The 64,805-nt window shown below is 33.5% G+C and overlaps 5 protein-coding genes across 9 annotated transcripts; 3 read left to right on the forward strand and 2 right to left on the reverse strand.

Annotated features, from left to right (window-relative positions):
* The first annotated feature begins 16,580 nt into the window (after nucleotides 1-16,580).
* LOC105799463 (calmodulin binding protein PICBP) lies at nucleotides 16,581-21,637 on the forward strand. Of its 3 annotated transcripts, XR_008188722.1 has the most exons (4): nucleotides 16,582-16,760; nucleotides 16,832-17,148; nucleotides 17,234-20,976; nucleotides 21,342-21,637. XR_008188722.1 is itself a non-coding variant. In XM_052620796.1 (2 exons), exons 1-2 carry the CDS (start codon nucleotides 16,846-16,848, stop codon nucleotides 20,909-20,911), a joined length of 3,981 nt encoding a protein of 1,326 aa, XP_052476756.1. In that variant the 5' UTR covers nucleotides 16,581-16,845; the 3' UTR covers nucleotides 20,912-21,197. The 3 variants fall into 3 exon arrangements, 1 of the variants encoding a protein (XP_052476756.1); XR_008188721.1 differs by having other exon boundaries at nucleotides 16,582-17,148; XM_052620796.1 differs by lacking the exon at nucleotides 21,342-21,637 and having other exon boundaries at nucleotides 16,581-17,148; nucleotides 17,234-21,197.
* A 3,134-nt stretch (nucleotides 21,638-24,771) lies between these two features.
* On the reverse strand, nucleotides 24,772-26,731 carry LOC105799464 (H/ACA ribonucleoprotein complex subunit 4). The gene has a single exon (XM_012630045.2). The coding sequence runs from the start codon at nucleotides 26,627-26,629 to the stop codon at nucleotides 24,947-24,949; it is 1,683 nt and encodes a 560-aa protein (XP_012485499.1). The 5' UTR covers nucleotides 26,630-26,731; the 3' UTR covers nucleotides 24,772-24,946.
* Nucleotides 26,732-38,651: 11,920 nt separating this feature from the next.
* On the reverse strand, nucleotides 38,652-43,130 carry LOC105799465 (GTP-binding protein BRASSINAZOLE INSENSITIVE PALE GREEN 2, chloroplastic). Of its 3 annotated transcripts, none has more exons than XM_012630047.2 (5): nucleotides 43,073-43,130; nucleotides 42,846-42,979; nucleotides 41,374-42,749; nucleotides 39,836-40,003; nucleotides 38,652-39,249 (listed from the first exon to the last, which is right to left on the reverse strand). In XM_012630047.2, exons 2-5 carry the CDS (start codon nucleotides 42,943-42,945, stop codon nucleotides 38,899-38,901), a joined length of 1,995 nt encoding a protein of 664 aa, XP_012485501.1. In that variant the 5' UTR covers nucleotides 42,946-42,979; nucleotides 43,073-43,130; the 3' UTR covers nucleotides 38,652-38,898. The 3 variants fall into 3 exon arrangements, with proteins under 3 accessions (XP_012485501.1, XP_052477064.1, XP_052477065.1); XM_052621104.1 differs by having other exon boundaries at nucleotides 39,836-39,999; nucleotides 41,370-42,749; XM_052621105.1 differs by lacking the exon at nucleotides 43,073-43,130 and having other exon boundaries at nucleotides 42,826-42,975.
* A 2,811-nt stretch (nucleotides 43,131-45,941) lies between these two features.
* Nucleotides 45,942-51,490, forward strand: LOC105799466 (uncharacterized). The gene is made up of 11 exons (XM_012630048.2): nucleotides 45,942-46,367; nucleotides 46,898-46,985; nucleotides 47,964-48,055; nucleotides 48,169-48,287; nucleotides 49,461-49,576; nucleotides 49,648-49,775; nucleotides 49,863-49,949; nucleotides 50,543-50,603; nucleotides 50,703-50,743; nucleotides 50,831-50,951; nucleotides 51,161-51,490. The coding sequence occupies exons 1-11, from the start codon at nucleotides 46,024-46,026 to the stop codon at nucleotides 51,218-51,220; spliced, it is 1,257 nt and encodes a 418-aa protein (XP_012485502.1). The 5' UTR covers nucleotides 45,942-46,023; the 3' UTR covers nucleotides 51,221-51,490.
* Nucleotides 51,491-52,795: 1,305 nt separating this feature from the next.
* On the forward strand, nucleotides 52,796-56,892 carry LOC105799467 (probable inactive purple acid phosphatase 16). Its single transcript, XM_012630049.2, has 5 exons — nucleotides 52,796-53,352; nucleotides 54,252-54,467; nucleotides 54,606-54,879; nucleotides 55,247-55,415; nucleotides 56,447-56,892. Exons 1-5 carry the CDS (start codon nucleotides 53,094-53,096, stop codon nucleotides 56,654-56,656), a joined length of 1,128 nt encoding a protein of 375 aa, XP_012485503.1. The 5' UTR covers nucleotides 52,796-53,093; the 3' UTR covers nucleotides 56,657-56,892.
* Nucleotides 56,893-64,805: the final 7,913 nt, after the last annotated feature.

Consider the following 64,805-nt stretch of genomic DNA (forward strand, 5'->3'; position numbering starts at 1 on the left):
CATTCTGACATTGTCTCACAAAATCTATTATATCTCCTAATTTATAATTCCATTGATTACACTGTTTCTTCTATGAGAAACTAGACTCAATAATATTTAATTCAATATTTTTTTCATCCTCTAATTCAATTTCCACAATTTATGGTGATTTTTCAAAGTTAACCTACTGCTGCTGTCCAAACCGTTTTAGTGCATGATGTTAATTACCATTTTCCCCTAAGCTTTCCATAAATGATAATTTTATCCCTGGTCAATTAACCTCACAATTGAGCTGATTTTTCTCAATTAAAAATTTTATTCCATCACTTTAAACTACTTTATAACCTTTGGAAATCATAATTTTAACACTAGACTTTAATTCCAAACTTTTTCACAATTAGGTCCTAAAATCAATTTCTATTGAAATTACCTAATAAAATCATCTCATAAACAAATTAAAGATTCAATTTCATGCTATTTCATCATAAAATTACAGCATTCAACCATGGTGACTTTCAATTTTATTCATGAAATCACAAACTAATGAATTTAGTAATAGGACCTAGTTGTAAAAGTCTTAAAAACGTAAAAATTACAAGAAAAAGGACAGAATTAACTCACTTGGTGCAAAAATTATGAAGTACCAGCTTGAATAAACCCCTAGGAAGTTTTTGGCTGATGATATTGAAGAAAATATGAAGAAAACTCTAGATAGTCCAATTTGGTCCCATTTTTATGTTAGTAAAATTTGTTATTTTCCCATTTTACCCTTATTTCACTAATTCCCTGATTTTTCTCAGCTTATGCCGCCCAAAATATCTTTTTTTGGGCTTATTTACAATTTATGTCCCTCCTCGCTTAACAATTGAGCTATTTAATCATTCTAGTAACTTTTACACCTTTTTCAATTTAGTCCTTTTCACTTAATTGACTACCCAAACATTAAAATTTTCTAACGAAATTTTAATACCATATTACTAACATTTCATAAATATTTATAAAAATATTTTTGACTCATTTTTACGAGATCGAGGTCTCGGTTTTTTAACCCAATTTCCTCAATAATTTCTTTTTCTAACTAACCACTAAATCGGTAAAATTCTTCTATCAATATGTTCATATGATTTTCCTATCATATCAATATTCATGCAAAAATATTAAAATAAATTTATCTTTAAATCGATTTGTGGTTACGAAACCACTGTTCTGATAACCTTGAATTTAGGCCATTACAAAAATAGTAAAATATTTAATAAAGATAGCAATTTTTAATTAATATATAAGTTAATTTTCCTTTTATTTTTGAATTTTTCTCTTTTTCTAATTTATCCTTTCCCTCACCTCAAATGCTCTCTCGCTCTCACTGTGAAAGATGAACCGTTCATCTTTTTCCAGAAAATCATCTTGTTTCTTTTTTTAATTCAAACTCTTCCTTTCCTTTTGAAAGATGAATCATTCATCTTTTTTTTTTCGAGAAAATCATCTTCTCTAGTTTCCTTTTTTAAATCAAACGAAATTGTAACACCCTAAACTCGGCCTGAACGTCCAGAACAAGTCCAGAGAGTTATATCATCGATATTAGGAATATCACATTTATAACGTAGTAAAAAAGAACCATTCATCATATAATATCCATCAAAACAATTAAATAAGTATATGATCTTCCCAAACATCATATTATCTTAGACTATTGAAATTCCTAATAGTAGTATTTAAAGGAAAGATAAAAGCTTGACCGAACACCCACAGCGCCGACCCGTTCAAGTCTGAGAACCACTTGAAATCCAATCAGTAACAAAATGAGTTGTGAACTCAGTACGTAAAAGACGTCCATTCAATTGGAACACATTTATAAGATAATTCCTGAATCCCAAGATTCGGTTAAGTAATAGAAGCAATTTCAATTCACATACAGAACATATCAGCTACATATGCAGAAGCAATTTTAGTTTCATATACAGAACATATCAAATTCAAATGCAATTATTCCTACCTCCATCCGCTACACACCATCTTTGGCCATCCCAACACACCGTTAAAGGTGTTTAATACCCAACCAACCCTACACACCATAGAGTGTCTGTTTGTCACGTTTACAGAGACGCAGCTTAGCTGCTAGATAAAAATACGACAAAGCACCAGAATCATATTTATACGCATCGTGGCTTAGCCACTAATTCAGAACAGATTACTTCCTTCTTCACAATACCCTAAGCCATGCAAATGCAGAGTAAAAATATCCACAACATGTGTTCAGTCATTCTAATTCATTTCACAAATAGATAAAGCAATTCACTGTCAGAAATAGCCATCACAGTTCAAATACAGTTATGTTATCCATATATCAATCATAGAGCATTAGAGAGTCCCTACACAATCAAATTTAGATCATTCATACATTGGGAAGGTCAGTGTTAGTGTTGGACAACATTCATGGCCTTAAAAACAAGATTTAGACCCTGTTTATATGCTATATGGCCTGGACCCACGTCCATGTCCTTGCCTGTGTGGCTCACACGGCTTGGGCACATACCCATGTTCTTACCCTTGTGTTTCAAACGGCTTGGAGACACGCCCATGTCCTCTGCCTGTGTGGTTCTAAAACGTAAACAGTGAGTTACATGGCCTGGACACACACCCATGTCCTTGCCTATATTCCTCACACGGCCTGGGCACATGCCCATGTCCCTGACTGTGTGGTCTTAAATCACAAATAGTGAGTTACACGGCCTAGACACATGCTCGTATCTGTTGCCCGTGCGAACCCTGTACTAATATGGCCACACACGGCCTGGGCACACGCCTATGCCTCTGGCCGTGTGGCATCGACAACCACGTTTTTCGGAGTCTAAAATTCATGAAATTAAGGGTTTTTGGTACGTACCTGAAGTAGTTTTTATGCAGAAACTATGTAAGGGACTTCCAAAGCCTAACATAACCATCCAATTATACAATTAAACCAGTAAACTAACAATAATTCTCGATTACGCTATGTTGAAAGTTTCGACATGAAACCTTCAACGGAACTAATACTTACCAAAATATCAACGACGATCATTAGAATTGGCGTGTTGCTGTTCGCTACCCCCGATACTTTCGCCTAATAATAAAACAAACCATCATCAATCAAAGATTCTCATAATACATTCAAACACCCGATTCAGAGAAAGTTACGAAGAACAAAGGAGAAAATCGTGAAAACAAACAAATTGACAACGACTTACTCAATAGCCTTTCGATTGATGCGATTTACAGTGTATAACTTCGACTAGACCTTATTTGCTTACGACCACAATCAGAATGAAGCAAAAATAAAAGAATTGGAAAAGAAAAAAAAAGAATGATAAAAAAAATAAAAGAGGAAGAAGAAGAAAGAGATGGCAAATTAAGATTCCAATAACTTCCCATCAGACTTCTGACACTTAGCAAAAATATTCCCTATCGCGTACTCCGGGATTCAAACACGAGACCTAACAGAATACAAATGCTTAACCAATGAACTAATAAGCTCATTCTTGATATAAGTGTACACTGAATTGAACTTAACTATATAATGCATGATTAAGGGTTGCTTTTAAAATAGCAAAAAATTTAACGATGCGACTCAAACTCTAGACCTTAAACACGATAGTAGAACACAGAGTTATAGATATAGGAATTAATTACTGTAGAATCTCACAATTAAGTTCTCAAATTTTGGGACGTTATGGGGATGCTCATTGTTTGGCAAAAAACCTTTTATTAAAGTCCAGATTTCGGCAACAACCATCACCGCCTTTGCCGCCACCTCGATTATAACTAACCTAGAAGAATCATCTGATTCTCTTCTTTTTCTTTCCCATCTTAGTTTTTTTTCCTAAAATTCATCACAAAAGTTAAGAACTACAGAAATTACTTGTGGTTCTCACCAATTTTTTTGCTGTCATCTGCTGCTTGCATGTTGAAAATTTCTTCTTGCATGTTGTCATTTGTGAAAGCCCAATTTCGTCTGGGCACAAACAAAAAAAAAACAAACAAAACAAAATAAATAAAACAAAAAACAATTAAAGTTCATTTACAACATGGCCCGAAAACCCAAAAATTAAAAAAAACCCTAATGGCCCAGACCCAATAGCCTAAACGTTTTTCAGAAACCCTAGCCTAGCGCCGCCGCCACTCCTAGCCTCTGCCACCGCCAACCACCATCTGCAAGGACAACAAGAACACGCAAGAATGAGCAGTTGAAACAGTAGAAATTAAAAAAAATTTATTGTAAAATGACTATAAAAAAGCCTAAAAATAAATTGTAAAAGAGGGGTTTTTTTTAGGGATAGAAATCGAAATAAAAAACAAAAACAAGGCAATCGAAATACAAAAATTTAAAAAAACCTCAAAGGTGATCTATTTTATTTTTCCTTTTTTTCTTTGAATCTGTTATTATATATAAAAAAATAAAATAAAAAGAAAAGAAAAAAACACACCTAGTGGTCGGTTTTCTACCGTCAGGAGTCGAAGGGTTCTTTTTCCTTTTTGGGGGGTTTTGGCTTTAGATTTTGGTAGTTTAGACTCCAAATCGGAGTTTTACACGAAAAAGCGAGAAAAAGGGGGCATTTTGATTTTTTCTGGCCACCGGGGATGGCGGTCCCTGTCGCCAACGACTGGTGGCCGCGGCGATCCTCTTGGCAAATTCTAGGCTATGCCCAGAGAGAAATAGAGAGAAGGAAGCTTTTTTTCTTCTAAAAAATGGAATAAATGATATTTTTCTTAATTTTTTTTGCTTTTATAGCCTTGCTAAACGACGCCATTTTGGTCGGCGTTCTTAAGCCCCAAAACAACGTCGTTTTGGGGTCGACCCGATTACCGACCCAACCCGCCTCAGAATCCGCGTGTTTTTAAAAAGGAGGATATTTGTGTCTTTGGTCCTTTATCTTTTTAAGCATTTTTCAGTAGTCCTATTTCTGTTTTTTTCTTTTTAAATTTATCCCGTTAAATTTTAATTTTTTTTTATTTTGGTCCTTTTAAATGATGCGTGTAGGGAAGTTTTGGATATTTTCCAACTCGGTCCCTGTCCCTTTTAGCGTGTTACGTTTTAGTCCTTAATAGTCCATTTATTTATTTTTTCTTTTTAATTTGTACCCTTAATTTCATTTAAATTTTGATTTAGTCCTTTATTTTTAATCTCTATTAAACTGTTTTCTTTTATATTTATCTACTTATTTATTTATTTCTTATTTCTTTACTCTTTCTCATATATTTAAAAAATTATTGTTTATATTCCTTTTATTTGTGAATATTGTCATCATTATTTTTAAGCATATTTCTCATATACTTAAATTTAATATTACTTTATTTATTTATTCATTCTTTTACTTTTAAATACTTAAATTTAATATTATTTGTTTTTCCTATTTATTTATTTATTATTCTTTTATTTTTAAATATTTAAATTTGATATTACTTATACTTCCCTTTCATTTCATTTTTATTTTTATTTGAAAGTTACTTTATTTATTTTGTTATTATGGCCATGAATTAATATTCTTATTATTGTCATATTTACATTATTATTACTATAGTATTTATCCATTTATTTGTTATTTATCATTTTAATATAAATGTTCTACCCACATGACCATATTATATTTCGCTATCATCATATCATACATTAAGTTTAAGCATTTATTCATGTGTATATTATGCCTGAATAAGTAAAATGCATATCATTTTAAGTATTACGTTTGTTTGTTTTTTTTTGCACGATGCATAAAAAGGTAAAAGTTTTAAATCGTGAAAATGTTCATTATTTTTAGAATTAGAAAAGTCGTATTCCTAACTTACGGAGTATAGCTTCTTACTAAAACTGAAATAGTCGAATATCCATTTCAAAAATATAAAAACGAGATTTAAGTAACGATTTAAACGGCGATATTTCTAATTTTTGAAAACTAAAGGTGTCATGTGCATGATCCTTCTTCTCGATTAATTCAGAATAAAGTCTTTTCTATTAAAATATCTTAATACGAAGGGATCACATTTTAAAATCTTTTTAAATTTTTAATTTTCGATATTAAGACATCAAGTAATCAATTAGGTACCAAATTTGGGTGTAATGAGGGTGATGATCCTTCCTCGTGCGTAACCGACTCCCGAACCCATTTCCTAAATTTCGTAGACCAAAAATCATTGTTTTCGTAAATAAAACCTCTAATTTAAGCGATCAAATTATGAGGTGATCCGATCACACCTCATAAAAAGGATTGGTGGCGACTCCCATTTTCGTTTTCAAAACATAAGTAGATCAAAAAAGGTTTCGACATCATCTGTTGCCATCAATTGCCAATGTTCACTCTCCTTTCTTGTGTCTCATTCTCTCAAAAACCCAGAAATTAGAAGTCATTTTTTCAGTTTCTGGTCGTCAACCACCATGCCATCGTTTCCATCCACCATTCACCACCAATTGAATACCTAGAAATTTAAAGAACTTCTATCTGCAATGACTGTGAATTAACTCAATCAGAGTTTCTTTTCAATTTGCTGTAAGTTCCCTCTTCGGAAAGTGTTGAATGATTTTTGTTTTTACCATTTTTTCTTTTTCCTTTTGGTTTTTGGTTGGGTTAAAATGGAAATAATAGAAAAATATATATTTTGAGTTGCTTGGAATAGTTATTCAGATGATGAAGTAAAGAATGGCTATTCAGGGACTTTGAGGAATAGTCCTGTAATGAGCTATTTTGTTGAATAACACTCGACCAACCAAACTAACGGAGAACCATTGCACTCAGAATAGACACGGAACCAGTTGGCTATTATTTGTTGTATTTTACAAAAACTAAGACCAAATTGATAGCATGTGTAAACACTAAAGGCTAAATTTGATATTCTGACAATAAAAAGAGCTTATGTTTGCCTTCCATTATTGACTAACTACTTGGACTGGAAATACTGCAACAAAAAGATATAAAATAGGCAGCGGTGTTCGCAAGTATACGGGGTCAAATTGTAATATAGTTTGTCTACAACGAAATACTTAGAGAAGGATTCCGAGAATCGTACCCAAGAGATTGCAAATTGGAGAAAATCACTATTAAGTTAATCACAAAAAATAAGTACTAATCTAGTCAAGTTACGAATTAGTAGTGCAAATCCAAAACAATAATAAAATTAATAAATTAATTTAACTTAAACTAAAACTAACCCTAAGTTAATTATCGGTTTTGACTACACGAGCCCCCTTAGCCTAGAATCAATTGCAACTTAATTATTAATTAAGTCAACAATTACCCTTAATTAAATATTTACCAACCTTAGCTAAGAATACCCTCTCGATCTCACCTAGGCATACAGATACCCTCTTGGTCTCACCACTAGCACAAGTTCTACTCAACAGGATACCCTTTCGGTCTCACCTGTCTAAATTTTCTACTAAGGGTGTCACTTCCTAGTATACTAAGTCCCATGAATAAACACTTAATTTTAGGTTATTATTTACTCAATCAATAAATTAACAAAACAACCAAATCATGTGGGATAAATATTAAACACAAAATGTGTTCAAATATTCAGACAAACATTCGATTAAAACATTTAATAAACGAAATATAAATAGAAGAATAAGGATAAGAGAATGCTCGTGAATCAATCGATGAAATAACGCGATTCTAGAACATCCTCTGCTCATGATTGTCTAACTTCGAAATAGGATCTTCCAATTAAGCGAACATAATGAAATTTAAACTAAAAACTAAAGAAAACAGTGTAAATAAATATGTCTGTCTAGGTCGACTTCCTCTAATGTGACTTATATAGGATACATTCAAGGTATTAGGTGCCTAAAATACCCTTGAAGCAAGTCCGGTTTAATTAGGAAACAAAACCCTAATTAGTTGTAAAAAACGTGGCCGCTCTTGTCCAGGTTTTCATCGTGCCGTCACAATGTCAAAGAACCCCTCGTTGCGACGTCATCTCTGTTTCATCCCTGGTAGCTAATTTAAATTTAAATTTAGGATTTCTATTGTAAGATTATTTATCAATGAGCAATAAATTTTGTCTCTAAAATTAGCTAATTTTAAATTTGTGGTTAGGACAAATCCAGTTAAGTTATGACACTCCATACTCGGATTCCGCGAATGGGTTGAGTAAGGGTGTTACATTCACCACAAAATGTCTAACCTCTCCTTCAACTATTTAGATTTATGAACAAAACTATCTGTCGAACTCTACCATTGCACTAACTAAGTACTACAATAACAAATTTTCTCAAATATATTAAGTTGGACAAAACTTGACCAACTAGCTGAAATAACATCAAAGAAACCTTCTTGGGTTAGCCAGTGATTTTGAAATCTAAAGCGACGCTTTCTCTGAGTGGAACTGTAATAGTCGCCACATGCTTGATAGGATTGTGATTAGAAACACAACTTACAAGATTGTATAGGTTGTAAAAAGGAAATATCTATGCCCATTCTTGATTGAAGAAAGCTCTATCAAGTCTTTCCATTACAAAAGTATCCATACCACTACCTCGTTCCCAAGTATATTTGAACCCCGTCAATGGCACCTTCGTCAGTCCACACTAAAAAATTCAATTACGAAACCCTTCTAACCATGCCTAAAGGTAATAAGGCGTGTCACCCCATTTATCATTTTCCAAAAGAAGATTGTTGAAGTCCCTTAGACACTGCCACAAGTTATAAGTTTGTAAAAGAGAGCGAAGAAGATCCCAACTAGTCGGCTTACGAGAGGGCTCCTGAAAATCTTAGAAACCTGTTAATCTCTAAGAGCCGTATGAACTATCTTTAATAATCAAATTATCGTGGCTCCTTGAGCAACTCAACACATTGGCATTAAAAGTATTATTCCAAAACATAGCCAAAGCACTGCTCCTACCTAATCTATCAACACACAAACACGAATCAAATTTCAAAAGAGTACATGTAATTCTTCAAATTTATTAGACGAAACAAGAGTCAACATAAGAAAAAGAAAATCGGGTTTATTACAAATTACAAGACCCCTAAGAGAAGTGATTGCACGAGGATTTCCCAAACCTTGGCATTTCCAAGCTAAAACATTCATGGCGTCCAACGGGCCTCAGGGCCGACCGATACAAAAACAGAAGCTGCTGATTCACCCGTAGCCGACTCCACCCCATCACCCTTTGAGAAGCCAACCAACGAGTTGGGAGATAAAAATGACTCATCGTGAGGCCATTTTTTAAGCTCATCGACTTCCATCACCATTTCTTTAGAACTTAGTGTGAAGTAGCATGCCCTTTGCATGGCTCATGCAAATTTTTAGACCCCTAGCCTACCCCTGTTGACTTATTGACTAAGGCATTAAAGAAACGAGATTTTGGGAAATATGCACAACTATTAATTACCTTCAAATCCATTCTTGCCAACTTTGAAATTGAATATTTCTCCTTAGAAATAGCATCAAAATCTCGAAATTCATGGGAACCTCCTTCACGTCGGAACTACACGTTTGAGGATCTGGATAGCTGACGCGCCTCAGCCCGAATTTCTTCCAACAGCTTTCAGTAACGGGATTCACTGTGACCAATAATTCCACACAAGTAGCATACAGGTATCCATACATATCCAAAAGAGTGTGCTCGAATGTTCTTTTTACGCATATGCGGCACACAAATATCCAGACGAACACGGGTCCTCATAAAATTATTTAGAAAATTCCTCTGACTACTCACATCATACTTAACGAACTGATCCATGAGATTCCCAATACTTTTAGCAAGGGTCTCCGACACAAAACACGAGGGCAAATCATGAACTTGAACCCAAAAATCAGCGTATAAAAACTTGATTTCCTCCAGATTCTCTCCCTTTGCTAGTTGATGAATAAGGAGAAGACAATTGTTAAAGGACCATGAGCTATGAAACCATCCTCTTCAGATCCACAATATGAAAGAACCGAATTAAATATAAACCCATATCCCCTACCGGTTCGATGTTGATGCCTTGAATTGGCCTCCATAAAGCTAAGATTGTTTGTTCCATGCCCCCAAAATTAATGATCCTCTCGCCCAAAAACTTTCCAACCAATCATAAATCGTAGTCTATTTCATCGATTACCACTGCCTCCGAATCTAGAACTAACTCAAATTCTTCCTTCTTATGAATTAATAGCGATTGAAAATCAGTCTCCATGTGCACAAACCAATAAAGACACAAACCTAAATAAGAATCGAAACAAGAAAAAAAATCTTTGACTAGGCAAGACGAAACATACATTTAAGCAAGAAAAACTTACACTCAAAATGCAAACTAGAGACTAGACATCGTTTTAAAATCACATAAAAAGTTATATCATTCAATACTCTTCAGTCAAAACTCATTGTTTTAAATCTATAAAATCTTGAAATATAATGATTAAATTATTAACTAATAAAAAATTAAAATATTAATTTACTTTAAAATTAAACTTATTATTTTAATATTATTTGATAGTTTTGTTTTAACATCAAACAAGTTTCGGTTTTCATTCTTATTTGATTAAAGAAGAGGTAATATTATGATATTTGTATTTTAAATTTAACTTCATCAAAATCACTTTCAAAATGTTTACTTGGTATGAATTATCAATTTAGTCTATTTTCTAAATTATTTTGAAAATCCATCAAATTCCTCTAAAAAAAGATATTTTTATGCTTTATTGTTTTATTATATTTTAGAACTCGAAATAACATTACTATTATTTAATGTTTCTAATGTATTTACATATATCAAAATAATAAAAATTGAAAAAGTATAAAATATAAATTTGCAACATTTTATTTTTATATATTTTTTAAAATAAAATAATTATTTATAAATTCATGTGTAACATAAGAAAAGAAATTGAATTTTTTGATAAATCTAAAGCAATATATGAAAACACATTGGCATGTTTATACTTCTAAGCCCTCATTTTACTCATCTGACTTGCAAACATATTTGTCTTCTTTTTTAAACATAAAACAGGAGGGATGGAAGATGTTGTAATAAAAATATATGTTAGGTAGAGGTAGAGTTCGAATCATGTGGAGTCTAATAATAGCCTTGGATTATTAGCACAATTCAGCTAATTAAAGATTGGGTAATCCAATAACATAATGCATGCATGCCCCCAAAACGCGAGGTTTCAGGGTCTTGATTCTGGAACCCGCCTTAAACTAAACAAAACATGGACACCATTATCTCCATCCAATATACATATTCATGCTAGTGTTGACTAGTCCCACCAAAGTTAATCAATTTGAGGGAAAATGTTTGCATTTTATTGAATCATGGTTTTATTTTTCTTTAATGCAAACTCAATTATTTGTATTTATACAAGTTATTTCATATATATATATGGGAGGTTGATGAGAAAGAGATAATGGTGTTGTGATGAAAATTCATTCACCTAAATAAGTCAAGAGCTTAGACAAAGACAAGAGAATAGGCTGACCAAATATATGACTCCTCAGAATAATTTTAAAGTGCTAGGATATTTATAGAAGATGTCCCTTTATTATCTGTATGACATGAGAAGATATACATTTAGCCCCACAAAATGCGTAAAGAATAATCATATGAGCTACTAAATTGAAAAGAGAGATGTGCGAAACTGAGGTCCAACATCTGAGGTACTGTCCAAGTAAAGAAATATCCATCTAGCCATGTTGCAACATGGAAATTATTGCATTGGCGTCGCCATCTACCACACATTCGCATATCATGTTCCCTGTACTGCTTCAGCTTCGACAAGTTCTGATACGGAGGGCTCCGTCCAACCGACTTTTCTCTCAAGACTAGTATAATTAAGCAAGCGAATTTCCTCGTTGATACTTGTAGCCCTCTCAAAAAGTATAGGAGTTGCATACCTGCACAACATCCTCAACCTGGGCAGTCCGAATTTGCCAAGCATCTAAATCCATAGGCCTTAGAGCTCCTTCGACACAATCCACCCTCTCTTTTCTGCTCTTAACAGCCCCTCATTTAGCCCTTTCAACTATAAAACTTCCCTTGACTGTGGCCAATCTCTTACAGCATGGATAACATTTTCATATGGGCCACCACACCTTTTGCAACTAGCTTCATTAGAAAGATCAGTTTGTGCAATCCTAGCAGCCGTAGTAAAATTTCATGTCCCAATCTCCAAGCAAATAATCTAATCTTGGGAGAGTGCGAATTTTCCAAATAGCTCTCCATGAAAATCTATTAGGTCCAAAACCTATACCATTCAAAAGTAGCCAACTGTAATCGGTTTTCATAGCACAAATACTTGAAGGTGTATGCTTCAAAATCAGAGTATCCCATGGCTGATAAGGAAGCAATGAGATACTCGATATTGCCTCATATCTCTCCTCTCGAAAGCTGCTCAAACTTTCTCAACATGCCACTAGGGGCGAATCTAGAGGGACGGACAGGGCCCGGTCCTCTTTAAAGTGGATTTTTTTTTGGCCATTTAAAATTTTTAAATAGTAAAAGTAAAATTACCCTTTGGCCCCTCTAAAAGTGATAAAATTTTGATCTAACCTTTTAAAAATTACATTTTTATCATAGTAAAAATTAGAATTTAATTTCAACCCCTAAAAGAATTTTCTGGCTTCGCCCTTCCTGCATCCCATAAGTCTCATACATTTGCATCTTGGGCTAATTTAATACAAGACAATCTATCTTCTCTCGTGGCAAATATTACACCAAATTAATAAATTAAAAATATAAGTTGAATATTTTGAGATGTATTAGGTACTATCTTTAAGGATATTTCACTGTATAGCATATTCTCAAGATTCAACAATATCTTCCCTTATAAAACAAGAACAAAAATAAATAGAACAATCTCAAGAAAACAGAAAGGACAAGCGAAATGAGGAAAACTTTTTTAATATGTGTGTGTTATGAAATTGAACTAAGGTAATTATAGGATTTCTACCGGTTAAAATAGCTAAAAATTGTAAAGATAAGTTGAGTAAAAAGTGGATTTGGATTAGCTGAAATAGTTTTAGAAAAGGTTCAACAAATTTAGACTTAACTAAATATGGTTTCAATGGGCTAAACTATTTTAGCTTGATAAATATAGATGTTACTAGTTAGGTAATTTACTTTTCTTGTACACTAAAAAATTCAATAGAAAATAGTTTAAAAATAATTCAAATGTGGCTTCAATCAGTGAAGCTATTTTTAACTTAGCTAAATATAGGTGTTACCAATTAAGTAGTTTATTGTTAAATAATTAACTTTTTTTTAGACTCTCAAAAATTAAGTAAAAAGTAAATCCAACATATTAGGTGTAGGGGAAATCCATCAAGTTACACTACACTTGCCAGCTCGCTTCTCATGCACACGAGTCCATACTTTCAACTTAGTTCTTATTAACTCAATAAAATATAATGGCTTATAAACAATGGTCTTAAGGATTGTGAGATTTGGTTCTTTTAAAGTATCTCAATTTTTCCAACCCCCCCCCCCCCCACATATTTCAAAAAAACCAACGATAAAATTTTGCTAAGTACTTCTATTTAGATATAATGTATGATTCTGGTGTCTTTTTAACTATGAACCAGAACTAGAAAAAGTGAGACATAATTTACAGAATAATTAGTGAAACACACAGTTTCTATGAATCAAGAATTCTTAATGTAAACTAAAATTCTCATCAATCACATTTATACATATACTATTGTTGTTCGATGCAGTTGTGCGCTAATAGACCATGCTCAAGCTTGGCTTTCATGAGTGTTCTAGAGACTCTACCATAAACCTCATAGAAATAGTTCTGTTTCACACTCATACCAATCAATCCATCCATATTCATGCCCTACCTATAAAGGAAATAGATTCGATTAAGATCTTTACTTATCCTCACTTTGTTTGCAATTTTAGAACTATTTACACCATAGTAGGGATATAATTTTTAAAGTGTTTAACAAATAAACTTATTTCGTTCTTATTTCATGGGATCTCCAATCACATAGGTTGAGTCTTCATTGTTGTTGATATCACCATTTTGCAATAGTCTCATTCCCCTTGATGTTTCATTTACTAGTTTCTTCCCCTAGGGGTTTTAGCCAGAGAATTAACCAAATTCACTTCTAATATAATCCACGAATTACAACTCCGTCCTTTTTAGTTACTTTATCACGTCATGTGTTAAACAAATATGTCTATTTTTATCATTGAAAACTTTATTATGTCGATGGCAATCACAATGCACGAACACAAAAGTTGTTGGATTTGTGCCTAATGATATACTTGCTAAGAAGTTTTTCAATCACTTAACGTCATATCAATAAATTTTGATTCCGTGATAAATTTTGCTATAATTGTTTATTTGGTTGATCTCCATGATACAACACCACCACCCAAGGTGGATATATAACCACTAGTGATTTTGTCTCGTCTGAATTTTGAAATTCAATTAGCATCACTATATTCTTCTAATATAACGGAAAATTCACTAAATAAAATACTATTATTGAATTTCATATTTTCAAAATAATATGAAACCTTCTTTACCATGAAAATTATTTTTCTTTAAAATAGAAAATAGAAAAAGCCCAAAACTAATGTTGGGGAAATTTAAGTAAGTTAAGGGAAAGGATTATTCTTTTCTTATTTGGATAAGATATATTTGACATAGGCCGAAAAGTGAAGGGAGCTGATGTTTTTACTAATACATCGATTTTTTTTTAGTTTCTTATTTTGTTTATAAATGGTTGTAATTATTTTTAATTTGTCTTTTTTTTATTATTATAGCTCTTAAGTATTTTAAGATTCTTTTTATTTTTAATTTTGCTATCAAAATTATTTTCTACATTTTGAATTAGTAAGACTATTTAACAAATGTATCAAATTAATTTTACTTTCTTTATTAACACTTGTAATTATTGTTCTATGAAAAACATTAATTATTATATGATATTTAAGCAAACCATTTACTTTCCTTTCCACGTACTAACCAAATAAAAAATATTAAAATCCATTTATCTTTTCTTTACTAATTTTAACTAGCTAAATAAAAATCAAATATTTCCTTAAGTTGTTTAAGAGTTAATCAAACTATCTTCTTAATTTTAAAACATTCTAATTACATTCTCAAATATCAATCTTATATCATTAAAGTCCTCCGTTATTAAAATTGTTAATTCAACCGTTAAACGAGACGTTAAATATTATGTGACATAATTTAAAATAATTTTTTTAAATGGATGTTGTAAGATTTTTTGTTTTGAGGTTTTCAAAGCTTGTAAATAACTGTCATTCACTCTTTCTTTTTCAGTTTTACTTTATTTTTAGTTTTAATTTTAAAAGTTATGTGGCAACATTTTACTTTTTTAAATTTTCTTTTAAATTATGTCATATAAAACTTTACGTGACATTTATTGGTCAAATTAACTATTTCATTAATAAAAGGACCTAATTGATAGTTTAAAGATGCAATTAAAATGTTTTGCAATTTGAGGATATAATTAAAATATTTTAAAATTTAGAAACCAATTTAAAGTAAAATCATAATATAGGAATATTGGTGCAATTAACTTTTTGTTTAATATTTTCTTTCGTTTTTTCCTTTCTTTATTATTAATTATTTAACTATGAAATAAAACTCACTTCACAAAGAAAAATGAATACGTTTTCATGTGGAAGGAGGATCAAAGTTATATTGGCATAATCACGGGAGTTAGATGAGATGATAATGTCTCTCCTACCTTAATCAATGGTTCAGGGTTTAATCTTCATCCTGGGTATGGAGCTACTTTAAAATTTGTGGCCAATGTCTACCCTTTAATAGGCCTACAAAATACAGAGGGTTAGTTATTAGACTCGTTCCAATGAATAACTTGAGAAATTCAAAAAAAAAAAAGTTGTGTTAACATCTCCTACAAAAAGTTTGCAGTTCAATGGTCAACACTTTTTGACAAATTTTTTTCATATCGTTTCAATAATTAATACAATTCCGAAATCAAGATTTAAATTCTATTATTGCGGTTCTCCTCTCTAATTATAATAAAAAAAATTAGGATAAACTACCTATAAGGTAATTAAATTATTAGTAAGTTTATGTTTTGTCACTCAACTTTAAAAATTATAAAATGGTCATTAAAATAATTAAAAGTTTTCATTTAAGTTATTGAATTATAAAATGATCTTCAAAATAGCATTCTCTGTTCACACCGATTGCACTAATTAAAAACAATTTTGAAGATCGTAAACCTATAAATTCAAATTCAAATAATTAGAAATAGAATGATGAAAGAGCACCCAATAAAAGTAGTAGCGAGAGACCCCACACGGTTTTCTTTACTCCTTTTGGCAGCTGTGCTGTGGGCACCCCTCAAATCTCAACCTCTTATTTGATTCAGCAATAAAAGTCGGAAGAATAGTTTTATTTGATGATGATTGGTACAAATTACAGCACAAAAATACATATTCATGTAGCAAATCGATGCCCTCCTTGTGTCTTGTGATTAATAGAGAATAACAGAAAGTCGTATAAATGAAATTATGGAGCAGCAACACTCTGCCAACTGGTAACATATGGTAAAAGCAATAGTGTTGGTCCACATGGTTTATAGGCTTTTTGAACATGATAATAAGTTTGCCAGACAATATTAAATTATAATGAGCAAAGGCATTGATGGGGTCAACAAAGATCAAGTCAATAGTCTCCACCTTTGTACAAGTCAAGGCATCTAATCTCCTCCAATTTTTCAAGTCATATTCAAAAAACACATCCACAGCCAAAACTCAACCTCCTACAATTGTCTGATTTTAAGACATCCTCCACACTTTGAATGCAGTGCACCTGAATAACAGGTAATAAACAAGAATCTTCCTCGTAAACATCAATTTTCCCATTCAATCTATCTCTAGCTGTTTGGTTTTAGAGATTCCAAGGACGATGGGTGGCAAGCTTCAAGCTGAAGCAGATCTTGATTATTCCATGGAATCAGAAACGATGTCCACTACAACTCAATCATCTTTGGACAATCAGGGTGGCAGAAACAAAGACAAAATACAAGTAGAGAAGAAGATGAAGAAACTGAGATCAATCAAGCTCTCAAGAGTTCCATCAACAAGAAAGGGAAATCAATTTCGATCCAAGTTATCAGGATATGCAGCAAGCTCGGAACAATCTACTCCTATAGACATGTCTGATGCGTCACCAAATCATATCCATGCCACAAAGTCGGAGAATTTTCAGGCAAGTAGACAAAGTTTTCATGCTATTTATTAATTGTTGTGAAAATTCAAGTTGTTGATAAGCCAAACTTGCTTCGTATGGACAGGTATTACCGACAGCAGAATCGGGTTTTAAGCTTCTTAGAAGTGTAACCAGAAAGTCCAGCATGAAATTCAGAAGGCCACAGATGAAGAAATTTTCTGGAGGAACTGAGTTGAAGAAGAAAGGGAAGAAATCATCTAGGAGAGAGGTAAATTCTCAAGATTCATCAACTCATTACTTGAATGAAACTAGTTCTGATATGAAGAAGGAGCAGTTACAAGCGAGTTCCTGTTATTCTGGACCTAGTTTCGATAGCAGTGATCAGGATAACAACATTTCTGCAAATGCAAAACAGTTAGCTTATCCTGGTAATAAGTCCGTTAGAGTTGTAAGAACATCTAGTTTGGGACCTTTGAAGAAGTTAACTAAAATGGCAAGTTTAAGATCTAAGAGGACAAAGAAATGCTCTTCCATTTCAGACCCAAACGTAGAGAGAGCTACCTGTTCCTCCACACTCAAAGCTTCCAAATTTCCAGATCATTTAGAGATTAAACCAGGAGGAAATGAATCTGATGGAACTGCAGTCTTGAATGTCTGCCGATACAGTTATTGCTCTCTTCATGGTCATCACCATGGTGACAAACCTCCATTGAGGAGGTTTGTCTTGATGAGGAGGCGGGCCGCCAAGAGCCAGAAAAGCTTGAAACCAGACCACCGTCAAACCTCTGGTAATAGAAAGAAAGGAGCCCAGACAGAGAAAAGAGTCCCTGATGGGGATCTTGGGGTTGCATTTCAACAAACTGTTGATATCAGAGAGATCCCTTCCATACCAGCAACGGAGGGAAAGGAGGGCAGTGATTTTGTAGATTTGGCCGAGAGTGTGCCTGGTGAATCATCATGTCCAAGTCATGAAGAGCATCTGCAGCAAAGTAATAATCCGCTTAAAGTAGGACAGCAAAGTCCAGGGACATTTCAAGCATTCAAACACATTGATGTTGATTGCAGTGGAATTGGAGAACAACAAAAGGCAAAATGTGATACCCCTGGCACCAATATTGAAGAGACTAAAAGAATCAACAATGGAGACCGTAAGTCCATTCACGCTCCGGGCCGTCCCGAAGGTGGAGATGTTACTTCACAGGAGTTTGGAGACCCATCACAGTTTGCCAATCTGTCCTTGAAGCCAGATGACACCTACAATACCTGTGTTCCAATGGGCAAAGAATCTCACAAAGATATTAATGATGCTCCTGTTACTGGGATGATGGAAGAACCAGCTTCAACCATTGAAGATAAGAAAGAAGATTCGGACCTTGATAGTGGAATCCTGCAACCTAGAGATCCTATGGCTTCTACTAGTAGTACTGACGTGGCACGCAAAACAGAGATGGAAAATCAGAAGAATTTCACATTTTGGAAATTAATATACCGGCATATGGTCACAGGTCTTGATGCTGAACCTGAAATTCAAACTCCTCGTCCTGGAACGAATGCAGAAGAGCAAGTAGATGATCTGCATCATACACATGGAAAGAATGACTCTTGTCAGGAAATTTCACAGGCAGATAAGGCCACGAGCATCAATGATCATGATGCAAGCAACCGGAAGCTTGAGTTCAGCCAAAGTGATGCCATTAAGCTGGTACAGCAAGCATTTGACAAGATCCTCTCTGAAATTCCAGACCATTCATCAGATGATCAAACAATTGTTAGTGAGAAAACTTCAGACCAGGAGCTCTTGTATCAGAAGCAAGATGAAGGCAAAGAGAACATCTCAACTTCCTCTAATTCCATTGAAGAGTGTATGGTACAGAATCAAGAAGAAATGAAGATTAAAAGTGATAAAGAAATTGCATCTGAAGAAGTGAAAGCAGCCCCAAAGGAAGGAAAAATGTCTGACAAGCAAATGCCAAGCAGCTGGAGCAATCTGAAAAAGATCATAATCCTCAGGAGATTTGTCAAGTCATTAGAGAAGGTGAGGAACTTAAAGCCAAAAACAATACCTTATCTTCCTACAGCCAAAGACCCAGAAGCACAAAAAATTCAACTGAGGCATCAAACTGAGAAAGAGAGAAAAAACGCCGAGGAATGGATGCTTGACCATGCACTTCGTCAAGTGATTTCAACACTGGCTCCATCTCAGAAAAGAAAAGTTGCTATGTTGGTACAAGCTTTTGAAACCGTCATCCCAGCAGAAAATGGAGATGATGTAAGGTCCAATGCAGCAGCTTCTTCTCCTACAACTTCTGTTCAAGCCTATAATGAGTTCTCAGTTGACAATGGTGCTGGCACGCCAAATGAAAATGGTTCAGAAATCTCCCCGGGAAAACTATTGCAGTCTGAAATGGATTCCACAGATGATCGTGGCCAAGTCACTGTATCCAATATAGCATACCAGAAATTGACAAAATCATCTCCGGATTCTAAAGAAACAAGTCTTATTTGTAGCAGCAAAGAACAACCGTTGTGTGTAGCAGGCTCAGAAATGAGCGGTACAGACATGAACAAAGAAGATACTAATGCAGTTGGTGAAAATAATGGGAATGAAGTTTCGATTGTCGACCTCTCTTTGTCAGAACTTGAAAAACCCAGACCAGCTGATAAGTCCTTAACTGATGAGGATGCAATAAGGACTTCTAATGACAAAATTTTCCCAGTAAATGAAGAAGTTATCCCAAAGGAAAAAATTTCAGCTCCTAGCTCAGAAGTCTGCAATTCGGGTTCTGAATTTGATATAAAGGAGATGGATTTGGAATCTAGTGACTCAAGTAATTCACCTGATCAGCAACCTGGTACACCTGAATGGCCAACAGAAATTGGAGAAGGAGCTCAGCCAAAATATAAATTCCTCCATTCACCACTTGAAAAACCCGAGTCAAATTTCGCAGCTGATATTTCTAAGTCGGAAAGACAAAAATACACGAGGCTTTGGTACTTAATATATAAGCACATGGTGTCAGGTGGTGCCACGGAAAATGGATCACAACGGCTTCAGAGTTTATCAGATGAGGAAGTACAAGGTGATGATGCCAGCAAACATTCTAGAGAGAACGACACTGATGGTCACAGTTCATTTGCAGCAGGTCAGGACATGATTGAGAATTACTCACCAGGCTGCAACAATGAGATTATAAAGCTGGTAGAAGAAGCCATTGATGAGATACCTCTCCCAGAAATTCAACAAGACACATCAGATAATCAATCAGTTATTGGTGATGTAGTTCCAGATCTAGAACTTCCTGAGAAGAAACATGGACAAGAAGAGGTAAAAATCATCTCCAGTTCTACTGGTCCTGCTAAAGAGACTTCTGAAGAAGCTAAAACCATAAGAACAGAACTTTGTTCAACCTTGAATTCTAAAGAGAAAACATGGAGTTCTAAAAATGTCAACACCAAAATGGAAGCAAAAGGAGGGACAGATGCGGGAATTCAATCGAAGAAGAGAGTGCAGAGAAATTGGAGCAATCTGAAAAAATTAATCCTCCTCAGGAGATTTGTCAAGGCATTGGAAAAAGTCAGAGAATTTAACCCAAGGGGACCTAGATACCTGCCCGTAGATCCTGCAGCAGAATCAGAGAAAGTTCTCCTAAGGCATCAGAATATGGGAGACAGAAAAAATGCTGAAGAATGGATGTTAGATTATGCACTTCAACAAGTGGTTGCTAAACTAACTCCAGAAAGGAAGAGGCGAGTAGGGCTGCTTGTCGAAGCATTTGAGACTGTCATTCCGGCTATAAGTTGAAATCATCAAAAGTGCTGATATACCTCCTCCAGCAACAACCAGTCAAATTGGTGTCAGTTTACAAGGTAAGCACCAAGAACCCTGCATTTCTTCATCATTTCTGGGAAAAATGATGTTAACAATAGGGAATCTGTATAGCAACAGAAAAAGAAGCTAAGCACTTTTTAATACAAGGAGCTCATAAGTACAAAGCATACAAACGAGCCTACCATTTTTATACCTGATTTTGTTTAAACTAAAATGATATTATTATGAAATTTCAGAGTAAGTCTTTGAAAGTTTAAAACCTCACTTGGTAGAGCATTCATAGGGAAATTTCATTGATATGGGATAAAAGAGGCCTGCTATTATCTTTTATTCAAGTGAAAATTTGAACTCTTTGCAATGATGGTGAAACTTCATTATCTTTTCCTGCCGAATAATCTTGCAGGTAAGACCAAAAGAAGTGGCCATTTCATACGGCCAATCTGAATGAAACAGAAACATCAATTCGTTCGGGTGAAACATCACAGTAGGAAAAGAACAGAAATTAGGAGGTAGCAGTTAAGAGTCTGAGAAGTTGCAAGTTCCATATTTTTTCTGAAACCTCAAAGCATATTTTGAGCATGCTTATGATGGGGAAAAAATAAGAATACCATAAGTGTACTTGTATAAGTATGGTGTTGTTAGTCCTTTCTGAAAACTAGAGCAATTGTTCTGATAAATGGTTATGGATGTCAGAGATAACATCATGCCTGTCTGAATGAGGATCTTTACCACCTGCAGTAAGAGATTGAATGGAAATCTAGCTGGTAGCTGCATTTTTTGCATAAGTAATAGGAGAAGATGTCATTGAAGAATCATTTACTAAGTGAACCAAAATATCACACCCTTGCACTGTCGTCCAAATACATTTTAAGTGTTAATGAACGCCCTAAACATTACAAGTCTAGCAGCAGGACCATATAGATAAGTCCACAGAGAATTAGATAGGAAACAAAAACTTGGCAAAATACTTGAAAAGGGAATTTTGAGTTGAACAAGAGGAGATGAGTTCCCTTTGATGATATGAAAAAATTAAACCAAATTAAGGATTCAGTAACAATCAAAATACTTGATAAGTTAATAGGATTTTTGTGTATGTGAAAAATAGAAGGCATGTCATGTGTAGTACGATAGCAGATGCCTGATTCAGTCCCTGACCAAATTCATTTTCAAGTTAATCCAAGAATGCGATACGGTTTGAAGACTGCATGGTGGCAGGCAGCAGAAACTGATCTAGTCAATAAACAACTTCCAGATGGAACAACGCATACGGAGAAATAGGAAAAACAAAAAGAAAAATCCAAGTAGAATCTAAATGTTGGGAATTCGAACAGAGGTCATCAAGCTCTAGTGTAGGGAAATCATGTTTGCAGGGTTATAAATCCAAAGATATCAATCATATTAATCAAACAGCAATATTATTGGGAAAAAGACTTCATGAAGGTCGGAGAATTCAAGTAAAACTTAAAGCTGTATCTTAGTGGTCCCAGTCCCAGTTCCAGAGCTCTACTTTCGAAACAAATTGGTTGCAATCCAAGGAAAAGGAAAGAGGTGAGCGTGTTACAGGGTAAAACTGAAATAGAAAAATAAAATAATAAGGATTAAACGGTGCATTTAGTATGGAGGGTGTTAATGAAAATAGTGCGTATCGATTTAATGAAACGGTGCGCTTAGTAAGGAACTAATGAATCGGTGCGCTTAGAGAGTAACGGCCTTAGTTGTTAAAGGGCTAACGAACTTTTGTAATGGTCATTTCCTTCCCTCTTTAAACAACTGCTGTAGGAGGGGGAAAACAGCTATGAATTTGGTTGACAATTCAGTTTTCATCTCTCTCTCTTCATTCTCCTATCTTCCTCTTTTCTTCTTTTTCGATTTCAACCCGCAACAAAGGTACCAGAGCTCAAATGATCCTCCATGATTGGCGATGGGGTCACCACTCAGGTGCAAAAGGATGTTGGTATACTACAACAAGAGGTCACTAAGCTCCGAGGTGAACTCGCACAACGGGATTCTAAGTTGGAGACCAAATTCAAGGACGTGAGTTGAGATTTGAACTTCATAATTTGTTTGGGCAATATTTGGGGAATCCGACCCCTGCTGCTAGTAATGCAGTTGTTCCAACTAAGGGCAAGGGGATTTTGGGAGAGGATCCACCTGAATTTACTCCAAAAAATCCACTGGAAGCCCCCACTGGTGGCCCATCTCATGATCCCTTGCCAGATATGGGGAGTGCGAGTATGCAGTCTCGATTGGGTCCATTTGCTGGTCTTGGTAGATCTCATAAGCTTGATTGCCCTCGATTCGATGGGACAGATTTTCGAGGTTGATGGTCTAAACTTGAACAGTATTTTGAAGTAGAGGGAGTGGCAGACAATGCTAAAGTTCGCACAGTAATGCTTCACCTTGAAGGAAGGGCATTGGACTGGCATCATTTTTACACTTAAGGGGGGGGGGGGTTGCACAAGCGGAACTGGACCTGTTATGCTCGTAGCCTGCAGGAGAGGTTTGGATCCAGCCTCTTTCGAGATCCAATGGCTGAGTTAGTCACCTTGAAGCAGCAAGGAACCGTGGAGCGATATAATGATGCATTTCTCACTTTGTTGAATCAGCTGCAACTGCCCGAGTCATACGCATTGAGTATCTTCACCAGCAATCTGAAATTGGAAATTGGCCAGTATCTACAGTTGTTTAAGCCTCAATCCTTAGTTGAGGGCTTCCACCTTCTCCATTCTCAGAAGAGGACTCTTTTTCCTAGTGTTGGTAGTTTTCCTCGATCTCTGCCTGTGCCTTCTCACTCTACTTCACCTGGTAAATCAAATTCTCCCACCTATAGCAGTTGTTTAAAGAGGGAAGGAAATGACCGTTAGCCCTTTAACAGTTAAGACCGTTACTCCCTAAGCGCATTGTTTCTTTAATTTCTTCCTAAGTGCACTGTTTCATTAAACTGATATGTATCGTTTTCATTAATACCCTACATACTAAACACACCGTTTAGTCATTATTTTAGTTTCCTAATTTTAGTTTTACCCCGTAATAGAGCGGAGTTATAATATGATACCCATGGCGCTTCAATTCTTTTGAAAAGCTAATCAAATACAGCTTTTCATTTTTGGTAGGATTAATGGGGCAAAGAAAAAGAAAGCTAAGAAATTGTTTCCCCTAGTAGTTGATTGAGCTCAGCCCAAAAACCGTAGCCACACCCATGGCGATGTGAGATTTGGTTTCATCACTTCATATCCTACAACATTAAATTAAATTACAATCAAACGAAATGGCAACATATTTGGTCGGAATCTTCCTGCAGCACTTTGGAAGTACGTAAAATTTACTTACGTCGCCCACCCCGTTTTAGGAGCAGCATTGATTAAAAGGAACAAAACTTATATTTATTAGTTGGTCTTTCTTATTTAGTTATATATCAAAATATGTTTCTCTTATACTGCGAGAAGTTACTCATCTCATCCTTTAACCCTTTAACCATGCAGTTGAAGACCTCTGCTCATGAAAATAAAATACATTTTGTTATTTGCAATGAGAATAATCAGATTACTATCATTAATAAGCTTTACTCAAAAGATCAAGATAACAATAGCAGCAAAACCCATAAGCAGACATGCGCAGCATATTCACAAGTTAATCCTAATTAGTAATGGAGACCATGTTTTCATCACAAATGAAGGCACACATTCATCTATACAGCAAAGCCATGTCAAAGCATTAACTTCATAACTTAATCTTATCTCTTCATCCAATGAACAAATCTCCTGAAAATGGTTAGATGAAGACAGGTGGAGATGATAGGCAAACAAATAATGATGTGGAATAAAAGAAAAACATTGCAGATAATGAACGCATTCCATTACATAAAAGTAAATCATAAAATTGTTTATGCCAAAAACTACATTGAGAAACTGCAAAACACTTCTTAAAAAGGTTAATGTAGGCACCAAACATACAACTGCAAAACAATTTGATTTCCTACTAAAAGGAAATGTTTTAAAACCTCATCACCTACTCCTCTACTGCATCTTTGCTTTTTTTCTTCCTTTTTTTCTTTTCACTTTTATCATCCCCTGCACCATTAACAGCAACAGGAGTCTCCTCGCTCTCCTTGCTCTTCTTCTTCTTCTTCTTCTTCTCAGACTTCTCTGTATCTGGTGAAGAAGCTTCAACCTTATCCTTGTTCTTCTTCTTTTTTTCCTTCTCAACCTTCTCTTCAGTTTCAGCATCATCATCCTCTTCACTCTTCTTATGTTTCTTCTTCTTTTTCTCTTTCTTCTCAACTTCAGCTTCACCTTCCTCAACCTTGGCTTTCTTACCAACAACCGGAGCAGGGCTATCACTGCTGTCATCCAATTTGCGCTTGCGCCCCTCTCCATCTTCCTTTTCCTTTTCCACCGCCGCAGGTTCAGCAGAAGCTGCTAGGCTGGCAACCATAGAATCCCCACCAGTTGGCAACGCGACATTTCTTAACCACTCTTTAGGAGTGCTGTCATTTGGCTTTCCATGCTTATCCAATTTGCCTTCTGCAATCAATTTCTTCTTCATGGATGCAGTTGGCCCCAAACCCCACTTCCTCGGATAAGTATCCCTGTCCATAACTACCCTCTTAATCTTTGCCACCACACCATGATCACAAGTAGCCATAACCGCAGTGGTCATTTCAGCAATTCCCAGAGCAATTGCCTCTCCTTTTGTCGTCATTAACACAACTTCCTCCCCAACCTCAATGTCATTCTCAAACCTCAGTAATCCAGGAATCATCAACTTCGCCCCATAACAAATAGCATTAACAGCAGAGTCCTTCACAACCAGCCTCTTATAACTAGTCAAAAGGACTTCAAGAGGCATAATCACCCTCCTCAAATAAGTCTCATCTCTATAATTATCATAAACCCATTGAGCATCCATAACATCATGCATGGTCACCATATTATCTTTCTCACCTAAAATCCCAGACCTAACCCTCCTAAGTTCCTGCATATGCCCACCAACCCCAAGAATTAATCCCAAATGAACACACATAGTCCTAACATAAGTACCCGCCTCGCAAGAAATCCAGAAAACAACCAAATGCCTATCCACATCATACTCAAGAAGCTTACTTTCGTAAATAGTTCGAATCCTAAGCTGTCTTTTAACGGCCGAAATCAAGGGCGGCCTCTGAAAAACAGCTCCAGTCAAACTTTCAAGAGCCCTAGCAACCTTGGCCACGTCGGGCACTTTGGAATGCAAGCGAGCAACACAGACATACTCTTTGCCTGCACCCTGCTGGGATTTAACAAGCCGAGTGGCTCTATCGATGCATACAATAAGATTCCCAGTGACTTTGGGGTCCAAAGTTCCACTATGGCCAGTCTTTTCGACCCGCAAAATACGCTTAATCCAAGCAACCACTTCATGAGAGGAAGGGTTAGAAGGTTTATCAAGGTTCAAAATACCGTACCTGATGTACTCAGCAAGGGGACGCTTGAGGGGAGAGAAACCGGAGGGAAGAGGAGTGTAGTGGCCAGTTCGAACGTTGAGGCGGTCGTAATTTTTTAGAAGGATAGGCCACTGGGAAGTGTCGATGGAAGGAGTGGTGGTCTGGGGTTTGATCATGAAATCTTGGTCGGACTCTTTGGCGTCAGCATCAGCCGCGGTTTTTTTCTTGTGCTTTTTCTTTTCTGAGCGAGAGAGCTCAACCTCAGACATGGTTGCCTTAGTGTGTGTGTGTGAATGTGTATTAGGGTTTTTGAGTGGGTTTTAGGGAGAGTGAAGGAGAGAGGAAGTGACGGTAAGGAAGGAGAAAGGAAATGGAAAGGATTTATAGGGTTAGGGTTTTGGAGGTTATAATTATGGGCTGGGCTGCTGCCATTTCTACTACTCCTATATTCCTTTTTCTTTTTCTTTTTCACTCTCTATATTTAAAATAAATCTATAAACTACACTAGATTATAGGTGAGTGAAAAAAAATTATTTTTAAATTTATTTAATAATGCTATTAGTGTAAAGATAAAAAAATGTTTAAACTTGTGCTAAATGAATATGTTAATTTTAATTTTTTTTATTTAAATTTTATATAAAAATATGTAAAGATAAATTTGTCATCGCAATACTAGAAAGAGTGTATTAGTTTAAAACAAGTATAGCTATATAACAAGTAATAAAAATGTCAATTAAATCTTAGTTCGACTGGCATGAGTATTGTTTGTTGCCAATAAACAAGGACATGGGTTTGAGTGTACTAAAGTGCATTATCCTCCTATTTACAGATTGAGAAATGGAATATTCATATTTAAGTTATTATAGCTTAGAAAACATATATGAACCTTTAGACGAAAAACTTTTGATGACTTTTTAATGTATAAAAATTTTATTTCATATTGTAAATATTTTTATTTGATTAATAAAATACTTACTTCAATTTTGTTCAGGGTGAAAGTGAGAAAGAGATGTAAGACAAGACAATGACTGTGAACTGGAGTTTGGCCATGTTTCCATGAGAACTAGAGGAAGAGGTGAGTTTGAAAAATCAATATGTTTTTTTAATCATCTAATGTGGAACTTTTCTTTTATTCTTTTAAAATTTTAAAATTATTATTCTACTTTATTTTTGGGTTTATGGAAGTGTGATTGGTTGACTTGGTCTGATTGGACCACATTTGTTAGATTAGTTTGGTGTTTGTCTCCACGGATTGACTGAGCCCTTCTTTTCATTTTTCCACTACCGCTTTGCAAACAAACTGAAGATAACAGCCGTGGAACTCATTTGAAAAATAAGATTCCATTATGTTTACTCCTAACAGAGTTAAAAGGTATACCACTTTTTAATTTAAGATTAATTTGTGATTATTAAATTTAACACAATTAAAACCAAAATGCTAGAATTTAATTTTAAAATCTTTTAAATCAAAATTTAGGAAGAAAAACTGAAATTATTTAGTGATTTGGTTAATGAGTTTTAATTATTACATAAATAAATTAATATCTTTAATATATTAAAGCTTTTTTATGAAATTAGTTTAGTATTTTGCTTTTTGAATATTGAATTTAAGAGACAAATTTTGTAAACATTAAAGGTTAAATTTGTTAAATTTTTATATTTAGGATCAAAACGATAGAATATGTAAATATTAAAGGATTAAATTTTTACTAGACCAATAAAAAATTCCTGTCAACTTTTTGTCACTCAGCAACTAATAAAAGATTGACTAAAATATTTAATTTCGAAAAGTTTAATGGCTAAATCGAAAAATTTTATAGTTGAGTGACCAAATAGAACAAAGTCGATAGTTTAGTGACCATTTCTAAATTTTACCTATTTATTTTTTATGTGTTATGTAAATTTAATAAATTAGACGCTAAAGAAAGGGGGAAAAAAAGGTCATGGAAGTCGCGAATTTCGTCTGAAGAGAAAGAGGATACGGAGAGAAACAGTAAAAAGATGAAAGGTAAAGGTAATGGTAATGGCTTTGCCCAGACTCTCTTATTCAGTGGCCCATGCTTCCAAAAATGATCATGGCTTCAACTTCAATTGAGGAGATTCTAAAATGGAAGATCATTCCGTAGAGCAACGGGGTACTCCGGTTGTGCGAATCAATTAAGTGTAGAATCAACAACTGAGGCAACCTTTGGCGCAAAGCATTCATTATTAAATCAATTGCTTATAATACCTTAGTTTCCAAACTTGTGGAATCTGGAAGATGATTTTGAGTATATCTATTTGGGGCATGGGTTCTTCCCCGCGACGTTTTAAGATCATGGGTTAAGATAGCTGTGTGTTTACCTAAACCCACCCTTAGAGTCATTACATAAGGTTCTGATCATTTTTTTAACACAATGGCTAAATTACTCATAACTCCTCCCTAACCTATAAATAGGAAGATAATGTGCTTCAACGCACTCAAACTCACATATTTCTACATTGATAATAATACTCATGCCAGTCGAGCTAAGACTCAATTAGCAAAAAGGAAAAAGATCTAGAAAACTCACCAAAGAAAACAATTTAGGTCAAATTTCACATCTAGTCCCTATGCATTTTCTTTTTGAGCAGTTTAATTCTTTTTTTTAATCTTCATTTTTATTTTCTTTTTCATTTTATTTCTTTATTTTCCTCATTCTTTTCCTTTTCCTTTTCCTTTTTTTTACAAAAGATTTGAGAAGTAAAGAAGATAAACTTAATTTGTTGATTAATATCATTGTAATAAAATTGCAATAAAATTATAATAATAAAATTAAACCCAAAATAAAACTAAATCCAAATTAATTTCTAAAAATTAAAATCCAAAAAAAAATTTATTCATCTAAAAAATAAATTTTCAAACAAATTTAAAATACAACCTAAATCTATAACCAAATTTTACTTTGTACTCATTCATTCTTACTCTTTCACTTGCCTAACTTAAACAAGCTAGAATTGAATGAGGAAACTCAATACGGTCAATAATAGCTAATCGCCTACAACCTTTTTTGACATTTGGTTGTCATCAATGGCGAATCTGGGGGGCTGGCAGGGACCTGACCCCCTAAAATATAAAATTGTATATTTTTTATTTATCCCCTTAACTTTTGAAAAGTTTGCCCCCCTTCCAACTTTGAAAAATAAAAAAATATTTCTTTTTTTTTCCCATATCATATGGGTTAACTTTTTAGTTTTAAATATTTATATAATATATTACAACATTCTTTTTTTTAGATGATAGTTGGTCACTTTTTAATTTAACATTAAATATGAATTTAGGTTAAAATTCAATTTGTTAACTAATGAAAAATAAGTCTCTATTCCTACAGCTATTAACGACTACTATTATCAACATTTGTCCTCCAAACGTGGCATCGAGTTCATCTTCTAAGATTTTTGTAACACCCCTAACCCGTATCCGTCACTGGAATAGGGTTATGGAGCATTACCGGACCTATTGGACAATTTACAATCAATATGGAAACCAACACATTTTCACATTCAAACCTATTTAAAACATGCTTTTCATAAGTAAATACTCATCATATACCAAATGATCAAATGGTCATCTTGAACCATCACCAAAAACCTTTATCAAAAAGACTCAAGCCTATACATGTCATATAACCAAAATCACAAAGCTTATAAATGTCAAACCATAACTGGATAGTGTGATGACATCTCCGACGACTTCCAAACCGAGCAAGCCTCCGAAACTCTATAAACAAAAAAAAAGCTCTAAGACTTAGTAAGCTCGTATAGAAATAAAATCATGTTATTAACTAACCGTATTTAAAAAAATTATTCAAAATATGATATAATACATATGATTGCACCATTCTATTTCAAATTCATGCACATAATTAATCCAGATTTTCATGAGTTTATTCATTCAAAACACGTATAGTTTGAATACTTCTTATCATTTCATTCACATTTTCATATGCGTAAATAATTATATAAATATACTTTATTATTCAATATCATCACCTTTTCTTTAGCCAAGTAAATTATCATCAAATAACAATATTCCGCACACCATGTGCCATATGTATATTTAGTTAACACAACTATAACTCATATCTCACATATCATTTAATTCATACCTCATTATAGTCAAATAAACACATTTTGGCATGAATCATATTTATACATAAATCTTTCTCATTTCATATGCATGATACACTAAGAAATTACCAAATTACCTTCATATGATTCTCACTTAGGTTCTATACGTATCTGTATCACTTAATTCAATTGTACTTTCATTCTCATCTTGATTTTGCCCGTTGAATCATTCGAAATCGTTAAGGATACTCAGAAATCATAATAGCTCGTATAATGTCATATCCCAGATATGTTCTTACATGTTATTACATATCGATGCCACTGTCCCAGACAGGGTCTTATACGAAATCATATAACGATGTCAATGTCCCAGACATGGTCTTATACGTAATCACAGTACAATGCCAATGTCTCAGACATGGTCTTACTTATTATCACATATCGATGCCACTGTCCCAGACAGGGTCTTATACGAAATCATATAACGGTGCCAATTTCCCAAACATGGTCTTATACGTAATCACAGTACAATGTCAATGTCCCAGACATGGTCTTACATGTTATCACATATCGATGCCACTATCCCAGACAGGGTCTTATACGAAATCATATAACGATGTCAATGTCCTAGACATGGTCTTATACGTAATCACAGTACAATGCCAATGTCCCAGACATGGTCTTACTTATTATCACATATCGATGCCACTGTCCCAGACAGGGTCTTATACAAAATCATATAACGATGCCAATTTCCCAGACATGGTCTTATACGTAATCACAGTACAATGCCAATGTCCCAGACATGATCTTACATGTTATCACATATCGATGCCACTGTCCCAGACAGGGTCTTATACGAAATCATATAACGATGCCAATGTCCCAGACATGGTCTTATACGTAATCACAGTACAATGCCAATGTCCCAGACATGGTCTTACATGTTATCACATATCGATGCCACTGTCCCAGACAGGGTCTTATACGAAATCATATAACAATGCCAATGCCCCATACATGGTCTTATATGTAATCACAGTACAATGCCAATGTCCCAGACATGGTCTTACATGTTATCACATATCGATGTCACTATCCCAGACAAGGTCTTATACGAAATCATATAACGATGCCAATGTCCCAGACATGGTCTTATACGTAATCACAGTACAATGCCAATGTCCCAAACATGGTCTTACATGTTATCAAATCTTGGTAACCTTAATGTTATGACATTTGTATCTTATTCTATTCTTTAGGTTCATACGGGACTTTTGGACGTCGTAACTCTGCCAATTTCGTCTCGTTTTCATGACCATTCATCATTCAATTCAATTTAATAATAATTAAGTATTTATAAAAAAATTTAAATACGTTATTACCATACGAACTTACCTCGTTCGCTGTAACGACAAATTAGGTCGACTAATCCGATACTTTGTTTTCCCCGTTCTAGAGATCTCATTTTTTTCTCAATCTATATAATAATAAAATTTTATTTTTTAATCATTAATTCATTCAATTTAACATAATTTACACATTTTGGCAAAAATTACACTTTTAACCACATAATTTCAATATTTCACAATTTAATCTCTAATTTGCATTTTCATCAAAAATTACTTCATAAAATATGAAAATCTAACATCAAATATTCATATTTTACCATTAAACATCAAAGAATACATAAGCTCATCAATGGCAACTATATTTTGCGCAAGTATCAACAAGCACTTATTGTGTTTGAGGCTACACGAGCCTTGAACGCCATGCTTCATTTTTGGATCTTAACAAGGGGAAAGGCATGCTCACAAATAAACATAATCTAGTTCTCACGAAAAATATTTCATTTCTATACACATAAATCATGCATCATAATTTAAATATTTTTATCATTTCATATATCCAATACTTACCTATATTTTGTATTAAAATTTGATATCAATATAATCGATTTTCATTTAATTTACCATACAAGATCATGCAACACGATAGCTCAATTTTAAGTACAACAATGACTCTAGTGTATAGACGGGTTTGAATATCATACACATTCAACCTACCTAAACAAAACACTCCAGTGTTTTAATTTTCAACGTGAATTTGGACATATTGAATTCTAGCATGCATTCGGACACTAAAAAAAAAAATCAATATACATTTGAACATTAAATTTTCACTAGCTGACAAAAATAATTTTCAGACAATTTAGCTCCCTACATCCTTTCAACAAATGCTTGGTTCCTTAGCTTCAACCAATAATAATGGGACATTACTAAAACTGAAATTTGGAAATGTAAATCCTAAATTAAACTGTTTTAAGCTCCAAAATTTAATAACTCTTCAAACATAAATCGAACAGTAATGCATGTCAATTTCAACCATCTTTATATTTTGCTTATTACCACAAAACAGGACATTTATCAACCACCATTTTACTTTAATTAGAACAGCAGCAGATCAATTACACCAAGATTTATTGCACTATAAAATACAGCAATTACATGTTGAAACTATCAGCATTCAACAGCAGGTTTCAACACCAACTATACATTTATTTATCAACTCTTCTTCACTTCTAACATCATTATTTTGGTAACAAATAACATGTATTTTAACTACTATAACTTTGCTTAACAATCCTTAAATCTGCATTTTACTTGCATGTATTAAACACATAATAAACATGGAAACATTTTCAAAGTTTCATTGCAGGGACTTACCGAACAGTAGCTGAACCTACTCTTGATCAGTTTCTTAAGGAACCAACTCCTAAATGAGCTCAAAAATTAAACATGCAGCAGCCCTCTTCTTCCCTCTCCATTCCAACAGCCAAGAAAATAGGCAGAACTCAACATTTTTTTTTTATTTCGGTGGAAGAGATGAGAAAATAAGCTTAAAATTGTTTTTTTTCCCTTTTTTTTAATTAACTAATTACCAAAATATCCTTTAAAAACATTAGTAATTACACCAAATGCCACTCCACTATCATCCACTAACTCATAAATGGCCTATTTACCACTTAAGGACCTTTACTTTAATGTTCTATAGCTATTAGACACCTTTAGCTTATAGAACACAACTTTTACGCTTTACGTGATTTAGTCCTTTTTACCGAATTAAATATTCAAACAGTAAAATTTCTTTACGAAACTTTCACATAATAATTCTATCATGCTGTTTACTTTAATATAATAATAAAATTAATATTTTAACTTTAGATTTGTGGTCTCAAAATCACTATTCTGACTTGACCCAAAAACGAGCTGTTACAGTTTTTTTTCCATCTTTTTACAATTTTACTATTGTTTTTATTGTGTTTTAAAGTTTATAGTTTAATTTTATTTTATAGTTATTAATTTTTTTATCTTTTAAGATATTGTAGTTATGAAGTTGAAAACAATTGATTCGTTTTTAAAAAAGGAAAAGTGCAAAGACAACACAATCACCTTCAGAAGCGTCAAAAATAGAAGTACCACCTTCATCGTTTGCTCCTTTAAACTCTGGTTCTTGTCCTTCTAAAATTTTTAGAGTTGAAGATGAGGCACTTGATTTGTCTAACTTATAACGTGAACCAGGGTTATGTAAGCAAATATATGAGTATCTGATTAATATGCGTGATGGAATTCGAAGAGCTTATATTAAGGCTGGACCATATCAACCTATTCTTTCAAAATATCCTGCTTCTAATTCAAAAAAGCATTCTCATTATTTTCAACCATCATGGTTTAAATAATTTTCCTAATTAGAATATTCACCTTCTAAAGATACTGTATTTTGTTCATCTTGTTTTCTTTTTAATAGCAATCCAAGTAGTCATTTTGGATCAACTACATTTACTCATAATGGCTTTAGTAATTGGAAAAGAGTACATGATTGATGCAATTGTGCTTTTTTGACACATATGAGAAAATATCTGAATTCATTACATAACAATGCACAACGAGCTTAGGTAGATTTAATGAATCAAGCTTGTAATGCCCTCTACCTGGCTCGGTCTCCAGGTCCGAGTATCGGCTGTTGTACAACGAAAATGGCTTACTTAAATTTTCTTAAACAACTTGAATTTGAAACCCAATAGAAATTAGAATTCATATTAAGCTAATAATGGAACATTAAATTTTTGTTCTTAATAGTCCTGTAATACCCCGAAAATTACTACAGAAGAAAGTAAGATATTATACTTAATCTAGTAAAATAAGAAAATAAAATGACAAAAAAAGAAATTTTGAGTTATGTCAACATTGGGAAGTATATTATGATATATTAATTCAAGAAAGGACTAAATCGCAAAAGTGAGAAAAGTTTTGTGGCCCAAGAGTAAATACTCAAAATTTGAAAGGTTAAAGTGTAAATATGAAAAAGTTGAAGGACCAATAGTGCAAATATTTTAAGGGTGGAATGATCTAGAAACTAAGGAAAATGGATGAATTAGGACTAAATTGAATAAGTGGAAAAAGTGTGAGTGGTTAAATCAAATTTTACCAAAATAAGTGATGAGTCAATGAAGGAATTTTGAAGAATCATGAGGGGCAAAATGGTCATTTAGCAAGGAAGATAATTTTGAAGAGCAATGATGATATTGGTGATATTTTAGATTAAATAAATAAATAAATAAATATTAGTTTATTAATATTTTGATTTGATTTTTAATTATATTTTATTATTATTTTATTTAGTATATAAGGAAAGTAAGAAGAATAATTCTCTTCATCTTTCCACGCTACCAACGTGAGAAGAGAAAAGAAAGAAAGAAATTTTTTTTCTTTACAATTTGGTCCTTTCATAAAAAATTCACCATTTTCACCAAGAATTTCAAGAAATTTTCATAATCACCAAGAGAGAAAAGTGATAAGAAGACTATGGATAACAAGAAAATCATCTTGGATTCAAGAAAATGGAAGTTTGAGGAGAGAGAAAATCAAGTTAAAGATTGAAATCAATAGTATAAGATCAAGATTTCGTAGATACTCGTGAAAAAGGAAAAATAGCGGAATAGTCCCTGAACTCCTGCAATTATTACAATTCAATTCAGGTAAGTTTGTATGGTTAAACTTTAATGTTTATTTATTAAATTGATGAATGGTATTATGTATTTATTCATATCTATTGTTGGAAATAAAATTATTGTTAAAATATAAAATTGAATTGAATGCTCAAAATGAGTGGAACACGGGATTGATTACAACCGTTCTGTGGAAAAGGATGAATTGACGGTAAAATGCAAAGGATGAATTGACGGTATGTGCAAAGGATGAATTGACGGCAAATGTACCCAAGTAAACCGAGGTTCAGCATTTGTTGCGAACTTTCGTGTTTACTTTCCGTTTAGCTCACACGAGCTTCTGCTAACTCATATGAGTTTCCATTCAGCTCTTTTGAGCTTCAATTTAACCCTTATGGGTTTCCGTTCAGCTCTTACAAGCTTCCGTTCAACCCTTATGGGTTTCCGTTTAGCTCTCATGAGTTTCTGTTCAGCCTTCGGGCTTCTGAAAATGATATACTCAAATCCGTAAGTCGTTCTTCGAATAGTAAATTATCAGGAGTTGTCTTGGATGATATATATGTATATGAAGAAACAATAAAAGATGATATGTATCATGAAATGTATATATATATATATATATCAATATCTTAATATGTTGATACATGAAAATTATGTAAGTTGAGACGAGTAATAAATTCAAGTGTGACATGTTGAGATAATAAGGTTATTGATGTTGAAATTATATGGAATATGTCCAAGTACGCTAACAAGTGTTCTTGTTTGACGCTTAGGCAAGTGCTAAATTTCTGGTTGAATGGTAATATATTTAATTACAAGATGCATTGAAGTGGTAAGTGCTCAAATGAAAATATGCTTGTGCTCATGAAAGAGTGGTAAGGTTTAAGTTATGCAATTTCTTATGAAATGAGTTATCATATGATTAATTCGAAAAAGGTCTATGTTTAAATGCACTAGCTTGTAACTATGGTTGAATGATATGCTTATGACTGGTGTGTTATGCATATGGAATGAGTGTGAAAAGTAAAGAAACGCAAATGAAAATAAAGAAATTTTGGAAGAGTTAAAGTTGTTTAAAATCCTACTGTGCTAGGAATAATATGTATAAGTGATACTGTAGATTTATTCGCTTAGTGAGTTGTTAAATATAACTTCATGAGTATCGTTGTATCAATATTGGATTATTCTTGATATGTATAAATTTCATATTTAAAAAGAAGTATTATGATTGAAGTTTATACGAGCTTACTAAGCATTCATTGTTTATGTATTTGTTTTCCTTTACTTTTCAGATTATCGGAAGCTCAATTGGGTTGGAAGCTTGTCGGAGTTGTATCACACTATCCATTGGTTCTATCGGTACTTTCGAATGTTTTGATTTTGATTATAATGGCATGTATAGGTATTTTGTTTAATGATGGCCTACATGTAATTTGTTGAGTTTAGCCACTTATTTTGGCTTGTTTTGGATGTCTAATTATGACTTGTTGATATGTGTAATGTTGATTGTAGATTGACATAGAATTGGGTGAGAAATATGGCTTGTAAAATGGCCTATTTTAGTACACACGGGCAGAGACACGGGTGTGTGTCTCAACCATGTATGACACACGGCCAAGTGACAAGGCCCTGTGTCCCCCTGTATCTTAAATTTGCACAAAATAGAATGTTCACACGGTTTAGCACACGGGTGTGTGACTTGGCCGTGTGACCTAAGTCAATATACTCACACGGGCACAGACACGGGCTGGGACACGGCCATGTGTCCATATTTTGAATGCCCACACGGCTTGAGACACGGGCATGTCCCTAAACCGTGTGAGACACACAGCCGTGTGACCCTTGCAGTGTTGAAAATTTTAAATATTTTTGAATTTTTTTTGAGTTTTCGACTTAGCCCCTATTTGTTTCTAATTCGTAAATTTGAGCCTCAAGGGTTTGTTTAAGGGACAATATGTATGATTTTGATTGGTTTCTAATATGAATGTTAGATGAAATGAAATGTCTGATAATTAATTTGTAAACTCCAATAATAGCCCATAACCCTGTTCCGGTGATGGATTTGGGTTAGGGGTGTTACAAGTCCAGTAAAAACTATGGTCATAGACTCAATAATGCACTTATACAACTTAAACTCTGAGGTGACGCCTCCATGAGTGCCCCTCTATTCACGTGAATAGCTACAGCGTGCTCGTCCCTCTTGATACCCATTACGGCAGAAATCTGGTTTGTATAGATCTAAACTTAAATTTTATTTGATATATATCTTTAAAACTAATTAAGTGATAATTAAAAGATAAATTCAATCTCTCTTTATTTACTTAGACTTTTATTTAAGATATAACTTTATTTTATTACAAGTAATAAATATGAAAATAAAAATATCGAAATTTTAAAATAATATTTTAACATTAATTATTAGTTATTTTGACCTATTGGTAGCGTAGTATACTTAGACTTTTATTCATGTTATAACTATATTATAGAGTGAACAAAATTATCATAACTTATTTTTAAATAGAGTTATAACTTATAACTAATAATTCTAAATTAAATTGTAAAAAATTAAATTAAATGTCAATTTAGTAATATGGTAAAAGATAAAAGATATTTTCATAAATTCAAAAGTTTTTCCAAACTCGTGCTTTTATGTATAATTTATAGATAAACTTTATCTAATATAAAATTGTTATTTATTTAATAAAACCGAAATTCTTATTCATAAATATGATGAATCTTATAAATAATGAAAAAGAGTTAAAATAACAAATTCAATAATACAATAAATAATAAAGGCTATATCTCCAAACTCAATCTTTTGTAAATAGATAGATAAATTGACATTACTATTAGTCCCCAAATAATGCCTGATTCTTGCTTAAAGGGAAACTATAGAGAGTACAAGGCAATCATCCATGCCATACGCCCTTCTCACTTCCCCCTTCCATTTTCCAAGGATCAAAACTGTTCAAAACCTCTTATGCCTATTGGCAAGTGCTAAGAAATTAGGTGCTCTTTAAATAAAATTTGTTTTAAATATTGTGAATGGGAAAAATAAAGATTGAAAGGGCTTTTCTCTTATTCGGGATTCAACTCACTTTAAATTAACCTGAATCCAAGGGATTAAAAAAACACAAGTTAGACACAGAGAGTGCACCATCTAATCATGCAAAACCAATCAAACGGTACTCAAGTGAAAAGCAGACCTACCAATATTTCATTTGTTGTAATTGTGTCGTACATAAAAAAGACGACCCCATCAAAATTCTTCTTTCAATAAGGGAATCAATAAATTTCTAACGTACACTGCCTTTGTGGTTAAGCTTTTGGAGATTTCAGTTTCAACAGTTGAGATAAGCAAGGATCAAATTCCCTGAGCCTATGACATGTGACCGAAAATAACATACACAAAACGCAACTTATTACTATAACTAATCCATCTCAAGCAGAAACCTCAGAGAGGTCGTCTGTACTTTCCTCAAACTTTTTCCTTTTTTGGGATTCTAATTTACTTTGGCTGCCAATGGCATCAGATACCGCTTTTGGTAGCCAAAATCCAGGTCTTTCAAGAAATGGTGCTCGGTCGAGGACTAACGGCTCTCTCAAGGTTATCTCAACGCCATCATATGTCCATAATGCCAAAGTTGCTTCACCCTTGAGACCCAAGGAGAACCAACCTAACCCAGCTGCTGCAATGTCTATGGTGTTTACATCCCAACTACTTCCAGACACTTTAACTTCCCTCTCTTGCCATTTCCCTAATTCAGAAGCTCGGTCTTCACCAATGGGTGGCTGAAGAGGAAGTCAAAAACAGTAATATTACGGCCTTTTATCTTTTATGCCATAACTGTAGTTATATAGTCAAATGCAGTTAAAAAAAGGCAATGTCATCTCCTCCATAGCAATGTATTTTCATTTCAGGATACAATAATTTCCCTCAAAGAAGCTATAGAGGAAATAATTACTCGAGTAATCGCTTAAACTAGGTACAAATTTCCCAGTGATCTCATACTGCAATTAAGCTCTCTGGGTAGGCACAACAAGCCTCCCAGAAATCCTTCTCTTTAAAAGTGAAAATCCCTTAATCTTGGTTGCAGAAAAACCAAACTTTAGGCAATAATGATCACTAAAAGTGGAAACAAAGACCAAACAATTTCCTTACCGGTATTCTTCTATTTCGATTTTATGAGGATATTATTCTAGTTCTTTAAACACCATATAAAATGAGACGACACCCTTCAAAACAGTTTAAGAGCCTATTGATTTAGAAGGGTCCTTGAGCAGCAGTTAATGCAACCAGCACAGTGAAAAACAATCACCAATTAGCATAAGATGGACAGAAAATACAAAAGAGAACGAAATAAAAGTATACATATACCTGCAATCTGATACCAACATGGTTCTTCCATATTTCATCAGCATTTTCAACCTTTCCCAAGTGCAGAGAAACATTTGGCGATGCCCAAATTGTAACATAAATTGTTTCTACTGAAGCATAAATTAGATCCAGTCTCATCAAGCCACCAACATGGACAGCTTGTCCTACCTGCATATTTTAAAAATCTAAGCATTAGACTTGATAATGTCCCTATTTGGTTGCATTGCTACCTTAAAATATTGCAAGCTTGAAGCAACAAAAGGTGTAAAGGTTTATTACTGTGGACAACAGACAATTGAAACTAAGATAACACTGGAAAACACAGAGGTGACAGGGAAACAATTAAAGGAAATCCCAGTTATTCTTACATATAATATTTAACTTTTCAGCATAGAATGACAAAGCATTCAGCTAAGGAGGTTCAGGTGCATGTTAACTAAGCATAATGACACAAGATTTGTCAATCTATTATCATCTGGGTTCACTTTTCCCAGCTTCATTCTCTTATGACCATATATCAATAGACGAAGCTATTGTCGTTGACCATGAAGGGGCATATAAACTAATGCACTGGATTTGGCCCCTCAAACTCATTGAAACATCCATCTTTAAAAGTAACTTCATCTTGGTCTAACCATCATAATAAAAAGTTTGAAATTACCAAATGAGGTAGTGTGAAGACACGTTAGGTGTTTGCACATCTAAAGAGAATGCTGATAAACACCCTTATAGAATATGTGGTTTGGCCTCTCAAACAGATTAAGGTGCAAATATTATGAAACAAGCTTCATCATATTGTAAACCTGCACAAAGGAAGTTAGAAATGACCTCATATCGGAGAAGGTAAGGGTAGTGCCAGATGATGATAAAAAAAAAAAAAAGGCAAATGGAGACACATTTCAGGTCTTCAGGCATGTGAAGTGAATGTCTGAAAATGTCCTCAGAAAAGGTTGTGAGTGACCACATCAAAAAAGGGAGGGGACAGAGAAAATAAGACATTGGGGATGGAGTACTATTAAAGAGGGCCTCTTTTCATTAATCTTACTACAGAATGACTAAAATAGTACGTAATTGTGCCATATAGTCCATGCATAGCTGACCTTATGCAGTGGAAAGGGACACTGTTTGTTATTCTTGTTACTGAAAACACAAACGGTATTATGAATAAAGATAAGAGACTCAGTTATTCTCGTTACTGTAAACAAGCACTATATAAAGAATAAAGATCCAGAACCCAGAAGCCAATTATTTGAAGGCAGAATGATGAATATACAGCCAAATAAAAAACTCAAGATCAATGATATGAACTCTTTCAATGCATTATATCCCTGATGTGCAGTACATCATACTCCCATATTTCACAAACAACTAATCATAAGATGCAACAATCAACTTTCACTTTAAAAACTTCAGTAAGTTTAAAGCACCGGGATTCTATTCAATTTTAATTGAAAACTAGACCTTCACAAAATAAAAATAAAAAAATCAAGGGAAAAAGGTCTAAATGTGCACAGTGATGATAGTAGGAGGAAACTTGCCTTCACCCTATATGTCCGAGGTTTTAGCTCCTTCCTTATTTCAACCATCTTCTGCTCATCCCTGTTTAATCTCATAGACATTAAATACGGATGTAGGAGCCCTGGAGTATCATACATCTTTGCCTTGGCCGACAAAATTCCACCAATTCGCAAAATCCCAAGAGTTGTCCCAGGAACAGGAGCTTCTGTAGGCCTTGTTATATTTGCCTTTTCCCTCTTAGCAAATGCATTGATAAGAGTAGACTTCCCAGCATTTTGAGCCCCAATAACCCACACATTACCTCGAGGGCCTGCTAATTCCTTTATGAATGCCAACAAATTCTTCACACCCAAATCCTTACGGGAACTAACCAAATATACCCCATTAAGCTTGGGTGCCCCTCCAGCCTTGGCTCGGTGCCTAACCCATCTATCTAACCTAGTAGGTGAGATTTGTGAGGGGAGAAGGTCAACTTTTGTAGCCACTAGAACAAGTTTTGGCAACTTTTTGGAAAGTTTGGAGTCATTTTGGGCATTTTCCAACAACTTGAACAACGACTTTGCAGCCCGCTTTGGAAAGGAACCATCAAAATCAACACAATCAACAACCATAACGACAACAGTAGCACCAGCATTCCCAGTAGGCTTTATCAACCTAGTTGCTATTAGTCTATCAAAATCAAAATCAGGAATCAAATTTTCAACAGATTGGTTCTTCACCTGTCCATAGTTCCTCAAAGAATGACATCGCGCGCATACAGTAACCTCTTCTTTCTCCTTCTGTGCTTCCCGAGCCATCCTTTTCCTTTCTGCTTTTGACAATCTCTTCCTTTTACCCTTCTCCATAATCTCTTCTGTAATGTTACCATACCCAACACTTGCAGGAGCAAAACCATCAAACTCTATATCATCCTCTCCTTTTAAAAAATTAGCTTCCCATTCATCAGAATCCCGATCAAACCCATCCCCCTTTCCCAAATTATCTTCTTCTGTATCACTTCCCTCAAAATTTCCCTCAACTTCATCCACAAAATCCTCTTCTTCTTCTTCTTCTTCTTCAACATCATCATCATCATCCAACCCTTCAAGTCCACCCTCAAAATACTCCTCCAGATCCTCTACATTCTCATTCTCCACTAGTGTCCCCTCAACAACCTTTCTTTTCTGATAATACCCCGGAAGATTAGGATCTTTATCTTGCATAAAGACTCCACAACCAGGGCAAACAGGCCCATAATTCTCATCCTCATCTCTCCCCTCACTCAAAACCGGATTCTTTCCTCTTTTAGGTGAGATTTTACCACGAATTTTCTCTGTTGTTCGATGAAAAGCTTGGTCCTTTACCGCTAAACTAATAATAGAAACTCTGTTTCGTTTATTCTTCTTGTCACCCACTCCTGCAAAAGTAGTGTTTTTGAAACTTGGGTTGTATACTAAGCATATGAAAGAAAGTAAAAGACAATACAGACATACCAATTAGCAAAGGCAATTACCAGAGAAAAAGCAAAGTGGGGTTTTCAGTATACTTCTTGTGGTGTTGTAATGGAGCTTAGGGGTCAGCTTGACTATTGTTGTTGATAACAGATATGCCATTTCTTCAAGGTACAAAGACTTCAACTTTCATTATCTATCCAATCCAAAAATCAAGAGATGAGCAAATCAGAAAAAACATATGAAAATACAAAACTAGTTGGAGTACCAATAAAACATATAAGATTACCGTCAAAAGAGCAAAACCGAAAACGAGCCGGAGGGCTTCCGATGGGCCAAAATGTAGAGGGTTAATATAATATTTTTTTCCCCGCAACCAGCAGTTTTATTTTGGGCAAATTACCAAAAAAAACCCTATTTTTTTTAAAATTTACCGAAATGGGCCTGGTAATTTATTATTTACCGGAATGGGCCATTTTTCCCGAAATCGCGTCCACGTCAGCGCAATGTCAGAGGACGTGTCAGAACATCGCATTCACGTCAGCGCACTTTGCTTATGTGGACACAAATCGCGCCTACGAGGACGCGATTTGCTGACGTGGATGAACAGTTTATGTTTTTTAGCGTGGAAAACTTTGAAAGGCCATAACTTTTGACTCGGTTGTCCAATTGAGACGATTTTTTTTTATTTCAAATAAATTTTCGAGATCTACGCGCTGACAAATAGCCGAAGGCGGTTTGCCACAGTTTTAGTCGAAAAAGATCTTTTTTTACCCCTAAATTTTAATTTTTTCGGTTTAAAATTGAATTTTGAAACATTCAAATCATTATTTTCCTTATTTATTTGAAGTAAACATCGGATTTTTTTACAGAATTATTGTATTATTTTTTCTGATTTGACACGTGTATGGAATAGATCTGATAAATCTTTAGAACATAAGTAATATAATTAAGATAATAACAGTATTTCTATAATATGTTAATTAATTAGTTTAGCTTAGTTGGTTAAGATGTTTGCCTTTTTCCCTTAGTACCTTGGTTTAAATCTTGTTGGTAACAATTTTGAATCTTTTTGTACTTGTTGCTATTGATGTAATATTGAAGAGTTAATTGATTAAAAAATAAATATAAGTACAAAAGATTCAAAATTTATTTTTCAAAATACCAAAAAGCCCTATATTTTTAAAATTTATTGAAATGGGCCCGTATTTTATTTTTTGACCGTTGGTACTGTTTCACGCTGGTCGAAATCGCGTCCACGTTAGCATCTCGCGCTGACGTGGACGGGATTTCCTGACGCGTACCCTGACATCGCGCTGACGTGGACGCGATTTCCCGGAAAAAAGATCATTCCGGTAAATAATTAAAAAATGGGACCATTTCGGTAATTTTTTAAAAGAAAGGGCTTTTATTGGTAAATTGCCCTTTTATTTTGATATTATTACTTTAAAAAAATAATTTAACTATTTATTTATTTATTTATTTATTTTGGTATTTGAATTTGGTAAATTGATTTTTTTTATCTTGAATTGAAAAAATATAAAAGTTTGCCTTATGGTTCTTTGAGATTTTACCATGTCATTAGGTTGACTTTTTTTTCTAGTAATGACATGATATAATTTTAAAATATTTTATATTTTTAAAATTTAAATATCAAAATAGATCTAATTGTTAAGTTCAAATTTCAAAATGAACATAATTACAAATTTTAAAGACAAAAAATTACATTAATCCAACTTTTTTTTTTTTTGAAAAAAGAAATCATAGATTCAATAAGGTTTCCTTATGCATTCATCAAAGGTTGATAGGCAATGTAGACTTGTTGTTCTGCTCAAAAAATGAGATGTTTGGGTAAAAATATAAGCCCAAAAATGAGTTTGAAAAAAAAATGTCTATTTTTCTAAATGGGACGGGCTTTGGGTAAGCTTTTTCGACTTAGTCCAACCAAAATCTTATGCCCGTTTATTGGACCTGACTCGAAAAATTGGCTTAAGATTTTGCTCAAGCCTAGCCCAGATAAAAATACTAAACTCGGGCTTAGCCCGGTTCGCCCATATTAAATTTTTTATATTATTTTTAAAAAAAAATATAATATATAAAAAATACTAAAAATATTAAAATAAATGTTTCCCAACAAATTAAAAATAAATTAAAAAATATTTAAATAACACTAAGATATGTGCTACTTAACAAATAAATGTCTTTAAAATAGTAACAAAATTAACAATAGAATAATAATAAAATAGTAACAACATAATAATGCAATGGTAGCAAAATAGTGATAAAACAACAAGAAAAAAAAAAGGAAACAATAAATGTTGTTTTTTTTTTATTACAAATTTTGGTCAGGTTAGGCTCAAGGCCAAAAAAACCTTATCCAAAGCTCGATTCATTTTTTAAATAAATATTATTATTTTTTGTTATAACTCATTTTTCGGGCCTATATTTTCACCCAAATTCTTTCATTTTTTGGACGAGCCTTTAGACCGAGTGGCCCAACTATAGACAGGTTTAATAGTATTTTACATTGATAAAATGTATTTTTCTTTATTCTGAAATTGAAATTGGAATTTCTTATGCCGAATTATTTTTCTTTGACAGTATACACATTTTTCATTTTGGCATTTATTTACTTTCACTTCAAAGGATGTTAAAAAAATGGACCAACCAATAATGACGTGCCAGTTGTCTCTATTATGGTAAAATTAAAATAAAAATATTTTTAATTAAATGAAAATGAATTATTGTTGAATTTTTTATAATTTTTAAAACAAATTATGAATTTTATTATTTTTAGAATTTTATCATATTTTATATTTATTTAAAAATTTTAAAATTATTGTTAAGGGTAATGAAAATTAAGGAATCAATTACTAAAATTTAATAATTCAAAATATTAGTAATTGTTGTATAACTTTGATTGAAATAAAATTTTAAATTATTGAAATCAGTTACCCGAAAAAATAATCCAACTTGTAGTGACCCAATAGTAATTAAAGAGGCAGTCGGATGCATGTAGATAGCTTACGTGGAAAATACTTGACACCTAAGCATGGAGTTGGGTTTAGTGGCAATATCTGGTTGGTTCAATGACGCCGAAAATGCCCAGTCCAAGTCTTCTCATCAGAATAACATAAAATAAAACGACTCCATTTAATTTCCCTAACTTTCCATGTACTAGATCCAGTGAAAATTTTAAACAAACTAAAACAAAATTTGCAGAGAAACATAGCAGCAGCCATGGCAGCTCGCAAGAGAGCTTCAGCGGCAGATACAAAGCCAAGCCCTCCTCCTCAAACCCAGGAAACAACCACCCTAATTGACCCGCCTATCGCTCCACCTAAGAAAGCCTTAATCTTCAAATTCTGTCTTTTCTTTTCAATCCCATACTTTTACCTTCTTTACCAATACTACACGATCGAGCAAGAACTCAGGAGATCCATCCTTATCAATGCTTCCCTTTGTGTTACCGGCTTCTTCCTTACTCAGAGAATGATCCCTGTTGCTTCTAGATATGTTTTGAAACGCGGTTTATTTGGATTTGATATTAACAAGAAGGGTACCCCTCAAGGCACTGTTAAAGTGTATGTCCAAATTCCAATCTCTCTTTTCTTTTTTCTTTTTTTTTTCTCTTATAGGAAAATAAAACTTTGGGTTTTAATTGCTTTTAAATTTTGCTGATTGAGTTTGCAATTTCGATTGGTTTAGCTATATTGCGTTTGGATTTTGTTCGAGATCATAAGCTGAGTATACTGGCTAGATCTTTGTTTTTATTATTTTTATTATATATATGTATATATAACTTACTTGTTTAATAAATGTCTCTGTTTTATCATTTTATTGTCAACTCAATGACTTGTTGAATTGTCTTTAATTTAGACCCTCAACGTTGGTTTACTGTTCTTTTTAGAACCTTTGTTTGATACTATTAAATTCTTTTTTCTCCCCTAGTTCTGTTGGTAGTGCTTGCAAATGCTGATATTATCTACCATCATGCTTTCGAATCATATGCTCAAGTTTGTTTTTTCTTTTTCCATTCATGAAATTTATAAGAAAAATGAAGGAAAAAAAAAGGTAACACTCTAATTAGTAAAGGCTGCTTCGGATTCTGCAGGCCCGAATCATTGGGAATTGTTGTAGGCATTGTTTTCTTGGTATTGGCTATTCTATTCCAGTATTTTAACTTCACAGCTGATTCAAATGTAAGTGTGATATTTCCATGAAGTTTCTTGCTGCTCTTTTCACATTTTCTTTTTTTTTTTGATTTTTAATTTTGCAATCTGCAGTTGTATTTTACAATATCAATGAAATAGTTTATGACATAATTCAAACACTAGCAATGGATGGTACCATTTTTAAGGGAAGAGAGTTGACAGTTTAACGTATAATTATTGGTGCATTCTATGGAAGTGAAAAGTGGGGTGTAAAGGGTAGCGACAGAAGGAAAAATAAGTAAAAGATTGAAAATGGGAACTTTATTAGAATGTGTAATTAAGGCAAAGTGGTGTAGGCTTATAGCAAACATAAAATAGACTAAAACTCTAAACTCGTACGTTATTCCTTATGATCAACTGAATTAGTTCTTAGTAATATTTGTTCTTATTCTTGTATTTTCATTGGATTCTTGTCATATTCCTTCCTTAAACCAAACATATATTAAGCAAAAGCATGCTATTGAGTTTTTATAGACTGCTTCTGGTAGGTTTTGAAACAAGGATAAGGATATTGATATATTATTGTTATTTGTTATTCAAGTAGAGTTAGATGTAAAAATATTACGTAGTTGAAGTCATTCTAGAATATGATTTCACTTCTTCAAATCTTTCTTCTGTTGTTAAGTTCTGTAGTTGAGTAGAACAGAGAGAAACTGTTATGTACCTGACCTCAAGTGGTTTGGCTTAAGGCCTAGTTAACTTGAGAAAAATGCTGGGAATGTTGAACTATGAGATAACTCCACTTTATTCTAAGAAACTTTTATTCCTTATTCCTTTTTTTTTTTTTTGGTACTTGTCACATTTAGCGCTGTTATTATTCCAACTTTAAGGTAATAAAAATTTTGTTTCTTGTATCATAATTTTAGTGCGAGTTCTCAATGCATTAGGTCTGATGTTTAGCTTATTCATGCAGAGTTTAATGTTTTATGCAATTTAAGAGCAATCTGTTGCCTATTGTTTATTCAGTGGCTCGTTGAGTATAATGCAGCCTTAGCATCCATCTGCTTCATGATTTTACTTGGATTTGTAGATGATGTCCTGGATGTCCCTTGGAGAGTGTGAGTATATCCTTAGCCTTCTGGTTTTCAGCCTGTTAATTATTTGGAAGGACATCTATGGCTTCTGAACTAATGCTTAACAAGATCCTCACTTTCTTTTTTGTGAAGAGCAGGAAACTACTACTACCGTCAATTGCTGCACTTCCATTGTTGATGGCCTATGCTGGACATACAACTATCATAATTCCAAAGCCTCTTATTTCATATGTTGGGCAAGAGGTGTTGGATCTAGGTATGGAACAGTACCAAGTTAATATGGCAGTAAGAATAAGAGCTTTTTGTAATGTTGATGGTGTTTGTTCTGTTGGTCTCATTTTCTTGTGGTAGGATGCCCCATTCTCTTTTCTTTTCCTTTAGGGTCATCAACCTAACTCTAATAAAAGCTATAATCTCAAAGTTCTGGCTACTGGGCATGTGGGGTCATCTTTAGTTCAAATCATTTAGGGTTTTTACCTTTTCAAATTATTTCAATTGAGGTTCCAAGTTGTTGATTGTGGCCAGATATAGGGGCCTTTGGTTAATTCCCTACCAGGTGACCCTTCTGTTCATAGATTAAGCAGAAGACATTGTGTATCTTTTTAGCTCTTCCTTGATGCACCTTTCAGCACTTAATTTTTAAAGTAAAAGTACGGCTGGACAATGATCAAGTTCTAAAACTTCATTCTTTGTTCTCTTCAAGGGGGGAAAAAATTGCCATGGCACAATGATATTAAGAATGGTAATTGGTTAGTTGAATACTTACCCTAGGATAATATATTATGGAAGAAACTTGGTCTGGACCTATGGTTTAATTATGAACTTAGTATCATTGAGCCATGCCAAGCAATCAATCAGCATGATTTGTTTTCAACGATGAACTGCATCATAGAAAGGAGTCTATACATATTTGCTAACATGCAAATATATGTACTTTGTCCTTTTATTTTCAGACAAATATTCGTCTTTGAACCAATGACACTCCAAATTTTTACCATGTTAAAATTGTGTCTATATGCTCATACACGTTGGAGGGTACGTGAAGATATAAAGGAATGTATTGAGATATGCCTTGGATATAGTTAGAGTTAACATTAATCTTTTTGTATGAAAAAACAGAGGGCCAAAATATTGGAGTCAACATTAATCTTTCTATGCGTGAAAAAACAGTGGGCCAAATATAACTATAATTTTTTATGCAGATTTTAGAGTTCAATTTGGGCATAAAAGTTGCCTTATCTTGTGTTATCTTCATTTTCTCTCCCATTTTAAGATACCTTTTCAGGATTAATCCATTTTGAACTTCTAGAGCTTTTTTCATTCTTTTTTCTTTAAAGAAGGAAATCTCAATTTGTTTCTGTACATAGAGCATCAAGTCAGTGGGCTGTTTATCCTTGCAAGGAACTAACAGTTAGTTCTGTTGTGGCAGGATGGGTGTACAAATTGTATATGGGGCTTTTGGCAGTATTCTGCACAAATTCTATTAACATTCATGCTGGTTTGAATGGCCTTGAAGTTGGGCAAACAGTTGTGATTGCATCAGCTGTAAGCATAAACACTAATGATATTGTAAATCTGGCATTGTAGTGCTCTAACTTCTTTTTGAAATTTTACAGATTTTGATACATAATTTAATGCAAATTGGAGCATCTTCAGATCCTGAGTATAAACAAGCTCATGCTTTCTCTATTTATCTTGTGCAACCCTTACTAGCCACTTCCTTGGCCTTACTTTCCTACAACTGGTAATAATCCTGGCATTTTGCTGCCGGCTGTTTGCAACTTCTTCTTGGCTAATAGTCTTGCTAATGGCTTTTTACTCTTGTTTGTAGGTATCCTTCTTCAGTTTTTGTTGGGGATACATACACATACTTTGCTGGAATGACCATGGCTGTAGTTGGAATTCTGGGACACTATAGGTGTGTGTTCCTTGCCATAGGTTTCATTTGCCTGGTCTTTGTTTACATACATGTACGCATGAATGTATGTATTGTGTCTGCATGTCCCTTCACCCAAATGTCATGATAGTAAACTCAATGTTTTCCGAGTTCTGACTAAACATTCGGGAATTAACACGTCTTATTTTTAAGATTAAAAAAGAAAATAGTGATGCAGTAACCTGGCAAGTCAAATTGAAGGCCATGATTTAAGAAATGTACTTTATTGTCTATTAATGGCATGTTGGGTCCTAGAATATCTATCCCCGACAAAACAAAACAAAATTGATGATTTTACCGTTGTTCTTTTTCTTTTTCATTTGATGTTGATTTTTGGCACCTAATTACTGGGTAATACAATACATATTATTTGGTTAGAAGCAGGTACCGCTGAGTTATAAGCTTCATGCTGCCATCTGCTATTTTGCTGTACTTGGTGGTTTATTGTTTATTTTCTTTTCATGGCGACTAAAATATTTTGACTTATCATCAGCAAGCTTTAAAGTAGAGGGGCTATGCTTATAAATATTGATTAAATTTCTTTGTTCTTTCTGCTTTAAAATCTCTTGTTCCAGTGAAACACTCTTGATTTTCTTTCTTCCTCAAGTGTTGAACTTTCTCTTGTCACTTCCTCAGGTTTGATCTACTTCTCTCTCTCTCTCTCTCTTACTATATATAACTTGACTAAATAATGTGCAAAACATCTAATTTGCATTTTCATAAATTCTTTGTTAGCTTTCTGGCTATGTCAAATGTCCCCGACATCGTCTTCCAAGGTAACTCTTGATACCAGTATCAGACTTGGACTGCAAGCATCAAACTTTTCTCATCTCTTTTATCATTAATGGCTTTTGTATCTCTAGATTCAATCCTGAAACTGGATTACTTACTGGAACACGTGATGGTACACTCATAAACTTTTACTTGAGAATGGTTGGGCCAAAATCAGAAAAGACGCTTTGTATCCACCTCCTCCTTGTTCAGGTGAGTTTTTTCATATTTGCATTCATTCGTTTTTATGTCATCTAATCCTAACAAGGAGTTAGCTAGGTTCTGGATGCTCTGAAGATAAACCAATTTAAGCAAACATATAGCTTGTGATAAATAGTTGTAGTTAGAGTGTGTAAAGTTGAATGATCTGTGAGTACCATGTTTGTTGACCAATGTCTTATGTGGTTTCCCATTTTCACTAGGCCCTAGGATGTTGCTTCTGTTTCTTGCTGAGATACTTGCTGGCTGGTTGGTACAAATAAGGTGGCAGCTTTAAAGAAATGCAAAATACTTTTGCTATACGGGTTTGTGGTGTAGAACAGGAGAAATGGTTTTTTCAGCTGAGAGAAATGAGCCTACTATCTTGACATACCATTTTCATTTTGACAATTTATGTATTTGGTGGAAGACAAAGTTTGAGAATATTAGATATGGGGAAACCAAAGCCTCAAATACTGTATTTTTGTTTGCGTTAGGAGGTCCGTGTTTAAAACTGTACATTGATTCACATAAATTTTAACTACTTTTTTATATATTGGGGAATTCAGAAGAGGATAGAGGGCTGCAATTTGCAATTTTTTTAGTGCCCATTATGTGTTTTATTGACGTCTTGTTAAAAAATTTCACTTTGTGTATCAATTATTATTTCGACAATCACAGAAATTTAAAAAAAAAAATATTAACGGTACAATAGTTGGTTACTTGGTTCAACAATTTTATATATATGAGTTTTGCCTAAACAGCTATCCAAATCAAGTTTTAGATGAGATATAAGTTTAATCCACTGATCAAATTAGATATTTTCAAACAAATAAAAAAAAAAACAGTAATGAACTTTTTCTCCAATTCAAACAACTCTTTTTTAAATAAAGATATCCGATGATTGAGATTTTAAAAAAAAAAAAACTTGCTTGACTCATTTTTAAAGTTGCGCTCCTTAGGCCTACTAGGGACTAGATTGTTATACATTAGTAGTCACCGGCTCGAGTCCTAGAAAAGATATGGGTTTTCAACCCACAACCTATATAGATTCACTTGAAGATTAAGGGTAAGGTGAATCATGAGAGGATAGCGAGGCGGGTTCGCCAATAAGAGCTCGTAGACACGGCTTGCAAAAGGAGGTCTGTGAGCACGGGTTGTAGATCGAGCTAGATCACAGCTTCAGTTTGCATGCACCCAAGGAGTGCGCAAAAAGGACCGTGTGCCCCATAGGCCGTCCAGACACGTGTCCAACAAGTACGAAACCCGCTCAGTATATTAGTCTCAAGAACAGAAAGGACTGCGTACTTCGTAGACATGTGTCCAGTTGGCTTGGAGTTCGCAAAGAATATCAGCACTAGGGGCAGAAAATGTCAATGTCAAAGGCAATAGAATCAAGATAAAGTAGTGGGACTCTACTGTGAGCTGGAATAGTACTTGTAATCGCATGTATAAATACCCCAACATTTCTATCAATAAAACATGAGAAAATATTACTCAACACTCTACATTTTAGTTAAATGTTGTAAATATGTGCATTAAAAGATTCAAAATTTTTCTATTAAAAGATTATGGTAAAAGATCATTCTTTTTAATATTTTTAATAAATTTGTTTATCCAAATCTAATAAGTTGAAAAGTGCTGTTAATTTTTAAGATTTAATTTCTATTCTTATTTGTTGGTTTGATATATTTTAAATGTATTTATGTAACGTAAGATGGACAAAAATAAATCTGTTAAATTGACAAATTCTAATAGAAATAAGTGAATTAGGATTGATTTTTTAAATGTTAAAGTAAGTTATAAGATTAGTATGAAGATTGTGAAGATTGATTTGGAGCGTGGGTTAAAGTTTGTAGTTAATATTTAGATGAGAGGAGATGTGAATGGGTATCAAAATGGAAAAGAAATGTGGAGTGTGAAGATTAACATAGAGAAAAGAAAATTGGTGTAGGTAATTGAGAAAAGTGGAGGAGCAAATGGGGTGCCTTTAGGACTGACTTTCACAAGGTAAGATAATGGTGTTATACGTCATTTGATAATTACAATTTACAAACCAACGGGACACACAAGGCTAATTGCTTTGCGCCATCTCCAAAGCTCCTCTCCCACTATTAACCTCTTCAAACAATTTAACTCTCTCTATCGCCCATTAAGATGCCTACCTCCTCCTATTTCACCATTTTATCCAACTCTTGTCTGGTATTGCTCTTCCAAGCTTTCTTCATCTCCATCGCCGCATCTTCTGATCGTCACACGCCGGAGAACCATATCCGAACACGGGCGGGTGCACCCTTTAAAGTTGCGTTATTTGCCGACTTGCACTTCGGGGAGAACGCCTGGACGGATTGGGGCCCCAAACAGGATGTCAATTCTATCAAGGTTATGTCTAGTGTGCTGGACACTGAAACTCCAGGTGATTTTATCTATCTATCTCTTTATTTATTTATTTTTAAGTACATGGAAAACACCAAAATTATAATGGTTACATAAAAGAGAATACATGAGTGAATAAATTAAATATAATTTAATTAAGTTTTAAAAATTAAGAAATAAATAGAATAGAAAGATGGTGTTTTCTATTGATAAGTAGTACAATCTTTATCAAATGATTTTCAACATCATTTCAGCATATTTAGGGTTTTATTTTCTTAATCATTTTATATACATTCATCAAAGCATGTCATGTGACAACAATTCATAAGAAGGAAACATAGCTTACAAGGTTTTTTTTTGGGGATTCAATAATTGTGGTATTACACTAGAAAGGAATACATCAGAAAATGTAACTCTTATTTTTATTATTTTTTAAGATGCAGAGTAATGCTATTTTTATTTTATCAAATTTTCAATAATTAAAATATGAAATGTATTTAGTTCTTATTTTCTTATAATAGAAGCATGAAAAATAAAATTAAAATGTTTCACTCAAATAGGGGTTAAAGATTTGATATTTAAAATTGTTTAAAAAAAACTTTTTGTGTTTTATGTACGTGAACCAAGTTGAATTCATCAATTAAAGAATTTTCCAACTTTTTCCAGCATCCCACCTAAAACTAGTTAGTAATATGTCAACTAAATATTTTACTGTTTTCTGCTATCCACAGCTAAGGGCAAACATATCTGTGATTGTCAATTGACATCTGATCACAATTATCTGATATTATACCTGGTTAAGATAGGGCACTGAAAATGCCTGGAATAAATTTTGAAACAATATCCTCTTTAAATGAAACTAAATACTTAATCCTACTACTAAACCCTGCTTCCTTGTTTATGTATTTGTTCATTATTAAGAAGCAACATACTTGACAGATTTTGTAGTATATCTTGGAGATGTTGTTACGGCTAATAACATCCCAATTGCAAATGCAAGCTTATATTGGGATCAGGCAATTTCTCCAACAAGATCCAGGGGCATTCCATGGGCTAGTGTGTTTGGAAACCATGATGATGCACCCTTTGAGTGGCCAATGGAGTGGTTTGCAGCCTCTGGAATTCCTCAGCTTGTTTGTCCTGTGCTGAATTCGGGTAAGCAGCTGGATGATCAAAATGAATTCCCATTAATATTCTATACAATGAAACCTAACAAGTAAGAGGTAATGAAACTTAGGTGCTTTCAGAAAACAATTACTATTTGTTTCCTGAACTCAAGAGTTTCTTTATCAGGTGAAGAATGTAGTTTTAGGGGAACATCACGATTGGAGCTAATGAAAAATGAGATGGATAATAACGTCTTATCTCTTTCTAAAAGCGGACCTCAAGATCTATGGCCAGGTATATCCAACTACGTACTCCAAGTCTTGTCGAAGGAGAAACCACATACGCCTTTAGTGTATCTCTACTTTCTAGATTCTGGTGGAGGTACCTATCCAGAAGTTATATCAACAGCTCAAGCTGACTGGTTCAAGCGCATATCTGAAGAAATCAATCCTGATTCAAGGTACAAAAACGGGTGTCTTCTCTCTTTGATTATTTGAATAGTTTTTGTTGGTGTCTTATTGGATAGGATTCTTGAAAAAATACTTGAAATTCTTACTGATGTTTTCGTGTACATTAGGTTAGATAACAAGGGAGGGAAATGAAGTGGAATGGATGGATAATTTAACATATTGGTCTCATGACATTAGGCCTTAGAGGAAAAGAAGACATCAATTTTACCAATTTGATTAAATTGTGAATGAGTTTATTTCGAGTTTTGATATCTTCTGAATAGAAGAAGGATGTTCAATTCAATCAAACAGAGAGCGTGTCTCAAAAATCTGATTTTCTCTATGTTTTGTGACAATAAAAGAAATGTTATTGTACAGGGTCCCAGAACTAATCTTTTGGCATATACCAAGTAAAGCTTATAAGAAGGTGGCTCCTAAGTTCAGAATACACAAGCCTTGTGTGGGTTCCATTAACAAGGAAAAGGTTGCTGCTCAAGAAGCTGAAATGGGTATCATGAAGATTCTTGTTAAAAGGCCATCCGTCAAGGTGATTTCATGGATAAATATGCTTTCCTTTTTAGAGTCCTATAAATATTGTCTCTTGAACTATTCTCTGGGGTTGGGGGCGACAAATTTCTAAGGTCTAGACTTAAGATTTTCAAGTTGGAAGTTGCAATTTCTAAGTTTGGTTGTCTTTTGGAACACAAGCAACATATATAGCTATGTTACTTATATGCATGCAAAATATAGTTAGGTCAAGACAAAAACACGCCAAGTGATGGCAACTGCTAATATTTGGGTCTCATAAGGGTGGGGAAAAATAGTAATTTCTCAAGAAAGTTCATTGGAGTCTTTATATATATACATGTGTGTGTGTTAAAGTTTGTCTTTTCCTGCTCTCCCCTCATTCCGAGAACCTGCGTCATGTATTCTAAGTGGAAATCTGTGCATTAATTATCAAATATGCTCAAAATAATTTATGGCTAAGCTCAGACTTTACCAGTGGGCCTTTCCATTGCTTGTATAGCAGGGCAGGAAATCCTTACTCTTTAGATTTAATATTTTTCTTAATATTTCTTTTCCATTTCGATTCATGAACTAATGGATTGCTAATAATACATAGAAAAGGAATGAATGTTCTTACTATCTCATTTGGGATCCGGTTCTTGGGCATCTATAGAAGATTCAAATCTATTTGTAGCTCAGCTGGTCAATGTATACATGGAGCCCCTATAAGACATCTTAAATTGTTTCTTTGTTCTAGCTTGTGTTAGAAGAAATCACAATATCTAGACTTACTAAAGCCATTGCTAAAGGAGTATGCCATGAACCAATTACTGCAGCAGAATTAGATTAATCTGGAAATTTAGGAATGTCAACTTTGCATGTTTATTTGAAAAGGTGAACTGAAGAGAGTCCAATGCAATGAAACTTGGAAGAATAGTTTGAGTAAAATACTTGGTAATTTTGCTATATGGACCCGAACTGTATGTAGTAATATTCATCATCAAATCAGAAAATGATTCAATTAGGTTGAATGGATGTTAACTTGTTAGTTTTGTGAATGCATGGTGGCAGGCAGTGTTTGTTGGGCATAACCATGGATTGGACTGGTGTTGCCCATACGGGCAGCTTTGGCTTTGCTTTGCTAGACATACCGGTTATGGTGGATATGGAAATTGGGCTAGAGGATCTAGAATCCTTGAAATCAATGAGAGACCCTTCTCTATAAGCTCTTGGATTAGGATGGAAGATGGTTCAGTTCATAGTGAAGTGATCCTGAGTTAATTCTCAACAAATTATTAGTCTCCGAGGTATTGTGTCCTGTTTATGCTATATTTATCTGCCTTATCATTTTATTGCAACTAATTTCTTCTTCCGCAGATGGTAAAAAGCCAATGTAGGGACATTTTAAGTTACAAATTTGTGCAATTTATAGGGAGATAGAAATGTAAAAGTTATAATATGAACACTTATGGATGATTCTTTTATTTTTGAACACAATTAAAATGTTTTGTTTTTTTATCTTTCGAAATGGCATCTCAAAACATTTATTTATGTTGGAATATTTTCAAAATATATACAGTGTTCCAATGGTTATAAATGAAAAGTTATAAGTAAGTAAAAGTTATGTCACTTTGTTATTAATCAAAAGTTGTCACATTTATTATGATGAATTATGCCTCTTAAATTCAAAAGTTAGATCACTTAATTATTAACAAATAGTTATAATTATTCAAGTAGATATCTATTGAATAATTATGTTTATTGCTAAAGATATGACTATTCATTCGGTAGTTATGTCCCTATAAAAAGACATGAGACCTCTTATAAATAGGAGAGAAATTTCATTTGTATGACACACCTAAAAACATAGAAATAATTTTTTTCTATTTCTCCCACCATTTTTATATTCATGGATTGTTTTATAAAGAATTTCTGAAATTCATATCTTTGCTATGCTCTGCTTAGTGTTCAATGGACTGTTTCCATCAATACAAAACGTAGATAGTCATTGGGCTTTATTGTATCTTCAAGGCTCACTTGGCAGTAACTTTTTTACACATCATAATATAGGCAGGGGCGGATAGAACTTTAAAGAAAGTGGCATTGATACATGCCTTGAAACCTTCATTAATTTCTCATAAGTTTATTTTATCCCTACACACCAAAAATGTATGTCTGTGTGTATTATTTTCATGAATATAATATTTTTCTATTGTAGATAATCTTTAGTCATTTTTACTGAATCAGATTCATTATATGTTATATTACCTTACGTCAAAACCTTTTTGAAAATCGACTTTTTATTTTTTTAAAAATGAAAATGGAGTCACCACTAATCTTTTTTTAATTAGGTATGATCGGATCACCTCAACTTGGTCATTTTAATAAAATGTTAGATTTACCACTTTGATGATTTTCGGTCTACAAAATTCAAGAAATGGGTTCAGGAGTCAATTACGTATGAGGAAGGATTAGTATCCTCATAATGCCCAAAATTGGTACCTAATTGATTACTTGATGTCTTAGTGTCAAAAGTTGAGAACTCAAGGAAAAATTAAAATACGATCCCCTTCCTGCATGACTTGATTAAAATATCGCTAACTAAATTAAATTTAATGGAGAAGGCCTTATCTCGAGTTAATCAAGAAGGAAAGATCATGTCCCATAAGTTAGGGCACGATGTCTTGAATCCCCGAAAACAAGAATAATCGCCATTTGATTATTACCTAAATCCTATGTGCTTTCATTTTAAAAAGGATATTCGATTAATTTGGTTCAAGGAGAAAGTCATATTCCGTAAGTTAGGAGCACGACCCATCGGATTCCCCAAATAAAGAATATTGCCTCAGTCTTAAATCATTTCTTATGCGTTTGCGCAGAAAAACAGATGAACGTATGCAACAATATTTTCAATTCACGATGATGGCAAAATTATGATATTGACAAAATAACAACCTAAATAATAAAATGAAATGACAATAATATGATGAATACAATAATAAGAAATAATAATAAATAAAAAAATTATTCAATTAATACTACTATATAATAACGATAATAATGGTGAAATAATATAAAAATGCATGTTAATAATATAATTACGTTCATTAAATATTGATTTTGAGCGAATTTTAACATAAATAATATTAATTAACAACGGTTATCACTTAATAGTATTAATAGTATCAATAATTAAAAAAATAAAGGACAGAAATAAAATAATCAGGAAATTCAATGGCAAAAAATTAAAAAACAGCAAGTACAGGGACTCAATTAAATGAACAGGGGACTAAATTGAAACTGTGACAAAACCTCAAGTATAAATAAATAAAAACAATAAATAAAAGGGTTAAATAAAATAATAATAAAATACAGGGACCAAAAGGGTAAATAATCCCAAACCCAGTACACGTCATTCCCAAAGGGTCAATAGATTGGGGACTGAATTGAATATGTAACAAAATTTAAAGTATAAGTCATAAAAACAAAAAATATAAAGGATTGAATTAAAATAAAATGGAAAAGTACAGGGCCTCAAAGGGAAATTATCCCAAACCCACGTCGCTCAATAGTGGGTCACAAGACCAACTTGCAAGGAAATTAAAATTATGGGTAAAGATGAAATAAAATAAAAGATGCGGGACGAAATTAAAAACAAGCAAAAAAGCAGAAGGGCCAAAACAACAAATATCCCCTCTCTTTAAAAAACTTGCGGATCTTGGAAGGGGTCCGGTCGAATATTCGGGTCGAGCTCGAAACGATGTCGTTTTGGGCATTTGAGGCCAAGCCCAAAACGACACCGTTTTGAAAGGCTATATAAGATAAAACATCTAAAAAACAATCATTCTGAATCAGTTTTTTTTTTAAAAAAAAAAATCCTTTTCCCTTTTTTTTTCTGTAAAGCTACCCTCCCCTCCAGTCACAGGGCCGACGAGTGTCCGCCGTGGCCACCAATCATCGGCGACGGAGACTGTTGCCTCCGGTAGTCGAAAATTGCAAAAAAAAAACCCCTTTTTGTGTAGAACACTTTATATTCATAAGCATTATAAGCACAACCAATAAATTTTATTCATATTCAAGAACATACACTTATGCTACTTACCAAATTTATCTATTATCAACATTGTTAACTCAATATACCATTAACTTATCAAATTACACATCTCTTCACATTAGCTCCTTTCAAATATCAAGTCACATTACAAACATACATACTAAATTCATTCAATATACAATTTCAATGTCTTAGCTCGTTTCTCTTATCAACTTACTCATAATGCTACACATGACATTCTTTTTATAATTCAAAACAAGGTAAACATGGCTAGAATCCTTAAATTACCTATTAAGCTTACCTTTTTGAATCACCATGAACTTATTTACTTTACCATACATAATAAAGGACTTGTAAACATATACATGATCACACTAATTCATTAACATGTGTCAAGTTCATCATATAACAACATGACTTACTCATTACACTTACAATCAAATTTATAACCAAGAATTATAATAACCATTAAGAGAATGAATGATTAATAGTTTATGGAATTAAAGGAATTAAGGTAAATTATTATGAACGAAATTGCTATGATAATATTGATAGTGAATTTGGGGAATTTATAATCCAAGTTAATGAAATTTATTATTAAAGAAAAGATTACTATACATGTATTGAATTAGTGAAGAATTAATCATTGAGAAATGTAGTATGAAAATATTTATATGAATAAAGATATTCACATGTGAAATTATTGAGAATTCATATATATATTTGAATGGTATTCAATGAATAGAAGAGTATTAAAAATGAGAAAGACATGTGAATTGCCCTATTCAATTGAGACATGAAAATATGTGTATTGCATTAGTAAACATGGTGTGAATTAGTTTAGATCTGATTGGCATACCAATAAAATTGAATAGCACGCTTAATATGATGTGTATGGGATACAAAGTATTCGAAGTACCAATTGCACTTATGTGCCATGATGTGTTGCGGGGATTATATTATGTGCAATGCACTCATATACTTTGGTGTGTTTTGTATGGATGCACCGTTGGTAAATTTGGTGTGTTTAGTTGAATATAATTTTGTATATCTAGCTTATATCCACCAACAATTTACTAAGGGGCTATTATCAAAAATTAATTTGAACATGAATTTATGTTGTTAATAAAAGAGATAAAATAATTGTTATAGATATGTACGTAATTAGTAATTTCCATGAGTCATTTATAAATTGAGTGAGATTTTCTATTAATTTTATGATATTACTAAGGGGTTTAATGTTTTAATTTATGAGATTTATATATGAATTGGTAAGTGGTAAATTATGAGAATTCATTTGAGTACTTATCAAGCATTTTGTATATAATGACCCAATTTTCAAGTGGTGTTAGAAATAGTGGTTTGAGACCACTAAATTCGATGAGTGAGTTTGATTTATTATTTAGTAATTATGATTTAAATGTGATTTTAGAAAGATTTGTGAAATAGTGATTTGAGTTTAGAAGGAATTATTAGGTTAATTGGTTTTGAGAACGGGGTATTTAGACCTCAATTTTATAAATCGAGTCGTAAATATTTTTATAAATATTTACGGAGTGTCATTAAGTTAGTATTAAAGTTTCGTCAGAAAATTTTAACATTTTGATAGTTAATTAAATAAGAAGGGCTAAATTGAAAAAGGTGCAAAACTTTCTAATTAAATAAATAGGGATTAAATAGCTTAAGTGGTTAATAAGGAAGGACCAAAAAGGGAATTAGACACTTATTAGAAGGCTGAAATGACATGTGCAGAGAAAAATATTGAAATTGGATGAATTAGGGGCAAAATGGTCATTTAGAAATTAAGGTAAAAATTAAAACAATGACTAAATTGAAAATCTAGACATTTCTTCATCAATCTTCAGCCAAAAATACCATAGAAGAGTCTCTCAAAATTTGGTTTTTCATATTTTTACACCATGTGAGTTCAATTCTTGTTCTTTTCATTTACAACTAGGTCCAATTATCTATTTCATTAGTTTTTGATTTTATGAGTAATTTCGAAAGTTACCATTGATGAGTGCTGGATTTTTGTGATGAACTAATATGGATTTAGGGCTTTAATTTTGTTATATGATGATTTTATAAAGTGAATTTGATAGATATTAATTTAAGACTAAATTGTGAAGAATTTAAGAATTAGGGTTTACTATTAAATTTTTATGTATCAAAGGCTGTAAGATAGCCTAGAATACTTTGATAAAGTGTCAATTGAGAAAATTTAGTTCATTTGGTAGACTAATTAGTAAGGGACTAAATTGAAAAAATTGTAAAAGTTGGGGTAATTGTATAACTTCAAAATTTATAGGGTATTGATTGTAAAGAGAATTGAAACTGAAATATATGCTAATGCATGAATAATTTTATATGTTAGATCAAGAGCCCGTAGATCAACGAGAAAAAGGGAAATTAACAGAATAATCATTGAACTACTACAAACTTACAATTTAACCCAGGTAAGTTCGTATGGTTAAAATTTCATGTTAAGTGTTAAATTGAGGATTGGTATTATGTAATTTTTCATATCATGTGTTGAAAATAAAATTATTGTTAAAGTTATAAAAATTGAATTGAACGTTCGAAGCGAAAGGAATGCAGGATTGAGTACATTCGTTTTGTGCAAAGGAGGAATTGATGGCAAATTACCCAAGTAAATCGGGGTTCTACATTTGTTGCTAACTTTTGTGTTTGCTTTCAGTTTAGCTCTTATGAGCTTCAGTTAACTCATATGAGTTTCAGTTTAACCATTTTGGGTTTCAGTTTAGCTTTTTTGAGCTTCAGTTTAACCCTTATGGGTTTTCGTTCAACTCTTATGAGTTTCTGTTTAAATCTTATGGGTTTTTGTTTAGCACTTATGTACTTTTGTGCAGCCTTTGGGCTTCTGTATACGTAAGTCGTTCTCCAATTTGATAAAGGCTGGTAAGTGACATATGGAGTATTATTGGAAAAATTAATGATATTATCGATTTTGAGATGAAATAAGTGAAATCATCAATTGAAGTTGTGATTGGCAGGAAATGTATAATGAGCGATTTAGTTAAATGCATCATTATAGTATGTTCGGTAAGATTTAAGTTTAAAGCCAATGAACTTACTAAGCTACATTTAGCTTACTTGTGTTGTTTAATGTTCTTTGTAGATTTTTGAGTAGTCGGGAGGTTGGATCAAAGCATCGAATCTCACTACCCAACTTGCTGGTAGATTTGGCTAAACATTCTATGTTTTATATGGCATGTATAGGAATTTAAATGGATGTATAACCATTAAAATTACATTTTGGCTATGTTTCATATTAACTTTATATGTATGGTTTGTCATGTTTGGTATAAGTGTTGGTAATTGGAATAGCATATTAATATAGTAGTTGCATGTGTGAATTAATTTATGTTCTATTTTAGATTGTTAGAGTATATGTGATAATATGACTATAATAATGATAGGATTGGTTGTTTTGAAGATTTTGTTATGGCCTATATGTATGAAATTTGAGATGTGTAGGTTGGAGTCAAGAATGGGTGAGAAAAGAGGCCATAAAATGACCTATTTTCGTCCATACGGCTAGAGACACGGGCATGTGTCTTAGCCATGTGTGACACACGGCCTGGCATATGGGCATGTGGTCTGGCTGTGTGTCCCCTGTACCTTGAAATTTTAAAACATAATACCCAGGTTTTTATACACAACCTAGCACATGGGCGTGTGGTTTGGCTGTGTGATCTTTGCACCCTTCACACGGCCTATCACATGGGCATGTGGATGGCCGTGTGACCCAAGTCAGAGAGTTACACGGGTATGGACACGAGGTGGAACATGGTCGTGTGCCTTACATTGAATGCCCACACAGCCTAAGACACGGGCGTGTCACCTCACACGGCTGACCACACGAGCGTGTGTCCTCTGCTCCTAAGAAAATTTTTGAGATTTTGAGAAAAATTAGCTGAGTATCCAGTTTAGTCCCGATTCACTTCTAAGATGTATATTGGGCCTCGAGGGCCTATATAAGGGTCAATATGAGTGTTTTATTATTGGTTCTTAATGTGTATATTAAATATTGTGAAACGTTAGTATTTAATCCGTAAAGTTTAGTAATACTTTATAATCCTGTTCCGGCGACAGATAAGGGTTAAGGGTGTTACATTGTATGCTTAGCACATTTGTTGTTTTTTATGCGTAAGTTGAAGATTGAATTGATAAGATAGTAATCATTTTGCTGCAATTTCCATATCACATCACATCACGTAAGCACTAGCAAGTTAATCTGCCATAATTTAGTGTGACAAATTAAGCCCTTTTCATTACTTAAGAAGCTTGTATTCAAGTAATTTTATGTCATTTATGTTTATTTCTAGAATTATTTAGTTTTAATTTAGATTGAACAAAATTGAGTTTTTAGTGTTGCTTTATGACTTTTAAGGCCGATCCAGGCCTAAGGAAGAACTAACAAGATGATTGAGTGTGCAGGAAGATATTTTAGGTCAAGGAGTCAGTGGACTGCCTCGGATGTCGCAACATTTAGAGGGGATGTCGCGACAACGAACTTCGAACCGAGAGGGGGAAATACAACCATCGATGTTGACAACAAACTTCGAACCAATAGGAGGAGCATTTGGTGTGCAATGTAGAGACACTAGCTATAGGTGTTGTGACACCAGTCCGACGAGGCCCAAAATTAATGCAAGGTGTTTTTATCCTTACAATCGTATTTAACTTGTTAATCAGCCTGTAATTGATCTAATTAGGTCATTCTACACAACTACTATATATATCAGCTCAAAACAATAGTTTAGGGGACTTTTCGACAGTTCTCTTTATACAAATTTCAGTTCTGCTTTCAGTAAATTAGGGTTTTTGCTTTTATGTTTTCTTAGGAAGATTTCTATTTCGAAGTTGAGATGATTGTGAAGGAGAATGTTCCAAATTCGTGCTGTTAAATTGATTCATCAATGAACATTCTCTTTCCCTATTCTTTTATTTATATCTCTTTCGTTAATTTCATTAATTGAATGTTTGTATAAATATTGAATATAACTTCTGCTTTATACATATGTCGCATGAATCGATTGTTTAACAGATTAATTGATTAAGTAAATAATTATCTAAAATTGGGTATTTATTCAAGTTTTCTAAAGAACTTAGTATACTAGGATTGACGACCCTAGTAAAATATTGAGATAGGGAAGACTGAAAGAATATCTTGTTGGGTAAGCCTTTAGTAGACTTGTGCTGAATGGTGAGACCGAAAAGGTATCAATGTGCCTAGGTGAGACCGAAAGGGTATATTAGGAAGTAACTCTTAGCGAAGATGAGACAGAAAGGGTATTCCTAGTTAAGAGTGGTAAATAACTCAATTAAGGGTAGTTATCGGCTTAGTTAATA

This window comes from Gossypium raimondii, chromosome 9 (genome assembly GCF_025698545.1).
Source record: "Gossypium raimondii isolate GPD5lz chromosome 9, ASM2569854v1, whole genome shotgun sequence".
In the NCBI taxonomy this organism is placed as follows: Eukaryota; Viridiplantae; Streptophyta; class Magnoliopsida; order Malvales; family Malvaceae; genus Gossypium; species Gossypium raimondii.

Bases quoted from the DNA above. Each gene is read 5' to 3' on its own strand.
- LOC105799466 (XM_012630048.2), top strand. From the start codon at position 46,024: ATGGCAGCTCGCAAGAGAGCTTCAGCGGCAGATACAAAGCCAAGCCCT. The intron at 48,056-48,168 runs GTGAGTATATCC...TGTGAAGAGCAG, and splicing joins CTGGATGTCCCTTGGAGAGT to GAAACTACTACTACCGTCAA. The intron at 50,604-50,702 runs GTTTGATCTACT...ATTCTTTGTTAG, and splicing joins TTCTCTTGTCACTTCCTCAG to CTTTCTGGCTATGTCAAATG.
- LOC105799464 (XM_012630045.2), bottom strand. From the start codon at position 26,629: ATGTCTGAGGTTGAGCTCTCTCGCTCAGAAAAGAAAAAGCACAAGAAA.
- LOC105799467 (XM_012630049.2), top strand. From the start codon at position 53,094: ATGCCTACCTCCTCCTATTTCACCATTTTATCCAACTCTTGTCTGGTA. The intron at 54,468-54,605 runs GTAAGCAGCTGG...TTTCTTTATCAG, and splicing joins TTGTCCTGTGCTGAATTCGG to GTGAAGAATGTAGTTTTAGG. The intron at 55,416-56,446 runs GTGATTTCATGG...GCATGGTGGCAG, and splicing joins TTAAAAGGCCATCCGTCAAG to GCAGTGTTTGTTGGGCATAA.
- LOC105799463 (XM_052620796.1), top strand. From the start codon at position 16,846: ATGGGTGGCAAGCTTCAAGCTGAAGCAGATCTTGATTATTCCATGGAA. The intron at 17,149-17,233 runs GCAAGTAGACAA...TCGTATGGACAG, and splicing joins CAAAGTCGGAGAATTTTCAG to GTATTACCGACAGCAGAATC.
- LOC105799465 (XM_012630047.2), bottom strand. From the start codon at position 42,945: ATGGCATATCTGTTATCAACAACAATAGTCAAGCTGACCCCTAAGCTC. The intron at 42,750-42,845 runs GTAATTGCCTTT...CTACTTTTGCAG, and splicing joins CCCACTTTGCTTTTTCTCTG to GAGTGGGTGACAAGAAGAAT. The intron at 39,250-39,835 runs GTATATGTATAC...CTTCCTCTTCAG, and splicing joins ATGTTGGTATCAGATTGCAG to CCACCCATTGGTGAAGACCG.